General features: G+C 38.1%; 1 long non-coding RNA gene across 1 annotated transcript; it reads left to right on the top strand.

Moving 5' to 3' along the window:
• The first annotated feature begins 25,947 nt into the window (after positions 1-25,947).
• Positions 25,948-71,456, top strand: LOC105495704 (uncharacterized). The gene is made up of 3 exons (XR_011623097.1): positions 25,948-26,024; positions 30,873-31,064; positions 71,166-71,456. It is a non-coding gene; the product is annotated as an uncharacterized lncRNA (long non-coding RNA).
• The last annotated feature ends 633 nt before the right edge of the window (positions 71,457-72,089 follow it).

Genomic DNA, 72,089 nt, shown 5'->3' with positions numbered 1-72,089 from the left:
GCACATATACACCATGGAATACTATACAGCCATCAAAAAGGATGAGTTTGCGTCCTTTGTAGGGACATGGATGCAGCTGGAAACCATCATTCTTAGCAAACTATCACAAGAACAGAAAACCAAACACCGCATGTTCTCACTCATAGGTGGGAACTGAACAATGAGATCACTTGGACTCAGGAAGGGGAACATCACACACAGGGGCCTATCATGGGGAGGGGGGAGGGGGGAGGGATTGCATTGGGAGTTATACCTGATGTAAATGATGAGCTGATGGGTGCAGCACACCAACATGGCACAAGTATACATATGTAACAAACCTGCACGTTATGCACATGTACCCTACAACTTAAAGTATAATAATAATAAATAAATTTAAAAAATAATAATAATAAATAAAAAAAAGATAAACGAAATTGACAAACCTTTAGGTAGAATAAGAAAAAAAGAGAGGAAATCCAAGCAAAAATATAAATTAAAGGGAAAGCATTTTAACTTATACCACATAAAAATAAAGAACCATAAAAGTCTACTGTTAAAAAATTATATTCCAACAAACTGGATATAAAAACACTGAATCAACAGCGCATTAAAATAATTATATGAAATAATCAAGTAGGATTTATCTCTGGGATACAAAGATAGTTCAACAGACACAATAAACATGAAGACATTAACAGAATGAAAGAAAAAATATGTTTATGTCAATAGATTCAGAAAAAAAGCATTTTGTAAAATTTGATACCATTTTATGATTTTAAAAAACCTCTCAAGAAATTAGGTAGGAAGGAATGCACCTCAACCTCATAATAAAGACCATATACGACAAATCCACAGCTAACATCATACTTAGTGGAAAACTAAAAGCTTTTTCTCTAAGATCAGGAAAAAGAAGTGTATGCCCACTCTTACCACTTCTATTCAACATAATCCTGGAAGTCCCAACCAGAGCAAATAGGAAAGAAAAAGCAATAAAAACTATCCAAATTAGAAAGGAGGAAGTTAAATTGTCTCTGCTCATGACATAATCTTACATATAGAAAATCCTAATGTTGCCCCCCAACACACACACAAACTGTTAGAAATGATTAATGAATTCAGTAAAGTTGCAGGATACACAATCAACATATGAAAATCAGTTGTGTTTTTATACACCAATAACAAACTATCTGAAAAAGAAATTATGAAAACAATGCCATTTATAAAAGCATTAAAACAACACAATATGCATACATTTAACAAGGAGATGAGAAATCTATACTCTGAAAACTATAAAATATTTTTTCACACTCTTTAGACACTACAGAGTGAAAACTATAAAACATTGATGTGGCCGGCGCCGTGGCTCACACCTGTAATCACAGTACTAAGGGGGGAAATCACCTGAGATCGGGAGTTCGAGACCAGCCTGACCAACATGGAGAAACCCCATCTCTACTAAAAAATACAAAATTACAAAATTAGCCGGGTGTGATGATACATGCCTGTAATCCCAGCTACTCGGGAGGCTGAAGAAGGAGAATCAATTGAACCCAGGAGGCAGAGGTTGCGGTGAGCTGAGAGCCCACCATTGCACTCCAGCCTGGGCAACAAGAGTGAAACTTCGCCTCAAAAAAAATAGAAAAAAAAAAATTGATGCAAGCAATTAAAGTAGATACAAATAAACAGAATGATATCCCATGTTCATAAATTGAAAGAATCAATATTGTTAAAATGTTTATACTACCCATGGAAAACTACAGATTCAATGCAATTGCTATCAAAATTCCAGTGGCACTTTCTTTTTTTTTTTTTTTTTAGACGGCCTCTCGCTCTGTCGCCCAGGCTGGAGTGCAGTGGCGCGATCTTGGCTCACTGCAAGCTCCTTCTCCCGGGTTCACGCCATTCTCCTGCCTCAGCCTCCCAAGTAGCTGGGACTACAGGCACCCACTACAGGCGCCCGCCACCACGCCTGGCTAATTTTTTTGTATTTTTAGTAGAGACGGGGTTTTGCCTTGTTTGCCAGGATAGTCTCGATCTCCTGACCTTGTGATCTGCCCGCCTCGGCCTCTCAAAGTGCTGGGATTACAGGCGTGAGACACCGCGCCCGGCCTCCAGTGACACTTTCACAAAAACAGAAAAAGTAATTCTAATATTTGCATGGACCCACAAAGAGCCCTGAATACCCAAAGCCACCTTGAGAAAGAACAAAACTGAAAGTACTACACGTCCTCATTTCAAATTATTTTACAGAAGAAGGAAAACAGGAATCTTCCAGAATCGTTAAGGACACTCCAGATCCCAGGAAGGAGAATGCAGGCAAACAGCCCCCATGATGGTGTCTGGCTGATAAACATGAGTGAAGCCCAGTCTGCGAAAGAAGCAGAGACATCCTCTGTGACTCAGCTTTACACTGGGGATCTGTATAACCCAAACCTTGAGCAACCCAAACCTAGAGAGAGCGCTTTGTTTCTCCCAAACCCTGGCGCTAACTTGGGAAAAGGCTGGAGACACTGGGAAAGACACTGGGAAAAGGCACAGAAATTTTCCCACACCTTGGACCTAGAACTGGACACCATTTTTAATTCAGGTGAATACAAAGTCAGCCATTCTTTGGACATTTGGCAGCATGCTCACACAGGCATTTTAGACTCAGGCCGGAGACTGGAGGACCTGCTCTCCTCCATTCCACTGCAAGACTGGAACAGGAGGAGAGAGGCTATAGCTGTGGCTTCTGCTGAAGAGTGAGACTTGCAGCCAGAGCCATCTTGGCCACCTAGAACTGGTCTGCATGTGCCATTGTTGGGGCCCTAGGCTGTTTTCCTAAGATCATGGTGTGTCACAGTCCTCTCCACTCCACACCCCAGCATATCTCCAGGCATCTGGAGCACCCACTTGTCTGGTTCAGCAGCTTGATTCGCCCTATCCTTCCTGGACATAGATCGTGGTGCAGCGAAGCTTTTTCTGCTCTGTGCCCAAGCAGATCTCCAGGCATTCCAAGCACCTGCTTCCCTGGATCAGCCGCCAGAGTTACCCTATACAGAGTGGCAGACCTCCTATGCAGAGATTTTGGTGCAGGGGAACCCTCCTTGCTTCATGCCAGGCAGATCTCCAGGCATCTGGAGCATCCATTCTCTTGGATTAGGAGTTTAGACCCCTCCCCCGCCACACACGCACACACACACACACACACACACACACACACACAAGACACATCCCCATGCAGAGAAGTTGGGGCTGAGTAGGCTTCTCAGCTCCATGCCGAGGCACATTTCTGGGTGCCCGGTGGCTACCCACTGGATTCTCCCACAGTGCAGGTGCTTGTGCCTGCCATCAGGGGACTTGCCCAGTTCAGTCCCACCAATTGTTGCCTCCACTGCCTCAGGGCTGAGCAGAGAACTCACACCACTGTGCGTTCCATGAACCAGCGCATTGCCTCAGGTAACAAAGAGCTTCTGCCAGTAAACAAGGATCAAGTATATACCCAGCCACATTGGCCACAGCCAGCTCTTACCTATAAGTGCCATCTGCTGGCTCATTGGTCAAACTGCACAGCCCAATATAAAATCTGCCAAAAACAGTGCATAAAACTATAGAAGTAAAGCCAAAAGACCCTATCCAGCATCCTCTACAGTTGCATCCCCTGGTGTGGTAGAGGGGGTGAAAGAAACAGAAAGGAAAAACATATATATTACAGGGAAAGAAAGAAAAAGAAAAAATCCCTCCTGCACAAAAATAATTACAAAAACTAGAAGTGCCAGTGTCTCCAGATGAGAAGGAACCAATGCAAAAATTCTGGCACCATGAAAAATCTGAATGTAGTAACACTACCAAAAAAATCACACTAGCTGTCCAGCAATAGTCACTAACAAAATGGAAGCTCAGAAATGACAAATAAAGCATTTAAAGCATGGATTGCAAAGAAGCTCAACAAGCTCCAAGATAAGGCTTAAAATCAACACAAAGAAACTTCTAAAGCAATCTAAGAAATGAATGAAGAGATAAACATCATGAAAAGAAATCAATCAGAGTTTCTGGAATTTAAAAACTCACTTAAGGAATTTCAACATACAGTTGAAAGCTTTATCAAGAGCCTGATCAAGCAGAAGAAAGAATTTCAGAGCTGAAAACTAGTCTTTCTAGCTAACCCAGACAAAAATCAAGAAAAAAGAATTTTTTTAATGAACAAAGTCTTCAAAAAATATGGAATTATGTAAATTGACTAAACCTACCAACTATTGGCATTCCTCAGAGAGAATGAAAAGAGAAGGATAAAAACCTGAAAAACATATTTAAGGGAATATTCAAAAAAAAATCCCTAATCTCACTAGGCAGGTAGACATCTAGATACAAAAAATCCAAAGAACACTTGTGAGATACTATACAAAATAACATCACCAAGGCATATAGTCACCAAACTGTCCAAGGTCAACACTAAAGAAAAACTCTTAAAGGTTGCTAGAGAAAAATGTCAGATGACACACAAAGAGAAGCCCATCAAGCTAACAGCAGAAATCTTACAAGCAAGGAAAGATGGGGGGCCTGTTTTCAGCATTCTTAAAGACAAAAAAGTCCAGCCAAGAATTTCATGTCCCACCAAACTAAGTTTCATAAGCAAAGGAGAAATGAAACTTTTTCCAGACAAGCAAGCGCTAAGGGAATTCATTACCACTAGGCAAACCATATGATCATCTCAATAGGTGTGGAAAGAGCTTTCAAAAAAATCCAACATCCCTTCATGATAAAAAATTTAAAAACCTCAAGAAACTCTGTTCCTCAAGAAGGAATATCCCTCAAAATAATAAGAACCCTCTCTGACAAACACAGAGCCAAAATCACACTGAATGGGTAAGAACTGGAAGCATTTCCCTTGAGAACTGGAACAAGAAAAGAATGCCTACTTTTATCACTGCTAACATACTACTGGAAGTGCTAGCCAGAGCAATCAGGCAAGAGTAATAAATAAAAGACATCCAAATAGGAAAAGAAGGAGTCAAATTATCTGTCTTTGCAAATACGTTTCTGCACCTAGAAACTCCCTAAAAACTCTGCAAAAAGCCTCCTGGAACTGAAAAATTACTTCAGTAAAGTTTCAGAATACAAAATCAATGTACAAAAACCACTAGCATTTCCATTCACCAATACATTCAAGCTGAAAGCCAAATCAAGAATGCAATCTCATTTACAATGGCCATGCAAAAAAAAAAAAAAAAAAAAAAAAAAAAAAAAAAAAAAAGGAATACATCTAACAAGAAGATGAAAGAACTCTAAAAGAAGAACTACAGAACACTGCTAAAAGAAATCATAGATGACAAAAACAAATGAAAATATTTGCATACTCATAGTTTGGAAGAATCAATATTGTTAACATAGCCACACTACCCAAAGCAATCTACAGATTCAATGCCATTCGTATAAAACTACCAACATCATTTTTCACAGAACTAGAAAAAAAATTCTAAAATTTATATGGATCCAAAAAAGAGCCCAAAATAGCCAAGGCAATTCTAAACAAAAAGAACAAAGCCAGAAGCATCACACTACCCGACTTCAAACTATACTACAAAGCTACGGTAACCAAGCAGCATGGTACTAGTGCAAAAACAGATACATAGACCTATGGAACAGATGGAGAATCCAGAAATAATGCTGCATACCTACAGCTATCTTACCTTTGACAAAGCTGACAAAAATAAGCAATGAGGAAAGGACTCCCTATTCAAAAAAATAACTACCTAGCCATATGCAGAAGAATGAAATTGGACCCCTACCTTTCATCATATACAAAAATTAACTCAAGATAGGTTAAAGATTTAAATGTAAGACCTCAAAGTATAAGAATCCTAGAAAAAACAGAGGAAACACCATTCTGGACATTGCCTAGGGAAAGAATTTGTGACCAAGTCCTCAAAAAAAAAAGTATAAATGGGACCTAATTAAACTAAAGAGCTTCTGCACAGTAAAAGAAACTATCAACAGAGTAAATAGACAAGCTAGATAGAAAAGGGGAGAAAATACTTACAAACTACACATAAGACAAAGGTCTAATATCCAGAATCTATGAGGAACTTAAACAATTGCATAAGCAAAAAACAATCCCATTTAAAAATGGGCAAAGGACATGAAGAGGCACATCCTCAAAGAAAAGATACAAGTGGCCAAAAAACATATTTAAAAATGCTCAGCGTCACTAATCATCAGAGAAATGCAAATCAAACCCACAATGAGATACCATCTCACACCAGTCAGAATGACTATTATTAAAAAGTCAATAACAACAGGTGCTGGCCAGACTGTGGAGAAAGAGAACACTTTTACACTGTTGTAAATTAGTTCAGCCACTATGAAAAGCAGTTTGGAGATTTCTCAAAGAACTTAGAATAGAACTACCACTTGACCCAGCAATCCCATTACTGGGTATATACCCAAAAGAAAATAAATCATTCTACCAAAAGACACATGCATTTACATGTTCATTGCAGCACTATTCAAGATAGTAAAGACATAGAACTAACAAAGGTTCCCATTAAAGGCAGACTGAATAAAGAGATTGTCCTACATATACACCATGGAATACTCTGTAACCACAAAAAAGAATGAGATCATATCCTTTCTCCCATTCTGTAGGTTGCCTGTTCACTCTGATGATAGTTTCTTTTGTTGTGCAGAAGCTCTTTAGCTTAATTAGATTTCATTAGTCAATTCTGGCTTTTGTTGCAATTTCTTTTGGTGTTTTAGTCTCGGAGTCTTTGCCCATCACTTGCAACTAATTTTTGACAAGGACACCAGGAATCCACAAGATGAAAAGATAACCTTTTGAATAAATATTGAATAGAAATCTGTGTATCTACATGCAAAACAATGAAACTGGATTCTTATCTTACACCAAGCACCAACATCAACTCAAAATAAAGACTTAGAGAAGAAGATATAGGGGAAAAGTTCCTCAAAGTTAATTTTAGCAATCATTAAAAGAAAAAGCAGAGACAGGGAGGGGGGAGGGATTGCATTGGGAGTTATACCTGATGTAAATGACGAGTTGATGGGTGCAGCACACCAACATGGCACAAGTATACATATGTAACAAACCTGCACGTTATGCACATGTACCCTACAACTTAAAGTATAATAATAATAAATAAATTTAAAAAAAAAAAAGAAAAGAAAAAGCAGAGACAACAAAACCAAAAATAAACCAGTAGTATTACATCAAACTAAAAAGCTTCTGGATAGCAAAAGAAATGATCAGCAAAATGAAAACACAACTTATGGAATGGGAAAAAATATTTGCAAACCATATATCTGATAAGGGATTAATATCTAAAACAATAAGGAACTCATACAGCTGAAAAGCAAAACATTAATAAATGTGACTACAAAATGGGCAAAGAACTTGACAAGAAATTCCTCAAAAAAAATACATACAAATGGCCAACAAGTGTACATAAATGTGCTCAACATCACTAATCACCAGATAAATGCAAATCAAAACCTCTAGATATCACCTCACACCTATTAGGATGGCTGTTATAAAAATAAAGAAGCAAATAAATAAAACATAAGTATTGCCAAGGATGTGGAGAAAAGGGAACCCTGTCCTGTTGATGGGAATGTAAATTGTAAAGCCATCATGGAAAACAGTATGGAAGTTTCTTAAAAAATTAAAGATAGAACTAACATATGATCCAGCAATCTCACTTCTGGGTATATATCCAAAAGAGTTGAAATAGGACCTTGAAGAGACAGACATCTGCATTCCCATGTTCATTGCAGCATTATTCACAATAACCAAGATATTGAAACAACCTAATTGTCCATCAATGGATGAATGAATGAAAAAGTCATGGTAGATACATACAATGGAATATTATTCAGCCTCAAAAATAAGGAAATCCTACCATTTGCACAACATGGATGAACCTGAAGACATTATGTTAAATGGAATAAGCCAGAGTCAGAAAGATAAACATTGCATGATTTCACTTACATGTGGAATCTGAAATAGTCAAACTCACAGCAGCAGAGAGTAGAATGGTAGTTGTCGCTGAATAGGGAGAGGAAGAAATGGGAAAAGAACAATTAAAAGCTACAAAGTTTCAGTTGTGTAAGATAAGTTCTGGAGATCTATACATCATTGCACCGATCACTAACAATACTGTATTACATACTCAAAATTCCTAAAAGGGTAGATCATATGTTAAGTGTTCTTATGGAAAGACAATAACAACAACAACAAAGTGGGCAGGAGGACACTTTGGAAGATGATGGATATGTTTATGGCTTTGATGGTGGTGCTGGTTTTATGGATGTCTACTTATCCCCAAACTCATCAAGACGCATATATTAAATGTATACAGTTGTTTATATATCAATTACACCTAAATAAGTAGGTCTTTTTAAAAAAGAAATTAAGTAAACAGAAAAGATGCAGCCTCTACTTGATAAAATTGCCACATACTATGTTTTAGGGGAAAGGGGAAAAAAAGCCTAAAGGGCTTAAAAAAACTTAAAGAGTTGATAGAATGTACACCAAGGTAATAGAGGAAAACATTTTGGAAAATAGGATTTTGATAATGTTTTACAAAAGGAGAGTTAACACTGAAAATTGTGCAAGCTCTCTTCTTTTGAAATATGAGGTAGAACAATTTTTTTTTTTCATTTGAATAGTCTCTAGGGCTATTTACCTCTAGGACTATTTAACTCTAACACCGCATCATGTTTTCAAAGAGCTATTCAGGCAATTGAGGCCTCTACAGAAGTAACTCAGGTTAAATGAGGTCATAAGGGTGGAGCCCTGATCCAATAGGGTTAGTGTCCTTATAAGAGACACCAAGGAGCTCTCTCCCTCTTCACAAGCTCACAAAGAGGTTCTGTGAGAACACAGCCAAAAAGCAGCCAGCAAGAGAAGAGGCCTCAGGATGAAACCTACCTTGCCAATATCTTGATCCTAGGCTCCTGAGACTCTCAAAATGTTCAGAATAAAATCTGTTGTTTAGGCCACCCAGGCTGTGGTATTTTGATATGACAGTTTTAGCAGACTAAAACAGGGCTGTTCGCATCTCCACTCACCCATTCACAGTTCCTCTCCAAGGTTGTATTTCCTAGATCACTAGATAAAGAGGATTCCATTACCACACTGATTCTAATTCTAAATGTTTATCCTACAAACATAATCTTACTTTTATAATCTTATAAAGTTATAGACCCATTATCTGTAAGAAAATTATATGCATGTTGCAGAAAGAGGATCAAATACCAAATAGTCATTTCAGCAAGTAACTAACCTGCCATTTAATCCAACTTTGCCAGCATTATGAGAAAGCAGGTTTAATTTGGGAGTAGAGGAATAGAGCTACTAGGAAGGACTGGATCAGGGCCTCTAATGGACACTGTGAAAAATCTTTGTGTGAACTGAAAAAGGCAATCCTTCCTCAAGTTAAAAAAAAAAAAAGGATAATTTATTATTATACAACCAGACCCAGGGTAAATGGTCATTCTGGTGTGGGGAAAATAGGAATGTAGGCAGCCACCCCACTTGGCATCATTAGGTAATCCCAGCCAAGGGGGATGATGAGTGGTTATCTCATGTCATTATTTCTCTCGGTTAAAATTAGTCTCATGTTGGGTTCATCATATTAAATGATGATTCTAAAAGGCTCTGTGGAAAGAGAATCTCCTCTACTGCTCATGGAGAATACTATTCATCCTTTCTAGTTACTCCATGCCAAATCAATTCTGGTTCAAGACCAAAGCTAATATTAGAAGAAAAAAAGTTTTCAAGTGTTTGTTTATTTTAAAAGAACAAAATCTACTCTAGGGAATAGTGGAAAGTGTAATCCTTCTTCCCACAGGGGTGTGGTAGGGGGTGTTATGTGAGGCCAAGCCTAGGAGAAAAGACAAGGAAAGGTTGTTTTTTTTCCCCTCATTTTCAGACTAGCCATCTGTGACTTAAAAATAAAAAGAAGGAAAGAAAAAGTCTTGGAGAATCTTGGCTTCCCCTTTGCCAATATCTTTGAGAGTTCACTTTCTGTTCAAAATGTGAAAGGGACATAATTATTTCCACGTCTGACTAATATGCGCTTATTTGTGAAGGGCCATAATCCCGTAACCCATCTGGATCAGGGTCTTGGTTGTATTGAAAGTCAAAAAATGAGGACTGTTTTCATCCTGGCTCCTCCGCTGACTGAGTCACCATGTCCTTGGGCAAGTTATTTCCTCTCTGTGTACCCACTTTTAAAAACAGAGAGATAATAGTGTTCCTGACCTCCTTACCTCACTGGGATGTTGTCAGCATTAACAAGCAATAGACTCACATTTTTAGAGTAGACAGAAGGAAGATTGCTTAAATTTTAAAATATTATTTTTTTCTTCCCATAGATCTATTTTGTTCATCTTAAAGTTCCTAAATGGATCACAGGGGACAAATCTTTGGAGTCTTTCCAGTTTTCTTAAGAAAAATATGAAGACCAATGACATTAATTTATTTTGGGGGAGTTTTTACAGACAGTAAGTTACCAAACAAATAAAAATCATGGGATGAACTATTAGGAAAAAATCATCACAATATAGCACTGAAAAATAGCACTGAACTGAGAGTTGAGAAAAAAAAATCTCAGTTCTAGATTTTGATTACTAACTTCAGTCAAGTTATGCTTCTCTAAGCCTCAGTTAACTGATTCAAAAAATGAGAGCCTATGATAATAATAATTATTGGGTCTAGGGTATAGAATTTAACAAGATTAAAATAAAATAATATATGTAAATATTCCTTAAAATTATAAAACACTGTGCAAATACTAGATTTTGTTGCTACTGCTAAGCATACCAGCCCATCTCTCTGGTCACCACAGCATCACCTCATTTGCTTCAAGGACAGTGGTTACACCAATTTACTTGGACATGAAAAGAGTGTCCAGCATGTTCCACATAATTAGAGCTCCTACCCAGCCATTTTTCACTTTGACAGGGAAAAAAAGGAAGGGAAGGGCTGTGTTCCATCTTTAGGCCATCCTTTGATTCAGATATAAAATGAGAGCTTTGAGGCTGAGGTGATGGGTCTGTGCTGACTCAGGAAATTAACTGTCTTCTTCCGAGGAGCCTTAAGTTCTGCCCATTTCAGGGTGTGTTAGCAGAGACACAGAAAGTCAATATTCCATACAGTAAAGTTTGAAGCACTGCTGATCTACTCAAGGGCTGAAGGAAAGGAGTGTGGAAGAAGGCTTCCAATATTTTCCAACATTGGATGGCAAGAAAGCAGTTTTGCTAGATGACAGCTACAGTCTCCTCCAACCCTGCAGCTCAATCAGTCTATGAATCAGCAAACCATAAAAATAATTAAGGAAGTACACAGTCTCCTTGACTCCTTTGTTCTTTTTTTGTGACAGCCATTCTGAGTCAATTCAGAAAGTAACCTGGGTTTTCAGTTTACCAGAGTTTGTTAACCTTTGTCGGTCACTCCAAGCCATCCTTATAATTCTTAGTTCTTTATAGACCACCCCTCTCAATTCTGCCCTTAATGATCTTCTTTCTTATATCATTGTCTATTATTCTCTAAGGATCTGCCTTAACAACCAGATTGTAAAGTCTTTGGGTTCACAAAGGCATCACACTTCTGGCTTTTCATGGCACTTTGTAATTTTAATTCTCTGAGGTTCATACTGGTTGATGAAATAAACCATTCCAGGGTCACTCTTTGTGTGTTTTTGCCTTTGTTTCACTGGTCCTTGAACATCATGCCCCACGTCACAGCATTTCCTTCTGATGCTTTGCTCTGAATTTCCCTTCCTCCTTACACTGACACTCCAGAAAACTTAAGTACCATCCAAAGATCATGTTCACAAATGCCTAATGGGAAGTGAGCCACGAGATGCTAGCCATAGTGCGTCTACGTGCTACAGAAAAACTAAAAAAGTACTCAGTGTAGGAAAAATTTCACAACAACTATTCCATGGTGAAAAATAAATATTGGCAATAGGCATGAGAGGGAAAGAAGAAAAAGAGACTCATTTCTCAAAACTGAATGGCAAGTGACAACGGTGCATTGCTTTGACTATGCAGTGATTCCAAGAGCAAATGTGCAAGAAAGAACTTTTAGAAGTTTAAATTCTACTCTCATATTTTTGCCCTACCTCTTTCTGCACTTGATTTACACTCTTCAGAATAGAGAAGATCACTGAGTTCAAAGAACATTTAGTAGGAGGCAGGAGAGTGGGTGAAAAAGAAGAGTGGAAAAGAAGGAGAGAGCAGAAACTCTGACCTATTCAGAATACTATGTTCATCTTCCTTAGCACCTACACCGGGAAAATGGTTGTTGAAACACTGAAAGTTTTATGTTCCAGTTACTAAGTCAAGAATATTGATGCCCAGAGCTAATGATTAATTTAGGGTGAGTGCATGGTAAACTGATGGCCCCATGTGTTCACAGCTCTCTGTATCCGTACCCTTTGCAATATGCCTTTGCATATCTGTCCTTTGCTAGTTGAGGTCTATTTTCACACCTCTTAAGCCTGGGCTGCCTTTGTGACTTGCTTTGGCCAACAGAATGCAATACGATGGGGTACCAATCAAGAAACCTTGCATGCTTTACCTCTCTCTTGTCTCAGAACCCAATTTCTAGCATGAGAATAAGCCTAGGCTAGCCTGCTGGATGAGAAGAAACACACAGTCCCATCCTCCACATCACCCAAACTGATAGCCAACCATGTTAGTGACACTATTCTATATCAGCCTGTTTCTAACTGACCCAACAGCAGACATAAGATGCATCAGTAAGCTTAGCAGAACTAAGTAAAGATCAGATAAACAGGACCCAAAACTATCTAGCTAGCCAACAGTCTCATCAGGAATAATAAATGCAGCAAAAGATCATTGATACAGAGTCATTCAATCAATAGTTTGGCCAGACACCTTGCCTACTAAGAGAGGCATGTACATAAATCTGGAGGTAGCCAGGAGCCTAAGCCAGTAGTTTTCAGAGTTTATACTCTTATCACGACTGTTTGGAATCCAGAATAAGTAGTTCCAAAAATAAATTTAAAGCTCCAGAGAACATTTTTAGTAATAATGATCTTAGAAGCTAACATATGTGAAATGGTTAGTACAAAGCCACAATCTCCTCTAATTTCATCAAAATAAGCTATTATTATCCTGGTTTATGGGTGAGAAACTGAAAGTAAGAGAAGCTAGGTTGGTAACTAGAGCTGAGATGGAAACCTTGATTGAGTCTGATGCCGAATCCCAGGTTATAAACACTGCACAATGGTGTCTTGCTGGAGATGTGGCAGTATTGTCACAGCTGGCAACCAAGGACCAACCTTGGAGGCAACTCTCCTATCCACAGTAGAAATGGTATTTGGGGTAACTATCTAGGCTTATTCAAAGGAACAGGAGGAAAGGGGGCTGGAGAGAAGGTAGTTGCTTAACACCTGACAGCTGTTATTGCAGCAATAAACAAGCCCAGCAAATCCTGCTTCTCTCTTTAGAACATTTGTCTCCATGGTGAAATAATGCAAAACTGGGCAAAAATCAGTCATAACCTGGGAGACGGGAGGGCTCAGGGTCACAGAGGCTCAGCAGAGTCCTCTCTGCCGACTCTGACTCATCAATCCCCGAGGAGTTAAGCACTTGCTTAACAGCTCTCCCAGTCATTTCAACAGGCAATGGGAGAAGGGGACAGAGCAAGCAGGAATCACATGCCATTTTAAAGTTTTTAGATTTGATTTGGGATTTCTCAATCTCCCCTGTGAGAACTGCAAAATATTTCTACCCATTCTGGGTATGATTAATCTATCCAATCCACATGAAAATTACCATACTGAGTGCTCCAAAAAAAATCCTGTTTTGAAGAATCAGTTTATAAGTTAATTCCATTGTATAGAATTCATAGTAATTAATTCTACTCTCAAAAGCAACCCTATGATGTAGGTATTAGTATTTTCATTTTAACAGATGAAGAATTTAAAGTTTGGAGAGGGGATAAGCAACTTGCCAAAAAATCACAAAGCTAGGCCCCCAGTCAAATCTAGTTTGGCAACCGCCAGAACCCATGCTTTCAACCATTCCCTACTGTCTCTTATGACTATCATGCTAATAGAAATTTTATTTTTAGCATACTAGTAATTTTCTGGATGTCAGGGTCAAGAATAAGGTTCAGTTTGAACTCTTGCCTATATTCTCTTTAGCAACTTGGAAATGGCACTGAAGATAGAATTCCAAAGTTGTCAGCACCTTGACAGGTAATTCCTGAGCATCTTGAGACTTCATTACCTTCCAAATTATCACATTTCCAGATTCCTTACAGCTAATTTCAACTCTGCTGAAACTGAACAGCAAAACCATCAGACTTATCTTTAGGTGTTTATAGTTTTTTGTTTTTGTTTCTTAGTGAGCACTCAAGACATAGCTCCTAGTTCCTGAATCAACCATGCCAGTGTTTCTCTGAGCCAAGCTAAAGGTCTGAGATATGTTCTCACCCAACTAATCTGTTCTCATTTGGGACACAGGAAAAGAAAGCACATTCCAGGAATAAGGTTGGGTGCATTCAAGTGAACGATACAAGTTGGGGGCATCCAAGAGACTGAGCATGTTCTGTGGTTATTTTCTTAAACTTAGTTGTGTTATGATGAGCTTTTGTGTGTCGAATGCCTGAGTTACAGGTGGGCAATATGAATGCCAGATCTCTAGAAAATTCATCATTTTCTTATCATTTCCTTCTTCTTATCCCTTTACACTTGCAGACAGTGCATGTTTAAAGTTCAAGTTTCCAGCCATCACAAGTCTCATTGCATACGACTATAGCAAAGTGGAGAAGGAATTCATCAAAGTCCTCCAATCCAGCCCTCCCCTCATGCATGGAGTCTAACGCACTCTTTTAAGGAGAAATCTAACTTATGTTCAAATAGTTCTAATACAGACAACTCATGAGCTTGCAGGATGAATGATTAACTAATTATTTGAATGGTTCAATTTACTAGTAATTACAGCAGGCAGATATCAAAAACTTTCTCTATCTGTCAAGCATTGCCCAGTGACGGAGTTAGAGAGGTGATAAAACATCCTAATCTCAAGAAACTGACAGTCCAACATAAGAAACACAATCAGCCTCCCTTTAGCATGTCACCCTTCTTTCATGGTTCTCTTTCAATGTGTCACAGAGTAAGTTCAGTCCTTTCTCTACTTAACACCCTCAACTATCACACCCCCTTTAGGTATCATCTCATGTTTACAATCCTGGATCCTTCAAACTATAACATGGCTTAAGGTTTTGTCCTTAAATGGCTACTAGGATTACCCTAGTAGTTCTTCTCTAGCTGTACCCTAGGTCAACTGCCCTTATAAAATCAGCAGCCAACTATTGAATTAAACATTTAAGGATGCTGGAAGACCATGGTCTTTTCATATCAATGGACCCAAATCAGATTTAAAGCCAAAATTTCAGTTTTAAATACTTATCTCTGGAAATAAATGATTCCTATGAAATGCCCCTAAAAGAAACACAATCTGAAGTTCCTATCAGTCAAAGATAGGACTATCTTTGACAATGAGCTGTAAGTTCTCTACTTTGACAGAGAAGAACAGGAGAATAGTTTCTGAATAGTTTCTGACTGAAGAAAAATAGGAAAGAAAGTCCACTAGTGCTGGAAAATATTTATATGGGTATTGACTTCATTGATGTAGCATCAATGTTCACTGTGCTAAAGAATGTGAAAAGAATGCAGGATTTGTTATTACTATATTCCTAGATGTTAATGACTAACATTTAGTATTTCATGACTTCTATCAACTACTTTCTACTTCTTCATTTTTTTTTTTTTAGGACCCATGATTGCCCCTTCTCTACCAGCTTCATTGGCTTTTTATTTTGTTCAGATATTTTAAATGCTAGCATTCTCCAGTATCTGAATTTCATTTGTATGTTAAGTTTCAAGCCTCTTTATGAGCTTCCCATGGGTTCCATCAGTCTAAAAGCTGGCAACTCTACTCCTCAATCTATATCTCCAGCCTGGATCTCTCTCCTGGGTTCCACAAGTGTATTGCCAAATTCCTAACCCACTGTATTGCCTTTGAGCACATCAAATCAATTATTCTCTTTTCCAAATATGTCTCTCCTTCCATATTCATAATCTCTGTTCATTTTGTCACCATCCATCTTATTAAGAAGCTAACATATCCTGTCTATTCTGCCTCAGGACTATTCCCTGATTGCAGTGTTTCCTTTATAGCTGCAGGTATTACAATTAGAAAATAGCTTATTTTTCTGTTCTTGTTTCTCCGCTGTTGATTCCATCTTCCACATTGCTCCCATAATTATGCTCCTAAAATAAATGAATGAATTGGTATAATCTGATCATGCCAATCTCCTTCCTGTAACTGCTCTTGATGCCTGTCACCTTTAGAGAAAATAGTCTAAAATTATTATATAACAAAAACCTCCTTCACTATCTGTCTCCAACTGTACCTCTTCTACATAAACCCACCCCCAGACCATTCCCTGCACTTCAATATACCCATTCTATACACATACAAACTCCACTCCAGCCACCATGAACTTCTTACTTGATCTTTTTCTCAAACAACCTATAATGATTTTGCCTCTGACTGTGCTGGTCTGTTTTCCTGAATGCCTATCTTTTTTTCAAGCTGACAAGCTCATATTTGTCATTCAAAATCCAACCCAAATCTTTTCTCTTCTGGGAGACAATTTCTGACTCATCCAGACAGTTATAAATTTCTTCCTATGCATTGGTGAATTGTCAAAAATATTATTGTGCATCAGACACCAGATATGCTAGACACTATGCTGGATAATGGATATACCATGGTTAGTTAGGAAGATAGAAAAGTCCCTACTTTATGAGATGTAAAATCTGGTGGGCAAGATGGGGCAATATAAGTAATTCAAGTACATTGACCAGTATAAAAGAAACTCTGTTTTACAGAGATCTGTAGTCTAGTCAATGCTGTTCAATAGAATTTTCTATATCTGTAAAATGCTCTATATTTGTGCAGCCCAACATTATAGCCACTAGCCACATGTGGCTATTGAATATTTGGATATGGCTAATGCAACTGAAGAATTAAATTTTTCATTTTATTTAATTAATTTAAAAGCCCTGATGTGACCACTATGCAATCTATGCATATAACACATTTGCATATGTACCTTACACATTTGTGGCAATTTTAAAGATAAATAAAAATAAAATGGGCAAAAAAAAAAAGATTTCAACAGCCAGCTAGTGTCATTTTCACAGGATAGTGAAGTTCTAGATGTTACAGAATTATCTGAAAGAATGAGATTGCTTGGATTTGAAGGATGAACAGATCTGACGGGCAAGTGAGGAGAGGAAAAGAATATTAGAAGGGAGTACTCTGAAGGTCCAGATTTACAAGTTCACCCTTCTCTGCTAATCCTACACCTCCTTCTGCTCTTGTGAACTTCAACGATACCTGAGACATAGTAAGCATTCAACATATAGTCATTATTATTATGTAATTAAGTTTTTCTGGTTTATAGACTTCTCCATAAGCTTTATTAAATCATTTGCATATGTGTGTACCTTCAGCCCCCATTAAGTTCATAAAAATGGAAACTATCAAAGTATTTTCTATCCTGACACAGTTTCCCAAAGAGTGCTATGCAGGAAGATTCACTCTTTACCTGAAACATTCTGCATTTTAAGAAATACAAATTAGTGAGGACATAAGCAGTCAAGTGATGATTATCCCAGCACACTGTGAGTCTGAACCTTGCATTTCCATTGTCAGAGCATAGATTCAATCATATATATTTTGAGGATTCTGGGTTAGTGTTTAAGGCATATGCTGCCCATCCTCCTCAGTCCTGGAGTTATCTACACTAACTTTTCAGTGAGAATTTTGTCTCTTACCTGAAGTATAATCCCACCTCAAACCCAGCTTCGCATTGTTCTCAATGGAAAGGCATTGCCATCCCATTTTAGAGTATTGTTTTATCTTATTGCAATACGGTTTTATATGGAACATGTAGAAGGTATGAGCAAAAGAAATGCTATTTCAGAATGCATGCTTATCAACACATAACAAGTGTGCAATAAAAATTGCAAAGAGCTGTTTTTAACATAATATGGCAAATCCCTGAGAGTATCTGGAAGAGCCGATAGTGCAGGTGGTTTGGCAATCTGAGCAGCTGACTCTGCAACCTCACCTCCAAACCTAAAGAGGGCTTCAGGTTATTTTTAAACATAAACTGTTATCTGTATTCAGTCAGATATCTGTATAATGTAAGAGGAACAATGGATGTATGGAGAGAAATTGGATGCATAAAACTGAGAAAGGCGACTGTCAATGAACTGAAAGTTCACCAAAAAGATGGAATCAGCAAATGACCAACAAGGCCAAAGTAAGTTCCTTCTTGCTGCCAAGTCTGATGCTACCCATTTTTGATTGAGAGACTTTTCCCAAATTTTGACCCAATGTTCAAGGCCCAATTCAAATTCCGCTTGCTCTACAGATCTATGATGACCTGTTACTGCTGAAATCCTAGAGTATTTGTCTTTACTTCTCAGTTTGGAACATCGTTATATATTCTTTTATGTTATTTGCTAAGATTTCATGTGCTTGGGTCTTATCTCCTCAGCCAGAATATAAGTTTCACAGGGTGAAACAGCTGTCACATAACCATCCTGAATTCCAATGTCCCAGCATAGAGCAGGGCACTTCATGGAACCCCTGATAAATATCTTCTGATCTGTTAAATAACATGCTACAGGACAGACCATTGCCACGCAGCCAGAGGAAGAGGAGCAAGGGAAAAGGAGAGTCGGGTGCAGGGACTGTGCCCTCATGAAAGCAGCTAAGATTTCCTGAGGTGACTCACAGAACAGGAATGCCAGCACTGATGAGTAGAAGTGGCTACATGTCTTAGATACTTGAACTCTGATATCCTCTTAGTATTAGCTAACTCCTGGATTACTTCCTCTAACAGTGTATAAGGGGCAAATTTTTTGTTAAGAAACTTCTATCCTAGGTGTTAAGAAAAAGTCCACATGTAGGGATTTTCCCCTCGAGAGCCCTGTAAGAATTACTAATCAGATGAATCACCTGACCTGTGGTCCTGGAATGTTAAAACTGGAAGGAGTGTCACATATCATCTGATCTCTGTTCCAGAAACTGAGGCCCAAAGACATGAAATGACTTGTTCAAAACAATGTAACTGGTCAGTAGCAAAGCTGTGTCTAGAACACAGGCTTCCTGGTTTAAAACCCATGATCTTTCCATATCCATTTCATGAGAAGTAGCAGAATTCCACTGGCTTAGTTGGTGAAACTGCCAATGACTAGTCTCTATTCCTCCTCACTTGATTTCCTCTTCTCACCAGACTGGACCTTCATCACTTAAACCATTCTCCCATCAAGACTGGATTTCAGTTTCCTTGTCTATGTGTCCTATAGCCCCCTACACTAGAAGCCTTAAACACGGAGTGAATCCAATAATCTACTTCCTCCATTCCTCCGCAGTATGCTAAACACAAATGGAAAAAACATGCAATCACAACAAAAACGTATGATTCTCATTTCCTGTGCCCTTGACCATGAACAGCATTCCTTTGACTTCTTCTTGATCGGCACCCTCTCCAGCCCCCTTGGTGACTATTTCAAACTCCAGCCCCCTCTTCAGCTCCACATGACTCATTCTCATTAATGGCCACACCTGCTACTTCACAGAGGGAATAAGTGCTTTCAGTGTAAACTTTGTCAGCCTTACACCCAATCTACCAAGTTACATTCACCCCACTGAACTTTACTTACTTCCTCAGGACCTTGTTCTATCGACTCCGTCTTTCTGCTGTATAACCAACCTCCCTCTTTTTGCTGGCTTCTCTTCAGCACATAAAGTGCCCAAATGTATCTTCAAGAAACTATTTCTTAACTCTGCATTATCCCTATAGCTTTTGCTCTATCCTTCTCTTCACAACTGTTCCTGATGACTCTACCTCCTTTCACTGTAAATTTGTGATTCTAGCCCTTACATTCTGAAACGGACTAGGAAAGGTCAACTATAACATCTTAAGGCACAGAAAATCAAAACCACAATGAGATACCATCTCACACCAGTTAGAATGGCGATTATTAAAAAGTCAGGAAATAACAGGTGCTGGAGAGGATGTGGAGAAATAGGAACACTTTTACACTGTTGGTGGGACTGTCAACTAGTTCAACCATCGTGGAAGACAGTGTGGCGATTTCTTAAGGATCTAGAACTAGAAATACCATTTGACCCAGCCATCCCATTACTGGGTATATACCCAAAGTATTATAAATCATGCTGCTATAAAGACACATGCACACGTATGTTTATTGTGGCACTATTCACAATAGCAAAGACTTGGAACCAACCCAAATGTCCATCAATGATAGATTAGATTAAGAAAATGTAGCACAGATACACCATAGAATACTATGCAGTCATAAAAAGGATGAGTTCATGTCCTTTGTAGGGACATGGATGAAGCTAGAAACCATCATTCTCAGAAAACTATTGCAAGGACAGAAAAACAACCAACACATGTTCTCACTCATAGGTGGAAATTGAACAATGAGAACACTTAGACATAGGAAGGGGAACATCACACACTGGGGCCTGTCATGGGGTGGGGGGAGTGGGGAGGGATAGTATTAGGAGATACACCTAATGTAAATGACGAGTTAATGGGTGCAGCGCACCAACATGGCACACGTATACATATGTAACAAACATACACATTGTGCACATGTACCCTAGAACTTAAAGTATAATTAAAAAAAAAAAAAGATACCATCTCACGCCAATCAGAATGGTGATTATTAAAGAGTCAAGAAACAACAGATGCTGATGAGGCTGTGAAAAAATAGAAACACTTTTACACTGTTGGTGGGAATGTAAATTAGTTCAACCATTGTGAAAGACAGTGTGGCAATTCCTCAAAGACCTAGAACCGGAAATACCATTTTACTCAGCAGTCCCATTACTGGGTATATACCCAAAGGAATATAAATCATTCTATTATAAAGATACATGCACATGTATGTTCATTGCAGCACTATTCACAACAGCAAAGACATGGAATCAACCAAAATGCTCATCAATGATAGATTGGATAAAGAAAACGTGGTACTATATATACCATGGAATACTATGCAGCCATAAAAAGGAATGAGATCATGTCCTTTCAGGGACATGGATGGAGCTGGAAGTCATTATCTTCAGCAAACTAATGCAGCAACAGAAAATTCAACACTGCATGTTTTCACTTATAAGTGGGAGCTGAACAATGAGAACACATGGACAGAGGGAGGGGAACAACTTAACCTGGGGCCTGTGCAGGGAGGGCGGGGGAGGCAAGAGCATTAGGGAGAAGAGCTATTGCATGCCGCGCTTAATACCTAGGTGATGAGTTGATAGATGCAGCAAACCACCATGGCACACATTTACCTATATAAAAAACCTTCACATTCTGTACATTTATCCTGGAACTTATGAAATTTAAAAATTTATTTACTTCTCAATCAAAATTAAAAAATAAATCTTAAGGCACATAGCCATTTTTTTGTATTTTTAATATTGTTACTGTGGTAAAATATATATATACATAAAATTTACCATTTTGAACATTTTAAGTGTATAGGTCTATGGCATTAAGTACTTTTTACAGTGTTGTACAACCATCACCACTCTCCATTCGCATGAACTTTTTCATCATCACAAACAGAAACTGTGTACCCATTATATAGTAACTTCCCAGTCCCCTTTCCCCTCAGCTTCTGGTAACCTCTATCCCCTTTCTATCTCTATAAATTCAGCTACCCTATGTACCTCACACAAGTGGACTCACAATATTTGTCCTTCTTTTGTCTGGTTTATTTCACTTAGGATAATGTCTCCAAGATTCATCCATGTTAAGGAATGTGTCAACATTTCCCTCATTTAAGGCTGAGTACTATGCCATTGTATGTGTATACCACCTTTTGTTTATATATTTATCTGTTGACAGACATTTGTGTTGTTTCCATCTTTCTGCTATTGTTATTGATGCTGCTATGAATATTGGTGCACAAGTATCAGACTGAGTTCTTTGCTTTCAATTCTTTGGGGTGTATGCCTAGATGTAAAATTGCTGGATCTTATGTTAATTCTATGTTTAACTTTTTAGGCACCACCTAATTGTTTTCCACAGTGACTGTACCATTTCACATTCTGACCAGCAGTACAAACTAGTTCTAATTTCTGCACATACTCATCAAGATTATTTTCTATTTTTTGGATAATTACTATGCTAATAGGTGGAAAGTGGCATGGGGTTTTGATCTGCATCTCCCTAATGACTAGTGATGTTAAGTATCTTTTCATGTGCTTATGGGCAATTTAGATACTGTCTTTGAAAAAAACATCTATTCAAATCCTTTGCCTATTTTTGAATTGGGTTGTTTGTGGCTTTTTCCTTGCTGAAAAATTGCTGTTTTTAGTTCTTACCTTATTTGATTACCTGTAGCATTTGCCCCATTCTAACCAGATAATCTCATCTTCTGAATCCATGACTCCACTCTCTCCTACTTCTTCTCTTCCTACTCTGATCTTTCCTGAGTAATATTCTAATTCCTGAAACATTTAATCCTTTTCCACTCTAACATTTATTGAGTTCTTTGTAAGTGCCAGACACTAAGCTAAGTGTTTTATGCACGTTCTCTTCCTTTATGTTTAAAACCACACATTAGACAGATAGGGTTATTTAAAAAGTCATTCAATAGATATGAAAACTGATGCTCAAAGAAATATTCTGTTTAAGTTTATTAGAGTAATTAGTGATAGAGTTAGCACTTAAACACAGTAAACTGATCCCAGAGTTTATGCTCTTAAGAGTATCCTGTCTAGCTTGACGACAATAACAACTAAGTTAAGCTTATACAGCATTGCATCAATAAGTTATATAATTGAATTATATAGTTGCAAGCAATGAAAACTGGCTCTGACAACTTAAGCTGAAAAGGAATTTGTGGTAAGGATATGAGGTAACTCACATAATTGAAGGGGAAGCTAAAGACTTGGGCTTAAAAATAGACCTAGATGGAGTGCAGCACCAAGCTTGTAGGAACTGAAAGAAGTCTCACCAGGACCCGGCAACTTCAAGAAATTGGCTGAAAATTATTTCAATTCCTTGGTCAAACTGAAATTCCAGAAAGTGAATATCATATTGGTTAAGCTGGGACATACCACAATCCCGTGGGTAAGGGAGACAGGAAGAGCATATGTTGATTGCTAATCCAAATCTGGCTGTATCAAAGAGGGAAAGGCTTGTGCCTCAAAGGCGAAGGAAGAAACAATGAATAAGAGGGTACAAAATGACAAGTCTACTATGGTCCCATCTTTAACTTTAGGCTAAACCTCTCCTCAGCTCCAATGACTGACCATTTCTACTTAAAGTTCTTAGCACGTTGATAACTACCTGCTCCTCTTTAATTGGGTAGAAGTCTATCTTACAGATATCTTTCCTGCTGCATTTCTTACTCCGAACTAAAAATATGTGTCAGTCTCTCTCTCTCCTTCATGAGATTGTGAGCTCCTCCACTGTATCCCTTAGCATTAAGCATGGTGCCATGTATGCAGCAGGGGCTCAGTAAATGTTTGCTGCCTGCTGAATGATCCAAAACTGCAGACTTAAGGAGAACTTTTTTTTTTTTAAATTTATTTATTATTATTATACTTTAAGTTGTAGGGTACATGTGCACAACGTGCAGGTTTGTTACATATGTATACTTGTGCCATGTTGGTGCGCTGCACCCATCAACTCGTCATTTATATCAGGTATAACTCCCAATGCAATCCCTCCCCCCTCCCCCCTCCCCATGATAGGCCCCGGTGTGTGATGTTCCCCTTCCTGAGTCCAAGTGATCTCATTGTTCAGTTCCCACCTATGAGTGAGAACATGTGGTGTTTGGTTTTCTGTTCTTGTGATAGTTTGCTAAGAATGATGGTTTCCAGCTGCATCCATGTCCCTACAAAGGACACAAACTCATCCTTTTTGATGGCTGCATAGTATTAGGAGAACTTTCAAGTTACAAATTATTGTACTGTAAAGTAACAAACAGTCACATAGCAAGAGACTTGAACAAAAAGGACATTGAGATTTTAGTTGAAGCAGGTACAATATAAGCCAAGATACATTTTATAAGGTGGTCAAAATGTGAATGTTATCTTGGTTCTATTGATAAAATATGGTATACACAAAAGAAAAGAGTAGGTCTATAGTACCTAACACTAAACAGACTACATCTTTAGTATTATCATTATTTCTGATCAACACATTATAAGGAGATTGAAAAGTTTGACATGTTTGAAAACTACATTAAATGAAAAATGTTAACTGAACAGGGAAAGTTTACAATAGGAAAGAAAAGAATTGAGAGGTTTGATCACCACAATTATTCAGGAGAACCACGCAAAACAGAAAGTAAGAGTTATTCTGTATGACTACAGATAAAAATCAAGATGAATAGCTAGAAGATAGATTCATCTTCTACTCTGGAAATGACAACTCATTTGTCACACAACATGTCCAGATTCAGGGCTCAGAAGCTGTAGTCAATGTGGTGTTTGGAAGGTGAGAGTGAGTGAAGTTTAACAGGACTAGAGATGTCAGAAGGGTTTGTACATGTGTTTGTGTGTGAAAGAGAATAGAACCTTAGTGCGAGTGCTACAAATTAATATTCTAGAATAGGAAATATACTTCTTGGACTAAAACTATTAGGAAACAGCTATAAATTGGCACAAATGCAAGTGGGAGGGAAATCTCTGGTACAATTTAGCAAGTCAAGAAATAATAACTATGATGACTATAGTTAATAACAATGCATTACATTCTCTAAAATTGGCAAGAGTAATTTTAAATGATTCTCCTTTAAGTGTAAATTTAGCTAATTAACATATGTATTGCCTCACCACAAAAAAATGAGGTAATGCATACGTTAATTAGCTAAGTTATTCATTCCACAATATATACATATTTTAAAACGTGATGTTGTACACGGTGAATCTACACAATTTTTATTTGACAATTCAATAAATACATATTCTAAAATAAATAATAAACAAATAACCTTGTGAATTCGCAGTAAATTGTCACTTTTCTTTATGAAAAAGAAAAGTGAGGCTGTGAGTCTATAGAAATGAAATTTTGAAACTGCTGGTTTGGGTTTTTGAATAGAACAGTAAGTTTGAACAAAACAGAAGCACAATGATATGAATTCATAATGGGAGAAGTCAGCTGATATTCTACATCGTATGTTTACCAAAGTGGGATGGAGCTTCTCTGTTTGAAGTTTCCAATCAACAGACAAAAAGGGAGCAATGGAGCCCAAAGCTGTGGGGAGGGCCACAGGGATAGAGCTAGTGCTGATCCAGATAGAGCAGAGTATACATTAGAAAGAACCTAAGACCCAAACTTTGGGAGGTGAATGATATTTGGGAATTCTATGATCTCTAAAAACTAACTTTAGAGAAGAGGGTTCAGTTAGGTGGAGGCTGTTGAGATGGACATGCAGCAGAAGGCATTTTCATTCACTTTAAGCTCCCCTAAGGCTGGAGAAGTACTTGCAATGACTTCAGCAATTCTCCTCTTTGTAGTTCAGTGAACTTTTGTGTCTATTTAGTGCTGATTAAAGATGGGAGCCTGACAAACACTCATTTTTAGTGAATTATTGGTCAAGAACTATATACCTAGGGTTTACACCGCATCTCCAGCTGTTATATTTGACCAGTCTAGTAATGATAAAATTAAGCATTGATAGCTGAACATTCTTGAATCAAAACAACTGGGGATTTTGTTGTTGTTGTTGTTTTTGTTTGGTTTTTTTTGGTTGCTGTCAATCTCCTTCTCCTCCCTCAGCAGTTACAACTTGTATTTACCTGCGTCCCCATTATGAGTTATATTCCACTAAGACTGTAAACAGAACCTCTGCTCCACTGTCCATCTTAGTGCTCATCTGGCTAAGTCCTCATCTCTAACATTCATTTCTAGAGATCACAGGACTAAGGTAAGAAAACTTAAAATGAATGAAAATGCTCCAATTGACAATAAATGAAGAAGACGTGGGCTCAGAGTCAGAGAATTTCCTTGAATTGATCTAAATTTATACAGTTGGAAGGCTTTTAAAAGTGCCATCCTACTCAACCTTCTAAAAGTATAATTTTTCTTTTTAATAGAAAATTCACATTTGATTGAAGAGATGGAACATAGCAATTTCAGTTTAATGTTTCCCAGAGAAGCTTGTCATTCACTGGATTATATGCTTAATATTAAATTCAAAACACAGATTTTAGATAATTTATTTTCAGTAAAGAAGATGAATTTATATTCAACTCAAAGAACAAACTAATAATGACAACTTTTCTTTTGAAGCACACTTTAAGGTATTATTCAATAAACATTTATTGAACACTTTTGGTGTGCAAAAGACTACCTTGAGAACTTAAAGAATATACAAATATATTTATGATATGGTTTCTTTCTTCAACATGCTTACAGCCTGAAAAGAGAGATAAACACATAAATATTGTGGTTTTTATTGTGGCAAATGTCAAAGGAAACATGAAAAAAATACCATTAGAAATTTGGAGAAGGATGCGATTTTTCTGAATGATAATTTGAGGAGCATATTGGAGGAACTGGCAATTGGCTAATTTTTTTAAAATAAAATGACTACAGGTAGAGGTGAAGGGGTGGGGTTGGAGTCATAGGAAAAGGAGGCATTGGAAAAGCAAGGAAAAACAAGGAAAATCCCATAGCGCATGTTCATGAACTAGCAAGAAAGACAGTTTGAAAATGTAATACCCAAATGGGGAAAGTATACAAATGAGGCTTAAAACATCAGATCATGGAGAATTTTGAACGCTAGGAGTTATTGAAGGTGTTTTAGAAAGACAATGGCATTATTAGAGCTATGCTTCCTCAGGATAAGTCTGGAGTTAGAATGTTTAATCGAACACAGAGGCAAATAAAATAGACTACTGAGATGGTTCAGGAGAACAAGGGTCTTAATTATCAAGATCTTCAGGTCCTACATGCATAACATCTCCTAATGCTGTATATTGACTGGGCATCTGCCTTGTCTCTGAATACCATGCTCTGCCTGCCTGGCTGGATTTTTTCCCATGATTTACTGCTGCATCTGTTCCTCTGAGCATAGTGTTCAGTGAAAAGTCAAAGTCCCAACTCTGCTAGATCTTTGTCTTTCTGCAGCAGTTAACAGAGCCATTGCTGGCAATGTCTCAAAAGATTAGAGACAGAAGTGTAGGCAATGCCTATATAAAAGGGGAAAAACTAGTGGAGAGGTCCAACAGCCAGTGAAGGAGGCAGAGAAAGAGTGCTCCCAAATGTAAGAACAAACCTAGATAGTACAATGCAATGGAATGTATAAGTCATTGTTGCAAGAACCACATATGCTGAAACCATTTATTTCTGCAAAAATGAATAAAAAAGACTATGGTATTTGGGAATCACCATGTCTTGTAATGCCACATTTGTACTAATAGTTATACTGCAGGGCAAATATTCCCCAAAAGCATGGATTGGGGTCTTACTCCCAACCTATCATAGTACCTGTCACAGGACAGTAGCCAAATAATTGTTTCGTAGATAAGTTAATGAATTTAAAAATGGCTAGTCACTCAACATCATCTTTAAAAGAAAATATTTTTAATTTTGAAGTGAGGGAGGAGGGTAAAGAGTGAGTGGTAAGGAATTAGAAGTAATCAATGCATGCTGAAATGTTCTGAAAGGAAATAGTGAGATAAACTAACAGCACAAGAAGTTAGCAGATGTTTTTGGTTTTGTTAATGGCAGTTGATGTTGCTGTTGTTTCCCTTAGCCTTTGATTGATTGATTGATTGATTGATTGATTGATTGAGACAGTCTCTCTCTGTCGCCAGGCTTATGGAGTGCAGTGGTGCCATTTTGGCTCAATGCAATTTCCACCCCCTGGGTTCAAGCAATTCCCCTGCCTCAGCCTCCCAAGTAGCTTGTACCACCACGCTCAGCTAATTTTTTGTACTTTAGTAGAGGGTTTCACCATGTTGGACAGAATGGTCTCGATCTCCTGACCTCGTGATCCACCTGCCTCGGCCTCCCAAATTTCTGAGATTACAGGTGTGAGCCATCACACCCAGCCCTAGTCTTTTAAGTGTGAAGGAGATTTGGGCCCTTGTATAGTTTGTGAATAAAGAACAATGATGAGAGAGAGAAGGAGAGAAATGGAAAAAAAAAAAAAACTGTTTATGGAAAAAAGCAGCCAGAAAAGATCACAGGACATGGGATAAAAAGAACAAGTCCTCAAAAGTGATACTTCTTATTCAAAGAGAGGAAAAAGGAGAAATGCTGTTATGTGAGAATCAATAGATCATTTTGGAACATAAATCTTGAGCTAGATCAGAGAAATTCTGAGCTGAAGAATTTTCTTGGCCTTAACCTCTCATGAAAGGAGAGAGAGATTGTGCAAATTGAAGTTTTGTGATTAAGAAGAGTAGAAAGGTTAGGAATAGCAGTCTTGAAAATACATTTAAGAGACATAATACAAAGTTATTAGTTCCGATGGCCCCAGGTGAGGGCAGATGGCTGTGTGAATTGTAGGAGACTCAATCAGTTTGGTTTATGGCTCCCTCTAGCCAGAAGCTCAGGGATTTGTAGGACAGGTACAAGCAAAGGTCACAGAATGAAGGACTTCAGATTACCAGTGAAAGAAACCTTGTTGCCAATAAGCAAGAGACAGCATTTCTCATAAATTATTTTTCATAATTAGTTGTTTAATGGCTATCTCTCCCACTTGAGTGTAAGCCCTGTCAGGGCAGGGTACAGTGCCCAACCCAATCACATAGTTGGCCCTCAATAAGTAGCTGTCGACATATCAAAGAAAGAAAGGGAATGAGAGAGGAAAGAAGGCAGAAAGAGATTAAATGAGGGTAGTAGGACTTTACAGCTTTTGTTAAGAACCAGTGATTATGTTGTCATTAAGAATATGTGAAACAATATTCACCTTTATCAAAGTAAACACCCACTACACATTTACAGTGCCAAATAATGTGCTGTGAACTGTTTTCCAATCTCTCACTTACTTATAAGAGAATGTTAAAAACATGTTGGTTGTATATTAACTAGAGCAAAGTCATAAAAGGCAGTGAATACAGTGTTCATGTAGTTTTTATTCTTAAGAAAAAGTGAAGTTCATTTCTGACAGCAATATCAGATTAATCAAGAAGTCTGTTAGTGAAATTGATAAGAAAAATGGCACAATTTGCTATCATTATCAAGGATATGTTCAAAAATAAACCTATCTCACCAGCTCTTTGAGAAATGTGTGATAGCAACTACAGCAACCTCAAGCATTAGATAAAATGTATTTCTGCCTATCAAATATGTTCTCAAATAATTATTCAGAGGAAACGGGTGTTAGTTATTTAAATTATGGACCATCCTACATAAAGAGTCAGTTTAGTGAGTACATAGTCTGATTAAAAAAAAAAATCCCCTTTAGCCAAATTTGTGAAATAAAAGGGAAACTTAAAAATAATCAGAAGTTATATCAATGTTCAAAGCTTAGCAGGCCAGAAGGGGTTCTGGTTAATAGCAAAGTGGTGTAGAAATAATTATGACCATAGTATCAGGAACATTACAGGAGGAATTCAGAGTTTCACTGAGTGCCTGAATTTTCCAAGATTAACATCTTCCAGAATTTTCTGATGGCCAAATGTTGTTTCTTCTGCTCTATCCCCTAGTCATAGGCCCTCCCTGGCACGATTTATGGCATGCACAACTCTAATCAGTAGCTTTCAGCTATCTTCTCCACAATTTGATATTAAATAGATGCAAGAGAAATAGTGCAAACAATTAGTGGTGACTTAGAAAAAACACCAACAGGCTCAATCTTACCCAATTCCTAGATTAAAGATTATGGAAACAATCTTGACCTCCCTCATCTTCTCAGCCCTCCTGCCCACCACGCCTTATTCCATTCTCACCAGAATTAAAATGTGGCTGCTCTGCCCAACACTCTAATCGCAGTCTAAGTTGGGAGAGGGTTAACAAAAGGCTGACCCGTGAGTGCCCGTCATGCTGTTTAAGTCACATTTCTGCATGCCTAACAGATAACTCATTCTGATAACACTTTTCTGCTCCTGAGCTCCCCAACCCAAGGTCTCTCTTTGTGACTTCCTTAATAACATTTATTCTAATAAATTCCTGGGATCCTAGCTTCCCTGGAAAGCCCATTGTCCTGCCTTTGTATTTCCAAGATAGCTTTAAAGAGTGTGATGATCTGACCCAAACCCAGCCCAGTGCTTTATGTATTGCCTACCAAAACTGCCAACACTTCAGACAACAGGCACATAGCAGCTACCTAATAAATATTAGTTGAATTGAATTGAAATATGACCTGCCCTAGTTCTCCAGCACCAATGCCAACCATGTGCCTGAAGAGTGTCTGAGGACTGCCACCTCCAACCCACACACTCTGCTGTTCCTTGTTTGTATTACTGCAGCTTGGCTGCCAATCAGGCTGTCATCCAGTGAGGATGACCTAGTGTCAGGTCTTCATGCATCCACTGCCATGTCCTACTTTAGGCAATAGGCAGGTCTGGTCAACAAGGACAATCTACTCTGGGTCCAATGCCTTTTACATTTGTCTTACTATTGACAAGGAACCTATTTTGAACTTGATTTCCTAAAACAACTCAAATTTTATCTGACACTCCTTAAACAGCTAAGTACTGAGTGTTTTCGCGTATTACATACGGAACTTATTTTCTCTAGTGTGATACAGTCTCATAAAAATGTATACTACAATGCACATGACTTATATATTGGTATTGGCTTATATTCTGTCATCTTCTAGAATTATCTAGTCAAAATGTGACAGGATATACCAGGACATTCTGAAATTTTATCAAGTCGACAAAGGATAATTATAGCCAACACTGAAAAAAAGGATGCTTAAAGAAATATGCAGTGACTGACCCTCGTGTCAAGTAAAACTTTAAGCAAGAAAACATATGTGATAATGGTAGCTACCCATCTAGAGAATTGAGTAAGTGTCAGAAATGCTTTTATTATTTTACAATGTAAAAACTTTTAAGACATAATTATTATCACATGTTTCTATATGCATAAGACTTAGTTTCAACTCATGCTTTCATCTTCTTTGTCAAGAAGCACAATCTTAGGCTTGGAAAGGTCAGAAGAAATAATGATAAGATAGACCCAAAACCCAAGAACAATATAGAGATTCTAAGGGTGGCTCTAAAATAACTTAAGTCTCATGATCTGAACAAAATCACAGAACAATTTGGGGTGGGGGAAGAGTTCTCAGAAACAAATGTTTGAGAAGCCAGAAAAAATAGAGAATGGGCCATTGTGGTGTACATTTCCAAAGAGGAGAGACAAATTCCTCAAATCATAAACCAGAAGATTTGATGTTCATTTTGGGCAGGATTCTTGACTGGATTATTAAAATCTTGCCTTTTAATACATGAAAAGAAAGTAGGGATAATAAGAAATAAATCAACTGAGATGAAACTAATTGTTGGTAGAGTTACTAAGTTGGCAAGAAAAAATGATCTAAATATGGCATATCATGATTGCAGCAAGATGTTGGACAGAGTCTCTTAAAATATTTCACTTTGTATTCAGGGAAGAGAATTATAAATTGGATAAGGGGAGTTAGTTGACTTTAAAATGGGTTGAATAACTTTGGTGAAGAAGTCAGTGTCAACCTAAAGGGATTTCCAAGAGCATCTTTCGTATCCTATGCAATGTTTCTACTTGTGGTTTGAGAAAGGTTTCTCAATTCTGAAAGTGCCAAAGCTGAGACAGATAGCAAATACCCATGTGATGGAAACAGGCCATAAAGGATCTCAAATGGCTTAAATAATGAGCCAAGTCAAATAAAAATTAAACATCAAAAAATAGGGCCTTTCCCATGGGTTGAAAGAACCAGAGCATTATTACAAAAGAGAGGGAAAGAAATATTAGAGAATGGGGAACAAAAAACAGGGGATTTTAGAGAAAGGATAGTGTATAATTTTTCTAGGGATGCCATAACAAAGTACCAAAAATTAGGTAGCTTAAAACAATGGAAATTTTATATTTCATAGTTCTAAGGGCCAGAGGTTCAAAATCAAGTTACTAGCAATGCTGTGCTCTCTCTGGCAGCTGTCCCTTCCTTGCCTGTTGTAGCTTGTTTGCCAGCAATACCTGGCATTCCTTGGAGTGTAGATGCACCACTGTAGTCACAGGGTTATCGTCTCCCTGTGGGTTTACACCACCTTCCCTCTGTGCATGTCTGTCACTACGTTCTAATTTCCCCTTTTCATAAGAACCTCAGTCATATTGGATTAGGGCCCACCCTAATGACCTCATTTTATTTGAGCACCTCTGTAAAGGTGACCTGTTTCCAAGGTCACATTCTGAGGTACTAGGGGTTAGAACTTCAGCAAATCTCTTTGGAAGGACACAATTCAGCCCGCAACAAACAGCTTGGTGTGGATTAACAGTAATCTGCCAATCATGAAAGGCACAATTGCATAGATCAGGAGGAAAGGGACAGCTCAGCCTCACTGGACAGAAAACACCTGGGGAACGGCAGTCAGTTCTGGGCCTTTGACAGACACATACAAGGGAAAGCAATCAGCAGGAGGAGGGAACTTAAAACCAAATGATTGGAGCATGGTTTGGAGGAAATGGGAATGTTTAGCCTGAGGAAGAACAGTCATGGGGGAAATGAAAGCTGCCTTCAAATACACAATCAGCTGGCTGAAAGTAGAACAAGAGTTGTTTTTTATGGCTCTGAGGTCAGAATTATATTACTAAAAGAAATGGATTCAACTGGATGAAAAGAAGATTCTAAAAGGTAGTGTGTCCAGAGGCAGTTGGGATGTCATGGGAAATACTGAATTCTCTATCTTTGGATGTCTTCAAGCAAAGGCTTAACACAGAGAGAGGAATCAAAGCACTGGAAATTAGCTTGGATCATGAATCTTCTGACCTTGATATTCAAGAATTCTATAAAGAAGATTTTCATTTAAGTAAAGAATGTTAATGTCCAGACAAAATAACACATGATATCTTATAAGGAAATGGAATGTACTAACCAAAATTTGGAATTCTTTTTTATTAAAGACAATGTGGAGGAAAGAAAAATGAGAGGAATCGCATATTTTAACTCCACAAATAAAAAATAGACGGTCTAAGTAAACATAAAATATACTCAGTAAGAATATAGAAAAACCACAGAATCAAATAAAGGAAAGTGAAAGCCTTAACCAAGTCACAGGAATTTTAAAACAAAAGTAGTGTTTCAACTTTTATAGAAGAAATATGAGACATGAAATCTAGAACAAGAAATAGAAAATTCAATAAGTACCAACATTTTTCCCCCAATACCCAGGAGCATAGAGGAAACGGAAAGCACAGATACTAATCTGGTAAAGTGAACTGATTGCTCTGAAGGAGGTTTGGAGAGAAGAAGAGATCCAATGAAGATGTCCAATAGAAGGAGGTCATATGGGCAGGGGAAAGGGCACCAGCTTTGAAATAGGTCAGGAGACCAGCTGGGCTTGGCTCGGCCACCAAACAGCTGTACAAAGTTTTACAAAACACTTTTCTGCTTCTATCTGATCTGTTTTAAAAAAAAAAATCAGATGATATTTTAACAATTTCATCCAGATGCAAAATTGTGACACTGATGAATATCCCTACGTAGGGAATGAAAAAATATTTTGACAGTATAAAGGCATAGGAATGTTCAACTTTAAAAGACAACAAGCAAGACAAAGTCAATGAAGCTGCTTAACAGACTGAAACCAAAAGCAACTGATTCAAATATAATAATAGTTACCGTAAATGAGGAAGTGCAAATATCTCTGCCAAATATCATAAGCCAAATGTACATATACAAAGATTTTTTTACTTTCATGCAAAATAAAAACGAAGTCAGTAATCAGCCTATTAATTACAACATGTAAAATGTGAGCTTTATATTGTGAATGAAATTATGAGTACCATGTAAGCAGTTATTCAAGACTATTTCTATAAGCCCACTCGCACTCAAGACATTGCTTGGAATGATCCAAGATGTAATATATCCCTAAGCTTGAGGCTACTTGCTTGGCTTGCAAGTCCAAATAATGTCACCTTCTAGGGAATGTGATTTAGGATTAAGTTCTCAAGTACTTTTTCTACAATAGCAATTTCATTAAAATTCTCTACCATATTCATTTCAATACACATTTAATGACTACTATAAGTGGCCACAAATGATTTTTAAATCTAAAGAAAGATAAATAAACTAGAATGTATTAATATTACAGAATAATATATACAATAAGCCATGAAGATTTAACATACAGAAAAAAAAAATCAAAGAGGCAGTAGTGACTGAGTGAAATTTTAAAGGGTAAGTAGGGGTTCATTCAACACACACACACAAAATGGACGAACATTCCAAGGAGAATCTTCACTGGCAGGGAAGCAAGAAATAAAATTGAAGATTTGATAAACTACAATGCATTAAATAGTTCTGCAACAAAGTACCAGGAGTAGAGAATAGCAAGAGGTGAAGCAAGAAAAAGACAGTTAGCTCTCCAAGGGCTTTCTGGGCCATCTGGGGAGCAAAGGCTTTTTCTTATTGGTAATAAAAATGCACAGAGAGATTTTGAGCATTTAAGTAATAGTCTCAGCTGGCATTTCAGGAAGATGATTCCAGCTGTCAAGTGGAGGGAGAATGTGAGCTAGAGAAGAAGTGAGGAATAGTGAAGGGAAGGAAGTGGGAAGGACCTGAATTAAAGCCATGACCAAGCAGAGCAATCACCTTGAAAGTGGAACCGGTGGGATTTTGGTAACCAATGAGATGTTTCAGACCTGTGGTAGATCCAGTCTCAGAGAGGGACCACAGAAGGGAAAACAGGTTTAGGGGCCTAGATTGGACCGTTATTGTATTTGGAATGCCCAGAAAACCTGTACACCCACCTCTATATCATCTTCTTCCTTTCTAACTCCTGCACATTTGAAAAGCCTATTTTTAGAGAATAAGAAGTCTAATATTGGGGTTTTTTAATTGAAGGTTTCTTTAAGAAAATAAAATGAAATTATGTTTTCCCCCATTGTAAAAATCAAGCACCACAAAATGCTCCTTAAAAAACTACAGTTTCCTCAAATAATACCTACTCTAAATGCTATAAAAGATATTATCCAATCAGAGAGACCAGTTAATCAAATTTTTATCAATAGAAAGTAACTGTATATATCATACTCGGATACCAACGTTCAAAAGAATGGGAACGCAAAAGATACACTTCACACGAAACCTATTACAACCCTATCTTCCAGGATTCAAAGACTCTTACCATGGATGTGCTCTTATGCACCTCACTCAAAACTGCACGTACATGTGGAATTGCACTTGCCTTTGCTGGATGCTAAGTAGACCATCCTGCTTTGTGTAATGGTCTGCACTTAGTTTGAACAGAGGAATCTCAGGGGGTGACAGCATATTTAAAAGGGCAGGGAACAGTGAGCCAAGTTTGCATTCCCCCTTGGCAACATAGGGCCAGACTCATAGGAATTTGGTCAAGACAGAAAGTGAAGTTTAACTGATATTTGACATGGTATAGTTGAGAAGGCCAGGGTTGCTACAGTGTATGTCAACAAGCCCAATGAGAAAAACAGACGGTGCAAGGAGTATTTCCAAGACTCATACATTGGCAGGCTGACAGACGCTAACACATTTGGGTAGTAATAGCCCATCCAAGGTTTTCTTGCATAATTAATGTATTTGGTAGTCTTGAGAAAAAACTTTTTCCATAAAGAACTTGCTTTGAAGGCAGACCTTCCCTGCCAGCTCTCCTGAGAGACTCGTTTTTTTCTAGCTCTCACTATCTCTGACTCATCTCTCAAGTTTAAGGGAAAACATTCTTGGATGAGGAGGGGGAAGTGGGGGTTGCAACAAAATATTTGAGTGTCTCCAAATGTCTCCTATAATTAGAGCATCACATGACTTTGCTAAAGCTCAGATTTGCAAACCCTAGCTCTGGGCTTCATCCCGGAGAGGAAGAGAATAGGTGAGTTGTAGGGGCAGCCTGCAGCTGAGAGAAAGTACTTCAAATGAGCTATCAATGGTCCCTGAGGTCAGAAAACATTGTTATCCTCGAGACAAAGTAGTAATTTATGCTTCAGAGTAGAGAAAAAGTTGTGGGCAATGTAGAGTGAGGAGTCAGGAATGAGATGAGAAGGGAAAGATGATCTCAACACTTTAGGAAATGACTAGAAAATACCAAACAAGCTTGGGTGGCCTTCCTAAGCCCCTGCAAAAATAACTCCCACTAAATTGGCTGACAATAGAAACAAATAACGTCCAAAAGAACAAGCTTTTATTGGTTTGGACTCTTGGGTGAAAAGCATTTGGTGGAAACAAATCGACTCTGATTCTGCAGCGATAAAATATCATAATCTTTGACCTTTTGCAATTCATCATTTTTTCTTTTAAATTTTAGATTATTTATTTAATTATTTAGAGACAGAGTCTTGCTCTGTCACCTAGGCTGGAACTCAGTGGCACAATCATACCTCACTGCTTACTCACCACCATGCCTGGCTGCTTTGTTGTTGTTGAGACAGGGTCTTGCTACATTGCCCATGCTGGTCTCAAACTCCTGGCCTCAAGCAATCTTCCTACCTTAGCCTCCCAAAATGCTGTGATTTTACATACATGAGCCACTGCACCTGGCCAATTATTTTAATCTTTCGAATTCTTTCCAACTCCTCAACACCTCAATATTAAGTTGATCAAAGCTTAAGATGGGTGGGATGGTAATTATTTTCTCTAGTTTATTAAATATGACCCCAACATCTCACCCACAATCCTAACAGAGGATTCTACTTCATACCACTGAGCAGTAAGATGTTCCTGGGATGCTGGTTCAATTTGTCAGTATCGTCAGCTGAGAATGAGTCTCTTCACCAAAGGTCAGAGAGAATTCAAGCAGTCTCTGCCAGGTGAAATGACAGAAGACGGGCTAATAACAATGCAATATGCCTTGGTGCTGACAAAGAAGCCTGCCTCTGCCTCTGCAGACCCCACCACCAGGGTTGATGCAACTTCAACATTGGATAAATTATATAGAAGAAAAATAAATAGCTTCTCCTTTGGGTCTGAGATTTTTCAGATTTTTCCTGTAAAAACATTTTACTGTTCTATAAACAGTCTCCTATGGCCCTGGTTTTATTTTAATTACATATATCCATCTTTATTTTTTTCTTCTACCAAACCTGGGCAGTACACTATTGCACATTTAAAAGAAACCACATTTTTGGAATGAAACACCCTGAAATAGCATCTCCATGTTTCTTTGGACTGATATTCACAGCTTCCACATACATGAGTTTAGAATTACTCTTGGCCATTGGGCAGCTTTGAGGAGGTTGGGAGCAGAGCCCATCTTTCTTCTGCAGGTCTCATAGGTTTTTGACCTACTTATTGCCCTTGCGTGAGACCAGGTGCCAGGAAAATTTTCTTGGAGTTCTGATCTACTTCCCATCAAAACACAAAAGATTCTTACATTACATTTGTAAGTCATAAGAAGATTCACATTGGAGGCCAAGATTCCAATTATGAAATGAAAAGCTCTCTCAAATTTGATTTTACATATGAAAACTTTATACATACACATATATATGCACACACATACATATAAGGATGTAATGATTTTAACTCCTCAAAGGCAACTATAAGAAATGTTTGACGAATGGATTATTATTATGTAATCAGAAGATTCTCTCAGAGTAACAGCTACTGAATGGAGCAGTATTTGTACAGAAAAGGCTTTCAGTGATAGACCCTTAGTGGGACAAAATCCTGGAGAACACATCACAGAGGGTTGCGGTAGTCAACTATGAGGACCCCTATGAAACACAGCACCAGTGGTATAGGTTAGAGTAAGCTTTTACATTCCCAAATGACTTTGGAAGAATGTACAACTTTGAGCTGTGATATTGTTGTACTTCTGGAAAGATGCCACTTCTAAGTGATAGCCGTGGCCCTCCCACAGGAGACAGCCTGTGTCTCCCAGACCACCACAATTATGCCTCGCCTCTCCTGGACTCTGCCCATAGCATAGGTCAAGATGCCACTACCCGCTTACAGCACTCTCTCCTTTAGTGTCCCAAGGGAATGTTCAATACCACATATGTGAATTTTGGTGAAATGCACTAGAAAAAAAAAAAAAGCAGCATGATTCAGAAATAGTAAAGCAATAAAGCCCAATGCATAGTCAGTATTTTACAGGGGTTCCATACATATGAATATTTCAGAGAATAATTAATTTATTTAAGTATCAAAATGCTTTTAAATGTGATGAATTTGATGAAATAGAATCTAAAGTACTATTATACTCTTTATTGCTTTCCCAATTCCTAAGTTTAACTTCACCATTATTAATAAATTGGCATTATTATTTTCAACTGTTAAGAACACAATCTAGAGCTGTGTTCACTTCCTACTAATCTCTTTGCCCTATCCTTACTCCAGTTCAGCCAAAATTAACCATTCCACAGTCCCCTTTACATTCCTCACTCTTGGCACTAGCAGCCCTTATTCAGGCATATTTGTTGATTGAATCTCTCTGGTTCTCATTTCTAAAAACCAAACTCTTCCCGTCTTTCCTGGACCAGCTGCATTAGGAGGACTCCTATGAATCCCTTCTCTATTCAGCCTCTGAAAATAACATTTCCCTAAATAGATGCTAATTTTTTAAATTTTTCATATTGACATTTATCACTCTTATTGATTGTTACTTATTAATGTGAGTATAAGTTATTTAGTGCTGTAGCTATATTTTATATACTCTAACTTACTCAATTGTCCCTTAAAACAGTGTCTGGCAAAAACAGATAATTTTATAAAAATACATTTAACATATTTATAGAATGAATTTATAATTAGGGTCCTGGCTAGCCAAAACTAAAATTTGAGACAGCTGACAGGTGAACCTAAGTGAAACTCAACCTACTCCTAGCCCAAACTCCTTCATTTCTATGCTGCAATCATTGGCCTAACTAAGGGTAAAAGTCTCCTTGAAAAAAATGCTCCAACCATGTCCACAATTGGAATTTATGCCTTACTTCTGGTAAGTGAGGCATAAATGAATAGTAGATGAATAAACTAAGTTGGGTGACAAATCAGGCCTAATCTGCCTTAATTCTGGTGCATTTTCATAGAGCACATCACTGTATCTTAGAGTGTCCTTTACTCCTCAGCCTCAGGAGTAAGGACATAGGTGATTGGAAAGATCAGCAGGGAGCTGAATTCTGGGGCCTCAGAGAGACGATGGCCACTGTGTCCACTCAGCTGTCAGCTGCAACAACATCCTTACTCCTCAGGCTTCAGCTCAGGGGAAGATTAAAAAAAAAAAAAAAAAAAAAAAAACTTGTGGAAAAGGATTTTTAGCATGGTAAAAACAAGGACAGGAATGCTGGAGCATCTCAGGCTCACTGCATTCCTAGACCGGCACCAGGAACTAGAAATGATCCACACAGATCATGAACTCACAGAGGACACCTCGCAGTGAGTCCTGGAAACATATGAATGGGATTCTCAAGGGAATGGAGTTCCTACATGAAAAAAAAAGTGGCTGCCATTAGCTCATAAATTTGGTTGTTTTGTTCAATCTGTCATCATTTTGTCCAAGAGTAGATGTGGAACCATTTGGGAAATGAATGAATGAATAATCATACTTAGTAAAACTGAATTCTTAGAAAATAGTTTTTTTTTTTTCCCATGGAAGATGTCAAATGTTTTAGTAAAGTTTAACAGAAAGATATGTAAAATTAGAGAATATCAGAACTATGGAGCTTAGTAAGTAACCAATCTAAATACCTTGCTTTGCTGGTGAGAGAACTTTCCAGTCCTATGGCTAGTCGTCAACCAATGGCATCAGGATCAGTAACAAGACCTACCGACTCCCCTTAGTGTAGCTTTCTCTGTATGTACCAGAACAGACATTCCCTAAAGCATGATGTGAAAATCAGTTTCACTTAGAGTCAAACTGGAGCCATGAGATACACGCATACTGAAGGAAATCGGGTTCTGAGCCCCAATGGCCAACTCAAGCCGATCAGCCTTAATGGCTCCTACTAATGGACAAGTCAAATATTTTCCATTCCCACTAAAAGAAAGTTAGAACTACATAGAATCTCAAAACATTTGATCTTTTCTTTAATAGAAGCCACAGCAAAAAACATGCTGCCCTTAAATAATCACATCTCAGAGAAAAATGAGTTTGAATTACATGAACTCTGAGAGGCTTTTATTTCTAGGATTTTTTTTTTAATTAAGGGGAAAAATAAAAAACAGAAAAGGAAATCTGTGGATAGCAATAGCAAAAGGATAAATTTATCTGGAAATTTTCACTTGGCAGCCGAAATTCTGCTTGGAAATCAGAATATATATTTTTTTAATGACAAAGGAAACTTAGTTGTAGCGACCTTCAGTCTTTCATCCATCCAATAAATATGTATTAAGGGCCAACATCCTTCCAGGAACTGTGCTAGAGATGGAAAAAAATCACAAGAACCTAATGGAGCTAAGCCCAGGCATATGGAGGCGGACAGCGTGGAGGGTTTCTCTGAGTTGCTGAGTCTTTAGGGACAACAGTTGTTAACTACGTGAAGCCTGAGATGAAGGGTATTGCAGACAAGAGGCAAAAGAGAGGACATTGTTCCAGGAACAGAAAGAAGCCCAGTGAGCTTGGAGCACTGAGTGTGGGAAAGAGGTGAGGTGACAAAGGAGGCTGGAGGGTAGAGGAAAGACCACCTTGGGACTTTGAGCTGTGTCCAAGGGTAAAGACTTATCAGCAATATCAAGAAATTATTATATGATCTGATTTGTATTTTCAAAATAATCAACATTAAATGGCTCTTAGGCTAAGCACGTAAGATGCTCGGTTAAACTTAGAGATACTGTTTTACACCTATCAGATTGGCAAAAAGCAAAAAGTTTGAGAGGGGTGAAGAAACAGGCATTTTCACACATTTCTGGCAGAAGTAATGTCATTTTGGCAATATATATTAAAATTACAAACACATATACCTTTCACCTAGCAGTCCCAATTCTCAAGCTCTGTCTTGCAGTTATGTGCACACTCATGTACAGTGACATGTGTACAACTTTATTCATTTCAGCATTGTTTCTAGTAGCAAAATATCGGAAACATTAAATACCCACTAAAAGCAGGTTGGCTACATTTTGTCAGCACAGTATGATGCACTTGCACTTAAAAAACAAAAAAGAACCATATATGGAAAGGTCACCAAGAGACAACACATATTTTTAAAGTACAAAACAATGTGTACAGCATGGTATCTTTATGTAAAAGGGGAAGACATATTAATAAACTTTACTGGACATGTATATAATATTTCTGGGATAACACACACACATGAAATCCTCACCATCATTGTCTGTGTGGAGAGAAACTGAGTGGCTAGGAGATAGGGGTGCAGGGATCTTTCTGGTGGACGCCATCTTTTGCAATCTTTGCCCAAAGTGTTTCTAGGAGTGATGTAAGCAGAGCCAAGGCAGAGTGGGTTGAGGACCGGACTGATTAGGAAGTGATGGCCATGAGACCACTTTCAGGAAGTCTGGTTGTGGAAAGGGAGAGCAATTGGGCAGGGCTTAGGGTGAGCTGAAGGAACAATATCAGACTGAGAAAAGTCTCTTTTCGGCTGAGAAACAGACACAAAATTATTTATAAATACAGACACAGAGAGAAACAAATGTGAACAATATAGGATGAAGAAGGCAATACTGAAATAAAGAAAGGGAGGAAATGGAAATACTACGAACTTCCAAACAAGGTTTAAAACTGCAAGTCCAAGGATTATAGCTTTCCTTTTTTCTTTCCTTTTTATCTGCCCTCCATTGGCTTTAGAATCGTGGTTTGTACCAAGTAGGACTCACGAAATGTTTTTTAACCCCTTCATATCATGCTGCCTGAGTTCATGCTTTGGGGTATCTCCTTCATTTGTTACCATATGGCAAATCCAAAAAGATACGCTATAGAAGACAGTGCATGCCTGAATCAAGGCAAGATCCAAGTGGTATACAACTACCCGGATAGTGGATGCAAGAATTCTACAAGCCTTACAGCCCTCACTGTCCCTAGAGGGGCAGAGAATGTCAGTCCTCCCTGTTCCTCCTTGACCTCTTCAGACTGCCCTGTCTTGAGTCTTTGGCTGCTGGTGAATCCTCCACCAAGGGCAGTGCTTCCAGCAGGTCCAGACCCATACTCAGTATACAGGACTATACAGTATACAGGACTGAGTGTGGGTCTGGACCTGCTGGAAGCATAGCCCTTAGCAGGACATAGCCCCACTGCCTAAGTTTCCGGTGCTTTTTATGACCCAGCATAGAAATTCCTGTCTAAGTTTTCAGTGTTTTCTATGCCCCGCCATTCCAACCCTCTTTCTGGCATTTTCTAAGTGAAAAATTTGTCTCACACTCCCCCTAGTGACAGCCTCAGGAAACCTTTCCATGGCCTAAAGCACAGCTCATTGACAAAAAGAGCCAGCCCTGAATGCTGCTGATTGTAAGAATGGGCACCTCATTTCCCCACTCCCCACCTGACACATAGGCTGCTGCTGTTTCCTGTGATTAGAAAGAAATATTCGGCAAACCAAATATCTAGAAATTAACAGACTGAAGGGAATGAGTGTCTGTCACAGCGTAAACAAGCTTTTCCTTGTTTTGTGAGAAGAAAGTGTTAGAAGCAGGAAGACTCTATACATAAAAAAGGAGAAAGGGAGAATGTGGAATATGCTAGATCCATCCCAGTCTGCACTAGTGATCCCAAAGTCAAGGCAGTGAAATCACTGCCACACTTAGAGGCTCAACTTGAGAAGACAGAAATCTCAAGGTTTAGTGAACTAAGAAAGGGAGGAAATGAAAAAATTTCCTGTGGAAATTTCCTCCCTTTCTTAGTCTGCAATACCCTACATCCCAGTACCTGTGGAACAGGCAGCTGAAGGATGCCAGATTGGCAGCCAGTAAATGTTTGAAGGGCTGAAATGTGGAAGATTAAACTTCCTTTGTTTAGAGCAACTCAAAATCAGTGGTTCTGAACCATCTGAGTGTTTAGAGCAACTCAAAATCGGTGGTTCTGAACCATCTGAGAGTCAGTTTGAGAACTGACGAATCTATGGCCTTTCTCTACAGAAAAATGTACTTTCTTATTACATGGAGAGTCACAGGAAAAAGAAACATTAATGGCTAAGAAACATAAAAAGAGATGCTCAATTTCCCTTAGAAATTCAGGCCAAAGTAACAGGGATCTATCATTTTTTAATCTGTCAATTTGGAAAAGATTCAAAAATTTAACAATACAAAGTACATTTGACCCTTGAACAACATGGGTTGAAACTGTGCAGGTCCACTTATAAGTGAATTTTCTTCTGCCTCTGCCACCCCTAAAATAGCAGGACCAACCTCTTCTCTTCCTCAGCCTACTCACCATGAAGATGATGAGGATGAAGGCCTTTATGATGATCCACTTCTTAATGAATTGTTACTATATTTTAACTTGATTTTCTTAATAACATTTTCTTTACTCTGGCTTACCTTAAAGAATATAGTATATATGGGTCAGGCACAGTGGCTCATGCCTGTAATCCCAGCACTTTGGGAGGCCGAGGTGGGTGGATCACGAGGTCAGGAGATTGAGACCATCCTGGCTAACACGGTGAAACCCCGTCTCTACTAAAAATACAAAAAAAAAGTAGCTGGGTGTGGTGGCGGGCGCCTGTAGTCCCAGCTACTCGGGGGGCTGAGGCAGGAGAATGGCATGAACCCGGGAGTTGGAGCTTGCAGTGAGCCAAGATCACGCCACTGCACTCCAGACTGGATGACAGAGCGAGACTCCATCTCAAAAAAAAAAAAAAAAAAAAAGAATATAGTATATAATACATATAATATACAAAATTTGTGTTAATTGACTATGTTATCAGTAAGGCTTCTGGTCAACAATATTAGTAAAGTTTTGGGGGAGTCAAAAAGTTATAGGTGGATTTTCAACTGCATGTCGGTCAGCACCCCTAATCTCTGGATTGTTCAAGGACCAACTCTATTGTCACGAGTGTGGAAAAACAGGTATGCTTATGCTATTGATGCATTATAAACCAGTGCCATCTTTTCAGAGAACGCTCCATACGTTAAGATCTCCTCCATGCCATAGCTTTAGTTCATCTCTAGGCCTATGGTTCTCCAATGTAAATCAACCATCTAACTCAGATCCCTTTTTAATATTTAAACATAAATAAGCAACTGTCAGCTTGACATCTTTACCTGACTGTCTCAAAACTTCTGAAAATCCATCCATGTTCAAGAGAGAACTCAAAGCTCTCACAAAGCTGGTCTCCTGATAGCATTCCATGGTGGTACGTAGCAACTCCATCCATCTAGTTGTGGTAGTTGGAAATCTCAGCACCTCTTGGGCATTTCACTCTATTTTTCCCTACTTCCCATGTCGCTGCGCCATTTAAGCAATCACTTCTCATCTGGGTGACTGTAATAATCTCCTAGCTTGTGTCCTAACACTCACTCTACTCCTCTGATGGCTATCCTCATCGCAGTCAGAGTGACCTTTTCAAAACTCAAATCTAAGTTTACCAATCCGTCTGCTTAAAGTCCTGTCATTGCTTTTAAGATAAAGACAAAAATCCTAAACACAATCTGCTGACCCCACACAGTCTCATTTCTAACTACCTTCCCAGGCTCCTGTACCCGCTTCTTTTCTTCATTCTCACACCGTAGCACTCTAGCTTCTCTCTCTTACTTTGAGGTTTGTTTGTTTGTTTTTCTGCTACAGGGCTTTTTATATGTTTCTTTTGCCTGAAATGATCTCCCTCTCTTCATCTAGTTAAGTCTTACTCAGGACATAATCTCAATTCCCTGGAGAAGGCTCCTATCACCCCAATTCAGCTCTATGTTCTTTTCTTACTTGTATATGAAATCATGGAACTATGTCTTTTTCTTCATGGCACTTGCAGCAATTTGTAATGATGCTTAATCTATGTGATTATTTTAGTTCTATCTTTTATATTACCAAACCATAATCTTCATGTCAGCAGAGACCTTCTCTTTTCCAGTATATGCTACTTATCTTGAAATAGTGAGAGATGGACCCTGTGTATGTATGTGTTTGCGTGCATGTGTGTGTGCCGGAAAATGCCCAAAAGTGTTAACAGTGGTTATCTCTAGGTGATGCATGTTTAACTTTTTCTGTTTTCTGCATTTTGTATATGTTATGCAATAGGTCTGCATTTATTTATAACCAGACAAAATCAATAATTGTACTATTAAAAGCCTTAATTAACTGAATTTCAAAGGAAATGCTTGCCAGCTACCTATACCAAAAATGAGTGGACCACAAAGGATTGCCAGAAAAAGTAAGAAAAATTAACATCATGAAAGAGAGTGTCTAAGATAAAATAACTAGCTATGGAGTAAACAACAGGACAGAAGAGGTTTTTTAAAATCTCAATTAGTATCCTCAGAGACATTTGAGGAATATCATTTTTATAACTGGTATGAAAAAGAAGGCAATCAGAAAACAAGATATTTATGTAGTGAAAAATATATTTGAGGCCAGGCATGGTGATTCACACCTGTAATCCCAGCACTTTGGTTGGCCAAGGCAGGCAGGTCACCTGAGGTCAGGAGTTCAAGACCAGCCTGGCCAACATGGTAAAATTCCATCTCTACTGAAAAAAATAAATAAATAAATACAAAAATTAGCCAGACATGGTGGTGCTGGCCTGTAATCCTAACTACCTGGGAGCCTGAGACAGGAGAATTGCTTGAATCTGGGAGGCGGAGGGCAATGAGATCACACTGCTGCACTCCAGCCTAGGCAACGAAGCAAGACTCTGTCTCAAAAATGAAAATAAAAATAGATTTGCATAAAGGCAGTGAAAAAGCTGCATAATAAAGTCTATAAATCTGAAGTTAGTGAGCAGAAAGAGAAATAAAGGCAATCTCCCCAAACAGAGAAAATTTAAAGAAATGGGAAATATGAAGATAAGTTTTAAAACATAGAAAACAGTCCAGGTGATCTAACCTATGTCCAAAAAGGGTTTAAGAAAGATGTTGTAGGAATTATATAGAAGAATGGTTGGGGGAGAAAAAGAAGGAGAGAAACAGAGAGGAAAGAAGGAAGGAAGGAGAAACAATATAATAGAAATATAAATCTTGGCAATGTAAAAACACTACAATAAGTAAAATCAGGTCAAGGGAAGTGAGAAGTGTAAGTACACTAAAACTTTCATTTTTGTGGAGAGTTAATAAATGCTGTGAATCTATAAATCAAAACACAGTCCTTCAACTATCAGAAAAAGCTGAAAATAATAATATAACCAACACATTTAGGAAATTAAGAAAGAAAAATAGAATTGTTTAAATTTATTTTAATCCCTCATCTTACAAATCACTGGGTTAATGCATATGGTCTAAAGTTCATAAATCGGGAACTTAAAATTATAATGTCAATTCCAGAAGAAGTAAAGGACAATGGGACTACTTCTGGGGAACAGGACTAACTTAAGAGGAAGTAGTAAGGAAGAGCTCTTTACTTCTAATTTTATACATTTCAGTATCTTGTAATTTATCTGTCCATATGTATATATGCATTATTTCAAAATGTTTTTTAAAAGTTAAAGTAATTTGAGAGTCTATGAATGCTGTCTTTGAGTCCAGCAATGCCTCTAAAAGATTACATAGTGAAACACTTGGTGAAGTCTAGCTCCTTTCAGAACTGACTTTACCAAGTGCTAACATTAATGTGCTAGCTTTTACCAAATATTGCTTTGAAAAACCATAAAAGATATTTTCTTGTTTACTGTAAAACCTGTTGAGGACATCATTTATGACATGAATCATCATTCACTGTATAGTGGTCCTTGAGTAAATCTCTTCATGTCAGTGCAAAATGAAGCTTGCTTCTGCTCAAGGATTGTTTTGCTCTCTCCTTGGTTATGTTCACCTTTTTATCCAAGAGTGAAACTTGAAGCCCTACCCCAGGGTATTAGCCTGTCCTCACACCGCTGGTAAAGACATACCTGGGACTGGGTAATTTATAAAGAAAAAGAGGTTTAATGGACTTACAGTGCCATGTGGCTGGGGAGGCCTCACAATCATGGTGGAAGGCAAAAGGCATATCTTACATGGCGGCAGGTGAGAGAGAATCAGGGAGCCAATCAAAAAAGGAAACCCCTTACAAAACCATCACATCTCGTGAGACTTATTCACTACCATAACAGTATGAGGGAAACTGTCCCCATGATTCAATTATCTCACACTGGGTCCCACCCACAACATATAGGAATTATGGGATGAGATTTGGGTGGGGACACAGCCAAACCATATCACCCAGCAATTGTGTCATTTAATATGAGGAGCATAGTTGTATTTTCTTCCCCTTGGTCCTGGTTTTCTATTAACACTTTATCATTTACTTTTGTTCCCTGTAATATAAACGTGTAAAAAAAAATCTGTAAATTGAAGTGGGAAATAAACAAGTGAATTTTGTTACATAGTTAAATACATTATTTATGATCATTAATAAAACACGTAATCCCTCTATGTTCTCAAGTTGTCAAATCTTACCCAACAATTCATTTTCCCATTACTTCTGAGACTGTACTGGCTAAATTTAGATGCAGTTACATAAAATACAGAGCAAAATATCCTCAACATTTCTTGAACTGGGCAAAATTCCAAGCAGACATGCAAAAGAAAAGCTTGAATATGATAAATATAAATGCCAAATATAAAGAAAATATTGCCAATAGCTACAGCAGTTCAAAGATGGGAATGGGTTGCCTTGTCCCCAGGAATTTGCCCTCTTATGGGACTTTAGACTGCTTTCTGAAGGAGGCAGGGAGACAGAACACATGTTAGGTACCCCTCACTAGCAAATACTACCACAGTGTCCCTGTCTCATGTCATTTCAGTGTTTGGAAATATCACAGGATTCTATTGCAAATGTTCGGGGTGGTAGACCCAATGTCTAACTCTCTCCCTTACCCTTTCCATCTCCCCTATTTGAAGGTAAGCATGAGTCTTACTGGCTGTTTGCTCTGTCAGTCTCAGTTGTCATGGCAGAATATCTACTCTGTCTGTCATGGTTTATTTTTTCATCTTCATCAATTATATGGATTAGTAAGAAGATTTCTGCAAAGGACAAATAATGCTAAATTAGCAGCCCTATATGTAACTACCAAGAAGTTATGTACAACATTAATATTGGCACATGGTTCTGCTTGGACTCACCTCAATGTCTGATTCGGCTGCAGATCAGAGATATTATACTGATTCTAGCTGTTTTGCAAGCAAGTTGTGGTAGTCATCTAATACTTATGACCCCTGGTACAATTTGCAACCCTCAGTCTTCGTGACTTGCTTAATTATATGCAGTACCCATTCTTCTTTATCTCCTATTTCAAAGGTTATACTTAAACAGACATGGTTACTCAGCATTACAGACCAGAATTGTTTCAAATGAATTGGGAAAGACTCAGGAAAGAAATTCCAGAGGAAGACTTCAATCTTTTTAAGAGTCATGCAGAGTAATGTCATATAAGGTCATGGAACAGAGAGTCACTAGACCACATAGGACTTTAATTCTCTGAGAACGGAAACTGTAATGACTCATTCAGACCAAAGGGGGCTGCAGTGCCCAATATCCACACAATTCACTCAGAGTGTGAATCACAACTTATCCTGGGGTGGAGAAGCCGAAGAGGGCAGAGAAGAGTCCTGAGTTGGGGTTGAAGTGTGGGAAGGAAACTGAGAACTGAACAACATATAAACTGCACCACCAAATCCAGACACATCTAGACCTGTGTTCAGAAAAAATAACACCATCTGTAAAATGTTATCCTTCTCCATGGTTTTGCTATTTTTTCATGTTTCCTTAGTTCTATGGAGAACTTTCGTATTAAATAAAAAACCTCAAAAATTATAGATGCTCCATAAATGATAAATTACGAAGTGATTCTCCACTTTAACAAAAAGATATTTAGCTCCACAAAAGAAAAGGTCGTAGCATTTTAAAAATGAGTACATCCCTTTATACACCTACCTATATTATGATATTATTATGATATATCGTTTTGTATTAACCAGGGTCCCAAGAGGAAGCACTATGCTAAATTTATTATACCAAATCTCTGTAGCCCAACATTAATTGGTCGTTAACTAAAGTCTTTACCTAGAATATACTCGATGCTGTGCTAGATGCTGAGAAACATTCAGAAGTATAAGATATTTCTATCCTAAAGTAGGTTAAAGTTCTCTTAAAGTTGTGTTAGAAAGATGAGAGATGCATATGAAGTCATAACAAGCACTAAAACCAGAATTTGTTCTAAATGTTAGAGTGCATTCTTCAAGAGCTTTAGGAGACTACAGAAGCCATGAAGCCCAAATCAGTATGGGAAAACTTGAAAAATAGAAAAACTAGGAAAAATAGAAAGTGAAGAAGCAGAACCAGACACTTTCCCCAGATAGGGAGAAGAAATTGAATGTATGCAAATTGGAAATAGGTATAGAAGCGAACAAGATCGTCTGCAGACTGAAAAAGTCACCTTCAGAATACAAGGTAGATCCTCCACACTTTGGCTCTTTTTAAACAATGGACCTATTTTAGATTCTAAATCGACCGAAGCAATTTGAGATGGCAATCCCTTCCACCTCTACTCACTCACATAGACCAACAGTTCTGAAGACTGAAGATATATGATGAAGATCAGAATTTAGAAAGAAGTTAACTGATAGCAACTGGTAGTAAACAAGACTTCAGCTATTGACAAGACAGATGCAAAAACAGTCTCACTTTTTGCCAATTACATTATCTCCCTTTTTTCCACTAGCAACCAAATCAACCTTGATGGCAGTTTGTAGCAAGTGTCTTGGTGACAGTTCACAAAGATTAACATTAGAGCTGTGACTGTGTGTGGGCTGAAGAGACACTAGGTTTCAAAATCCATAAAATTGTTTTTTCATTACTTGCAACATAATCTAGTGCTTGTCTGTGTTTGTCCCAGCCAAATACGATTCCCTACTAGCTGAAGTGAGTTCTCATTGACCAACGAATTGTAAAAATTACATCATCAAAGCTGTTCCATTAAAAAACCCTCTGATTTTTTTTGGCCTCAGTGCTCTAGGTAAAAGAGTAAAGAGAACATTTTGACCTGGAAATAAGAATATAAAAGCCAAGCTGACATGCAGACAAATGGCAGGGTGACAATGTCACCTAATCACTTCTGTCTCTGGTGCTCCTTCCCCCTTCCAACCCTCACTCATACACCTGTTATTTTAAAGTGGTCCTGCCATTGCCAATAAACGCAAGGATAACCGATGACTAGGGGGTTGCTTTGTGGAAATCCCAGTTACTGACCTCACTGAAAGGGCTGGGAGGGAATATCATCTTAAAGGAGCATTCATCCTAAAAGGATTTAGTTCGCCCTAAAACAAAATCATGTGTGACTCATTAGTGTGAAGTTCAACCTCCAGCTTCCTTTCGGAAGCAGGTGTGGTCAAATCGGAAGCTGGTTAGGACTAAGCACCCAAATAGGATAAGGATTTTAATATTTTATGTAGCAAGGCAAGATCTAGAATATTAATAAATCCTTCAGCTTTTCTTTAAATTCAGAATCTCTACTCTTTTTTATGTCTGTAGTCTTCTACCTGGCTATACAAAAGAATCACCTGGAAAGGTTTCTTAAAATACTGGCACCTGCACCCACTCCAAACCAATTAAATCAGGATCTCTGAGGGTGAGGCCCAGGCACTGTTAGGCCCACAACTCTCCAGGTGATTCCAAGGTATAATCAACTTTGACTACCAAAGTAGTCCAAGATGCTCATTTGGCCTAATTAAGAACCACTTGGGCTGGGTTGGAGAGTGTAAAATCCCTGTCCATGTTTTGTGCTTGGAGCAGAAGACGGGCTGAGAGGGGATCTGAGGGTGTGCCTGGTCCCAGGAGAAACTGCGGACTCATATCAAGCCAATTATAATCTTTGAACACCAATGCAATTTGGGGACGAATGTACTACTATTCTTTTACTTTACTAGATGGCATTCTACTCTCACAAAGAGTTTTATCTTCTTCCTTATTTTACTTATCTATTTGTTAGCAGTGTAGACTCATGGATTCTTACTTTATTTAATGAGTTACAATTTTCTGATGCTCACATTGTCCCCACTCCTCTGTCCTTTGGACATGACCCCATCCTTTTATTCTGAGCACTTTCTTATTTTCAAGTATCACAAGATGTTCTGGATTCAGCTTGTATACTCCCTGCACCAGCCATGGACTGAGCCATTTCTCCAAATAGGCTAAGTTCTTTTTAGTAAGGAATGATATTTAGTAAACCAACACCTGTGCTCTAGGTTCGTTCATCTGCAAAGCAGAAGCATTACTGCTTCTAAGCAAGTAGTTCACTCAGAAGTTTCTCTCCCTCCAGTAACCCTTCTGCTCCATTCCCTTATACCGAACCTCTTGCTGTTCAGCAATTTCATTAATCTCTGATTTATATTTCCTGGGTCCCTTTTTGGAAAAGTAAATACATGTTTTAATTCTTTTTTTTTTTAACCGAAAGTAGCACACTACATATATTTTGCACTTTTTAAAAAATGGAACATTTTGGAAGGATCATGCTATGCCATATGATAGAGAACTTTGCTTTTTGTTTTTAAAGCTGCATAGTATTCAGTTATGTATATGTACTGCAGGGAAGGAAAGATTCTTTCCTCATCCATTAGTAGGTTCACGGTTGAGGCCCCATAACAAAAGGCAGATTAACAAGAGAAAAGCATGCCCATGTATTTAATGTGTTTACACAATACAGGAAACTTCATAAGGAAATGAAGACTCAAAGAAATAGGTAAACTTTTGTATTTTTACACTTATGTTTGATGGAAAAGTAGACAGCCATGGAGAAGTATGACAGGGCAAAGGGGGTATGATCTAATGATAAACTGGGGGGAACTTAGAAAGGCCTGTTAAGATTCCTTTCTGTGTCCCTTTTCTCCAGGTATAAAAAGGGCACCTCTCAAGTGAGGGTCTTATGACCAGCTTCAGAAGAGAAGGGTGGGAAGTCAGAACATAACCATCTTAGGATTTATAACCTGCTTTGGGGAGAAGAGGGGGAAGGAAAAATGACCTTCCTACTTCTGCTGTTGCTCAAATGCCAAGGTGACATGTTTTGGGGTAGCTCATCAGTACCATATTTATTTAACCAACTACCTATTTTTGGGCATTTGTTTCCAATATTTTGTGAACCTATGTTTTCATTTCTGCTGGTTAAATATCGAAGATTGGTATTGCTGGGTCATAGCATAGGTATATGTTTAATTTATTTTAAAAATAGCAGTTTTCTGAAGTGGTTGTACCATTTTATACTCTTATCAGGAATGTATGATAGTCCATAATGTTTCATACCATGGCCAACATTTAGTGCAGTCAGTCTTTTCAATTATTCTAGTTGGTGTGGAATATTTTCTATGGTATCTTTTTGTGGGTAAAATTCACTTCCCCCAAGACAATGTTGAGCACCTATCCTTCTTCATAATGGTTATTTATCTTTTTTAATGAAATGTTTGTTACAGTTTTGTTCATTTTTGAATGGGTTGACTTTTTGTTATTGATTTGTAGGAGTTTTTATATTTACAGATTTCAAATATATGTATTGAAAATATACTTTCCGAATCTATGGATTGTCTTTTTATTATCTTTATTTCTTTTTTTGAGACGGAGTCTGTCTGTCACCCAGGCTGGTGTGCAGTGACACAATCTCGGCTCACTGCAACCTCCGACTTCTGGGCTCAGGTAATCCTTCCACCTCAGTCTCCCAAGTATCTGGGATTACAGACACGTGCCACCATACCCAGCTAATTTTTGTATTTTTAGTAGAGCCAGGGTTTCACTGTGTTGGCCAGGCTGGGCTCAAACTCCTGGCCTCAAGTGATCTGCCAGCCTCAGCCTCCCAAAATGCTGGGATTACAGGCGTGAGCCACTGTGCCCACCCTGCCTTTTTATTTTTTAATGGCATCTTTAGATAATCAAAAGTTACTATTTATGAAGTTGATTTTTAATTTCTTTTATAATTAGTGCTTTTTAAATACTATTTAAGAAATCTTTACCCCAAATTTGCAAAGATATTCTCTTATGTGTTTTAGAAACTTTTAAATTTTAACTTTTTTATTTAGATCTATAATTTATCTCAAGTTGATTTTTGAGTATGCCTGAGGTAGTGTTAATACCCTTTTTTTCATAAAATTAAACAGTCTAGTACCATCTGTTGAAAAGACTTTCCTTTTCCCTTTAAGTAGCTTTGATGCCTTTGGAAAAAATCAGTTTACCATGTATATATAAGTCTACTTTTGCACTCTCTATTCTGTTCTAGCTCTCTGTCTGTCTTTATAACAATTTCAAGATGTCTTAAGCAATACAGCCTAATATTGTAGTCATTCCTTGATCTGTAGGGGATGAATTCCAGGACCCCCTGTAGATACCAAAATCTGCAGATGCTCAAGTCTTTTACACAAAATAACATAGTGTTTGCGTATAACCTACACACATCCTCTCATATACTTCTCATATACTTTAAATCATCTCTAGATTACTTATAATACTTAATACAATGTAAATGCTATGTAAATAGTTGATATACTGTGTTGTTTTTAAATTTGCATTATTTTTATTGTGGTATTTTTTTTTATTGTTTTTTTTTTCAAATGTTTTCTGTGGTTGGTTGAACCTACAGATGCAGAACCCACAGATATGAGCTGACTGTCTCTTGAAATTAGGTACAGTGAATCCTCTAACATTGTTCTTTTATAAGATTGTTTTGGCTATTCTAGAGTCTCTCATTTTCCATATAAATTTGGAATCAGTTGTTTTTAATGTCTACATTTTTAAAATGTAGAACCAACATTTTGGTTGAAATTTGATTCAATCTATATTTAAATTTGTGGAGAATATCTCAATAATAGTGAATTTTCAATCCATAAATGTTCTATATCTCTTATTAATTCTTCTTTAATTTCTTTCAACAATGTAGTTTTCCATGTTGAGGTCTTATATATATTTTGTTTAAATTATTCTTGAGAATGTTATGTTTTGAGTGCTTTATGGATAAAAATGTTTTCTTGTCTTGTTTTTTAATTGTTTGTGACTAACATATAGAAATAATTTTTTAATATTGATCTTGTATACTGAGTCCTTCCTAAATTCACTTCTCAGTTCCAGTGGTTCTTCTGTAGATTCTTTAGGATTTTCTAAGCAAGCAATGATTTCTCCTGTGAATATAAATAGAAGAACAAAAACTTCTCCCTATCTGATCTTTGTACTTTTTCTCATCTTTTTGCACTGACTAGTGCCTCAAATACAAATGGAATGGTAAGAACAAACACTCTTGTTTCCAGTCTTAAAAGGAAAGCATTCAATTTCACAACTAAATATAAGCTGTTGATTTTTAGTGAGTCCTCTTTATGAGATTGAGAAAATTTCTATTTTTAATTTCCTGAAAGCTTTTAATCATAAATGGATGTTGAATATTGTGAAATATTTTGTCTGCACCTATTGAAATCAATATATGATTTTTCTCCTTTTTTTAACATGGTGAACTATGTCGATTGACTTTAAAATTTTAAACAAACTCTTTTATTCCTTGAAAACAAATACCTAGGCTGGGCGCGGTGGCTCACGCCTGTAATCCCAGCACTTTGGGAGACTGAGGCGGGCAGATCACGAGGTCAGGAGATCGAGACCATCCTGGCTAAAACGGTGAAACCCCCTCTCTACTAAAAATACAAAAAAATTAGCCGGGCGTGGTGGCGGGTGCCTGTAGTCCCAGTTACTCGGGACGCTGAGGCAGGAGAATGGTGTGAACCTGGGAGGCAGAGCTTGCAGTGAGCTGAGATCCAGCCACTGCACTCCAGCCTGGGCGACAGAGTGAGACTCGGTCTCAAAAAAAAAAAAAAAAAAAAAGAAATACCTAATCATGATATAGTCATACACACAGACACACACACAGACACACACACACACACACACACACACACACAAAAGAACAAACATACTGCTGGATCCTATTTTCTATTATTTTGTGAAGGATTTCTGTGCCTGTGTGCAGAGAAGATATTTGACTATAGTTTTCTTTGTGTGCTATCGTTTTGTCTGGCTATATTATCAGGGTAACGTTGGCCTCATAGAATAATATAGAAAGTATTCCCTTCAACTCTACTTTCCGAAAGAATTTGTGTAAAGTTGGCAATATTTATTTCTTAAGTTGTTAATAGATTTTGCCAGTGAAACTATCTGGTTGTATAGATTCTTTGTGAGATTTCTGGTAATAAATTCAATTTATTTTATAGAACTATTTATATTTTCCATTTCTTCTCATGTTAGTTTGACACATTGCATTTTGAAGAAATGTTTCTATTTTATCTAAGTTGTCCAATGTCACTGGTTTAATGGCATTCAGAATATTTCTTCTCAGATTATAACAGTCCTTTCTAGAATTTCTGTAGCTCTTATAAATTTACAACATATAATATTGTAATTAGTGCAGAATAAAGTAATTTTAAGTTTGTCAGTTTTTATTTCCACAATTAGATTGCAGGCTTCCTATGAAAAGGAACTATTACTGAATCTGCCTTCAACCTTTACCCCAGTTTAGACTAAAAAATGGCAAATGTGTTAACCTGAGAGGATACCAGTCATTATCAATATGTTAGAACCTTAACCTGTTGATGTGGAACACAGATGTTAAAAGAAGGTCAGGAAAGACTAAGCAGATAAAACTTGGAGCTGAGCCTTGAAAAGTAAGTAAGAGCTTTCTAGAAAGACTAAATAGGGGGTGAAAGAATATCTAGACAGAGGGAATAACATTGGCAAAGATGCAGAGGCACAAGAGAGCATGGTGTTATAGGATGAGAAGACCTGTATCAACTGTAGGAGGATATGGCATTAGGGATAATAAAACAAGTATCTAGGAAAGGCTTTCTGCTATAAATGGGCACTGGCCTGAGTGGGGCACGAGGTCTGTGGGTGTATTAATCCGTTTTCACACTGCTGATAATGGCATATCCAAAACTGTGCAATTTGCAAAAAGGAAAGAAGTATAACGGACTCACAGTTCCACATGACTGGGGAATCCTCACAGTCATGTCGGAAGGTGAAAGGCATGGCTTACATGGCAGCAGACAAGAGAAGAGAATGAGAACCTAGCAAAAGGTGTTTCCCCTCATAAAACCATCAGATCTTGTGAGACTTATTCACTACCACGAGAACAGGATGGGGGAAACTGCCCCCATGATTCAATTATCTCCTATCCGGTCCCTCTCACAACATAAGAGAATTATGGGAGCTACAATTCAAGATGAGATTTGGGTGGGGACACAGACAAACCATATCAGTGGGCCTGAGGCAACTAAGTCAGGAACCTCTTATTCTCCCCTCCCCAACAAGTTTACCTAAAAATGATTTTGAATCATTCTTTCATTTGACAGAATCATACCAGCACTATCATCAATGTTATAATCACCTGGTCCCCTGAAGGGAGGACTTGGTTTGATCTAGATCTCCTCTTCATCTACAAACCACTAATCTGTGTCTCTGTTACTCTTTGCAGTCATGATCATCTGACCTCTTTCCATGGAGATCATTAAAGTAGCATCCAGAAATCTATGGTACAGTGTTCTTCAAACAAACAAACAAACAAAAAACCACCTCAAAGGTAGAATTTTAAGGAGAATTACAAACCCTCCAGCCCTTAGCCAAAGATTTGACTCTCCCCAGAGGATAACAATTGACCAAAGGGTATCAAGGGATAAAACTGAGGCCCAGAATAGTTCATAAGGTCATGATAACCTGTTATGGGAACTCACCTCCTATTTTTTTTTCTTCTTTCTTATTTTTTTCCTGACATTCTCTAACTTTTTAATAAGACAAATGGTCACACTCCACCCTAAATTTATTAAATCTGTATTATCTATCAAAATTTCAGTGTCAGGATCCAACCCCAGACTTTTACTGACACCTGAAGTCCAGTCAATTACTGATTTTATCACTTCCTTCTCACTCAGCTATGATTGGGGGAGCAATTTTATCACATATGAGGGATGGTCAATAAACTAGATGATTCAAGATTCTGCCTTTTTGGGAGCAGGCCTTTAGTTCTAGAGTAATTAAACAGGTCCAGAAAGAGAAACTGACCAGAGATTATGGGTGTGGATGCCAGCACAACAGCAAGCATGAGCCTCTAATTCTCCCTTCTGGGTGACCCTTGAAGTCAGCTGCCACATCCCCAGGAACTGTGTGGTGGTGGCAGAATAGGAGGTGTTCAGAAGACATGAGCTTCACCCAACAGGTGTAACATCTGAGTTCTAACAATTAAAAGTAAGAGTTTCCCTCCCATTTTCCTGAGAGATGGCGAAAATTGTTATTAGACTTTTGTCAAATCCATGATATGGATAAGTCAGTCCCCAAGGTCTGGAAAAGAGGAGAAAGGACAAATACTAGGACTAGAAACTAATCAACTGTAGGTCTGAGGTTGGAAGGGATGTCCATGCTTTGGATGGAATCCCATCTCTGAGGCAGCCCCTCTCTGCTTCCGCTTTTCTCATCAGCATTCCCTTTTGGAGAAGGCAAGGAAAGAGATCTGGCAGCAGCGCCTCTGTAGTGACAGTAGTAAGAGAATTATCTTCGGCTGAAATCTAATGACTCTTTACTAGTCAAACCTTTTTTTGGTTCTGATACTTCCTCTCATCACCACGTACAAGTTGAACTACCCCACTCATGAAGACATCCCATTTCCAACCCCAGATTATTTCAAAGCGGGAAGTGAAAGCCAATATTTTTATTGTAGAAGGCAGGTTATAGAGATTACTAAATCCAACCCCATTTTACAGATTAGAATGTCAATGTCAAGAGACTGAACGATTCACCTAGATTTATACTTAGTGAAGAGTACAAGACAGATTTCTCACCCTTTGAAAAAACTGTGATCCATCCATCACCCAGTCTCTAGCCTAGATACATAAACTGAATAACACAAATACATTGTAATAGGCAACCTTGAAAATGAGCTTATACCAAAGTACTGGGCTGTATTGATATCATTCAAAAACATTAATTGCATATTAAGGCACAATTATGAGCAGTTATTGCCATTTCTATAATTGAACAGTACAATTCAAACAAGAAGAGTAAGAATAGAAGGAGACAGGCCAGAGATCCCAGCAAATATAGCTTTGTACCTCTCTACTTCCTTCAGATTAGAAATCAGTGAATAAGTATAGGCTGGTATTTGCTGAGAGCTAGATATCATATTGCTAAGATGTTACCAGGAGATTCAATTCTATAAATTAAGTAATAAGAACATATGAATAAAGAGAATAGCAGTATATATTTCCTTGGAAGCAAAGACTAAAACATTAACTGATACGATTTTGCTACTAATTCAAATACAAACACTAATTCTTATTTTGGCAGCTTTCAGTTTATTCCCCACAAGGCCACTCCAGAGAAATCCTCAAAAAATATTTTGTATGCTCTCTCTTCTTTTACTTTTACTATTCCCACTCCACCTTCAAGGACAGAAAGAGGGTTGGAGGGTGATTGTAGAATCATGATTAGATTGTAATAAGACCTATTTGTGGGGAAAAGAACCTTCACCACTCACCATTCTTTGTTTTTTCCTTCATGTTAACCACCTTTAAACCTGCTCCAAGTATAAATTCAATTAGAGTGAGTCATATATTGTTGCATAATTTAATAACCTGTTTTTTTATTACAGAAGTTCTTATAGTCATTTTATTTTCATGGTAAAAATAATTAAGGGGACATGGACATAAAAATTTTAGAAAGGCAGTAAAGAACCCATTCAAAATTCTACCACCAAATCATAACCACTGCTAATATTTTGGAGTATATACTTCCAGAGGAGTGTGTGTGTGTGTGTGTGTGTTTTCAGGTGTCCTTGCCAGTGTTGATGCCTATATGGTCCTGGCTTCTTGGTCCTGCCTCAGCCTTATCCTGACCCCTCTGCAGTCAGGACTGATAATATAACAATAGATAGAGCTCCCACCAGCTGGTAGAGTCTGGAACTGATCTTGCTACTGTGATTTTGTGAGGGCCAAGATGAATCTTGGGCTCCTGTGAGTATCTGGAGCTACAGCCTTCCGCCCATTTTGAGTTTGTGCAACCCATAGGACTGGGCAGCTGCCTCACTTTCCTGATTTGTACTTTTGCTCTCCATTCGAGGCCTGGTACCCTGTTTCTCTCAAGCTCCTTGGCTGATACCCAACACACAGTCTTCTTTCTGGGCCACTAAACTCTATGCCCTGACCCCTTGGCTGCTGTGTGCACCTGCCCATGAGCATTTCCTGGAGACTTCAACTGCAACAACCCACCCACCACGTCAGACTCCCCCTGGGTGCTGAAATCAGCAGGCATCTTTGACCCCAACTGGGTCACTTTCATCAGGAACAAACCCTAGGATGGCTTCCCCAAATTTCTTTATTTGCTGTCTAATGTTTTGGGCCATTTGTTTTTCTCTTTCACTTAAAACTTCTACCCTTTACTGAGCACTGGGTTAAACTGTGGTAGGGCAATCAGTGATAACATTTTAATTAATGACTTAGCAATGTTGTTTCAAAGCAATGAAAACTTCAGATTACACTCACACTTTCCTGTAAATGGCTCGGTACCACCTGACACAAATTTGCCCTCACATTATAGCCTTCTAATCCTTGTCAGCAGGAAGGAAAAGAAAGGAATAAAGAACCAAAGGAGATGTACTAATATCATGTTTTCTCCTCTCAGAGAAGAAAGGGCAAAAAAAGTGATATCCTCTCATCCACTAATGGTTAGATGTTGGCTTTGATATGTTTTCATCTGGATCTGAACAAGTCTTCAGGGTACATCTTGCTGCCTTCAAATAACAGATAATAACCCCTCTTTGTGATAACAGAATGGGAAAGCCTATGGTGCTATTTTGCCCAAAGTGATATATATGGTGGGGGGGATTATTCGAAAAGCAAAAAGGTACATTTGCCTAACAGAGAAGCTGGGACAAGTTCAAGTGGCAGAAGAAAAATCCTCAGAAAGGTGTTTTGCGACATGCTGAGCCATTAGTCTCTAATGTCACTTTTTTCTCAGAAAAAAAACAACAAAACACTGTTTTTGAGATTGTTTCACTAATAAGCACATTGTATTGAAGGGCAGTGAAAGAATCACAAACCTTGTTTCAATCTCAGCTGTCAGCTCTCCACTGGAAGGAAGCCATTTACTTATTCATGGACTGGATCCTAGATGTAAAAAAAAGGAAAGAAAGAAAAAGCGTGTGTAGCTACCAATCAGTGTGAATTGAACATTATTATCTGCTGGCCTCTTCCTAGCAGTTTACAGCAGTACCAAATTCCTACCAGAGATGCAGATGAATAAGGAGCAGGGGCTGCATTCTCAGCCCGTTCAGGGGCTGGGCAGGGAAGTGAATGGGTGAAGTTACCAGTGGCAATGCCCGTAAGAAGGAGGGCAGATGCCTCCTCTGCTGGCCTAATGGGCCAGATGCTGCTCAGCCCCAGCCTGCCCAGGCCACATAGAAAGGCCAGCCCAATGTTGACAAATACTCTGAGGCTTTGCAAGAGAAGATGGAAGGAAATTTGGATATTTATGATAATTCTCCAGATTTTTAAATGTTGGAAATTGACTTAAAGAATTTCCAATCCCCCAGCAAGCCCAACAAGACACATATGGGTGCCAGATGCAACCCTTAGACATCTAGTTTGTGAGCTGTGTTCTAGAGCATGAGGAAGAGGGAGGAGAGAGAGCCATATGGCAGGCTGGGTGAGTTCCTGCAGAGTTGACCTGCACACCCCAGAGAATGTCATCTACAGGGAGGTAGGGGTTACTCAGGAAAGCAAAGACACTCTTCAATCAGGTCCAAACTGATCCTGTTGGGCACAGTCCTTTAAGTTTATCTGTAGTACATACGTATACTAAGCTTATATATAGTACATATTTAATACTTTACTTAATATATATATATTTACATTAAAAATACACCAGTCCTTTGTATCAGTGAATATATATGCATTTATACATATTCAATGAAATGGTCTTTCTTTCACTCATTGTTTATCCCTATATGCAACACTACTCACATTGCCTTGCACATAAAAGGGAGCCATTAAATGTTTGTTAAATTTATTTTTAAAAAATACTTATAGAGCTAATATATGCCAAGAACTGTTCTAGGAATCTGAGATAAATTACTGAGCAAGGCAGGCAAAGCTCTCAGTCCTTGAGGGAGTTTCAGTGGTTGACAATCAGACAATCAATAATGAACATAATAAATAAGTTAATTATATTTTGTGATAGAAAGTAGCAAGTGCTACAGAAAGAAAAGTAAAGTACGGTAAAGGGAACTAGGATTACTGAAAGAGGTACCTCTTGTGGTATTAAATTGGGTGAAATTTTGTATTTTAAAAAGCTAAGTATGCTGATAGCTAATATTAGTCCAATTTTAATTGAATAGCTAATATAACTAAAGTGACTCCTAATTTCAAATCTTTTTATTATTTTGGTGTTCATATACCTACTAGTTGGCAATCAAATAATCAAAAGAAAAGATTATTTGTTCATTTATTCAGCTTTTCTTTACTGAACATCTACTAGATGCAAAGTGTCAAGTATCAAGTATCAGGTACAGAAGGGAGGACATGGCAGAGACAATTAGAAAAGACCTTGGTAACACAAGCTCAGGAACATCAACTTCTGTATAGAGATATTGGCCTTTTCTCTGCCCCATTCCCCAGGTCCTTATAAGGACCAACTTGGCTTTCATCATTCTTCAGAGTGGTTGAACTCAGGGAGAAAAGCAACCTTCCAGCCTGTCTTCCCACCAATCCATGTCCATTGGGAGCCATGTCTATCCATCCCCATGGACTTGGGCTACCTCCTGTGCAATTCACTCCATCTGGTCAGAAACATAAGACCATGGAAGGATTATGTCAATGTGGTCTCCCAGCGTGATCTCAAAAGCCAAGGCTCTCATATCTTTGTGATTCTCCTTCATAACAATATAATTTAATGTGCATATATTTTTTAATTCCCTCCAGAATGATACATGGTGTGTGATGGTAGAGACAGGGCAATGACAAGACTAAATATGTATGTCCTTCACATTTTACTAGATTCTTGTGAGAATCAAATGAGCTATGGTAAGGAAGAGCTCTCTAAACTTTAAAGTTCTATTATAATAATTTCAACAAGAGCTAACACTTACCAAGTTGTTACCACATGTCAACAGTGGTTCTACTTTACATGTATTAACTCAGTTAAGGCTCACCACAGTCTGTGAGGTGGGTGGTATTATTTTTCCGATTTTCTAAATAAGGAAATCCAGATACAGGAGGTTCAGTGACTTGCCCAAGGTCACACAGTTGTCAAGTGGCATAGCCAGGAATCTACCTAAGCTATCTGACTCCAGAAACAAAGCATTTAACTCCACCTGTAAATGCTACTACATGACTTATACAAGCATGGTCCATTCCACAATATTCATTATCTTCAATATGCAAAGCACCAAGCTAAGTAGTATAAGAAATATACAGAGTAAACTAAACCTTCAAGAAGCTAATGAATTTACAGATGAACATTAAAGTCATTAAAAGCACATTTGTATACACGGACACCATACATCCACTCCTGTGCTATTTCTTGACTCCTTACCATCAGCAAAACACACATGAGAGTTCTTAAATTAGAGGAAGAGAGTTCACATATGAGAGGGCAGAACCAAGCTCAGTGGTCTAGGGTTCTTGGGAACAGGATGAGTGCTGTAGGTGTTAGATAGCTAGAAACTAAATCTTCCACCACCAATGGCCACTCCAGAGATGGCTTTTGAATTGGAGGCAGAAGTGGACAGATAATTCTGTGACATTTCTTCAATGTCACATTTGAAATTAGATCAATATTGCAACCTCCCAAGTGATGCCAGGGAATAGTATATATTCCAAGAGTACATATTCCTTCAAAGAGGGGTTAGGGGAGGATGTAGGAAGATCCTCACAAACATATGTTTGCCTCACTCCCACTCCCCAAACACTCTGGTCCAAGCTGCTTTGGGGCCTTTACTGGTCTTTGTGAGGTGGAAGAAAGTGCTGGTTGAAGCTTTTCAGGGATTCATTTAAAATTCATCCCCCCAGTAACAACAAAACACTGATTTCTAAAAAATATTCATTGAAGTATCAATACACTTAATTTCATTATTTTACTTCTGAAACCCCCCAATAAACATTATATTATGGTTGGTCTCCTTCAGTGACCCACTGCTGAAGTCCTTCCACAATCCAAAAATTTTTAAATATAAATTCTAATGTGTATCAGTATCTGCATATCACAATAAGGAAACAAAACAATGATCCGCTTTAATTCTATAGGTATCTGAAGACATGCTGAGTTAGGAAGTGGTTAGAAAGGTGGCTGTAAGATAAAAGTTGTGCAGCTCAGATTTGGACCTCTAAAATGCACTGTGAAGAAGCCCCCAAGGGTCTGCTCTCCAGAAAGGGTTTACTCTTCCAGATAGGTCAAGTCTGAAAACAAAGAAAACTTAGAGCCCTCAGCGTCCACCCTGATTCCTTGTTTCTTTCTCAAACTGTATGGGAGTCAATCAATGTTAGCCTTCTCGAAACAAATGATTACAGAAAATAAGAAGTCTCTTTTACAAAAACAAATTCAGATGAATCTCTCCATGGCAAACATAACCTGAACCTCCCAAATCTCTGGGCCACTATCGCAGCAAATGGGACAACCCAACAGCAATGATCCAGAGAAACAGTGGACTATCCCAAGTGGGAGGTACCAAGCCCTGGAGAGGCTGAATTGATTCCTCAAGATGCCTGATTCCACCTGGCCTAAACCCATGGGAATCAGCGGCGCCATCTAAGTAAACGAGGATTTTTGGGCTGGTCAACCAGCGTAGTTCAATTGTTTCATTTAAAAATCTTAATAAAGTCTTCCTGTAAAGAATCCTCAGATATTTATACCCAACTATTCTCAAAAATCCCTGAACTCAGAAAGCAAATCTTAGCTTCTGAGAGTTCTCACTTAAATCACAAATAAATGCTTTCTCAAATAAACTGTATGCCACCACCACCGCCTCTCCCCACATCCTTGTAGGCAGATAATACACATTCAGTATCTCTTTTATTTTCCAAAAATATTCTGAATCAACTTTAGCTGCCTCAAATCATGCTTGCACTGACTGGTTTACATCTAGCAAACCTGAATTCTATCCAAAGCTAAATGTTATTTAAAGCTAGCTATTTAAAGATAGCAAATCACTAGCTTTATTGGGCCAGGGGAGATTGATAGGGAATCTTTCAGTCTGGTGTTTAAAAGTATTTTACAGTCATAAAGAAACAATTGCCCTAATTTCAATATTTACCAAAAATGTCAACAGATGAAAACAAAGGAATAAGGCTCTGTTTTCAAACCTTACTCAATTTTTTCAATATGTATGTATGCCTGCAAACAGTTTAGGTCATAAACCACAATCTACATTTTCTATTTGTCTCTTAATTCCAATCTCGAAATTACTCACTATCCAATATACAAGTTGTGTCCTCCAAAATTAGGTAAGAAGCTGTATCTTTTTTGGTGGCATGTAGGAAAGTGTAGAGCCTGTCATGATGGGTAATCTGATACTACTAAAATCAGATGGATAAGAAAGGGAAAAAAGGTGGGGCACAATGGCTCACACCTGTAATCCCAGAACTTTGAGAGGCCAAGGTCGGCAAATCACTAAAGGTCAGAAGTTCAAGACTAGCCTGGCCAGCATGGTGAAACGCTGTATCTACCAAAAAATACAAAAATTAGCCCAGCGTGGTGGCATGCACCTATAGTCCCAGCTACTCTGGAGGCTGAGGCACGAGAATCGCTTGAACTCGGGAGGCAGAGGTTGCAGTGAGCCAAAATCTCACCACTGCATTCCAGCCTGGGCAACAGAGTGAGATCCTGTCTCAAAAACAACAACAAAAAAACAAGACTGTTACTTCACCCTAAAAAACTGACATGACTGCTTGAAATGATTGATTATGGAGTTAAAGATTCATCTGTTCATGTTCACTGCTTAGTAAGTCATTTGCTTCATTGCATTTGAATAACTAAATTGAACATTTTTTCCTTTATATAGCTTTATTGTTGATACTGACTTCCAATTATTAAACAATACTGTAGGTAGAATATCTTCATGACTACAAAGTAAGGAAAGAGTTATTAATCAGGAAAAAAACAACTAACTATAAAAAATTAATAAATGTTAATATATTAAAATAAGAATTTGTGTTCGTCAAAAAGCATAATACTAGAGAACAGAAAAACTGCAAGTAGAAAATATTAGAATTTTTTTTTTGAGATGTAGTCTTGCTCTGTCACCCAGGCTGGAGTGCAGTGGCTTGATCGCCACTCACTGCAACCTCCACCTCCTAGGTTCAAGCGATTCTCCTACTGCAGCCTCCCAAGTAGCAGGGGTTATAGGTGCGTCCCACCACACCTGCCTAATTTTTGTATTTTCAGTAGAGTTGGATTTCATCATGTTGGCCAGGCTGGTCTCAAACTCCTGGCCTCAACTGACCTGCCCACCTCAGCCTCCCAAAGTGCTAGGATTATAGGCATAAGCCACCATGCCCAGCCTAGAATTTCATGAAGTATTTCTACAAATCTTTAAGGAAAAGGACATTCCAATAGAATGGGTAAAAACCTGAACAGATCTTGCACAAAACATAATATCCAAATGGGCAATTAATGAATGTGAAAGTGCTTAATCTCATTGATCATCAGGGAAATACAAAATAAAACTACAATGAGATAGGACTAAACAAACAAGACAATGAAAATAGCATAGAAGGAAAACAGTGTCAGTGAAAAGGAAGAGTCATAGGAACTCACATACACTGTTGGTAGAAATGTTAATTGGGTGGAAAACTAGCAGTATCTGCTAAGCTGAACATATGTGTACCGCATGATCAACACATGTGTGCATGTGTTAACCAGAGACAGCACTAGAATATTCATAGAACACTGATAATAGCTGCAAGTTGGAAACTACCCAAATGCTTATCAACAATAGAATGAATAAGCAAAATGATATATTCACACAACAAAATGCCATATAGCAATAAGAATAATCACCCTATAACTGTATATAAAAATATGGATGACTCTCACAAACAATGTCAAGTGAAACAAGCCAGACACAAAATATATACTATGATTCCAGTAATTTAAACTATAAAATTGGCAAAACTAGTATAATCTGTTAGAAGTGGTTACCCTTGGGAATGAGGAGGCAGGCAAAGAAGAGGGTTTCTGAGTGCTGGTAATATTCTGGTTTTTGATGTGGGTGTTGCTTACTGGGGGTAATCATTTTATAGGTGAAACCATCAAGTAGAACACTTGTAATTAGAGTGTTTTCTATATTTATATTATTCTTCCATAGTTACTAATGAATAAACAAACTGGACATAACTAACTTGCATTTTCATAAAAGCACTTTCAGTCCTCAGAGAACACTGTGCATTTTAATAGATAAAATTTGTATTTCTTTACTAGACCACTTTGTAATTGAGAAAATATATTCCTTCAAACCCTTCTTTCTTTCTTTCTTTTTTTTTTTTTCAGATGGGATCTCACTCCATCACCCAGGCTTGAGTGCAGTGGTGCGATCTCGGCTCACTGCAACCTCCACCTCCTAGGCTCAAGTGATCCACCCACCTCAGCTTCCCAAGTAGCTGGGACTGAGGTGTGCACAACCATACGTGGCTAATTGAAACACTTCCTTCTATCACAAAAAAAGCAACAAGTACCAAACATTTACAAACAATGTACTTTTTTTTTGAAGAGGTGCAATAATTTCTCTCAGTAAATTAAACAAGTAATAAAAAGTCTTCTGTGTTAATGGTAATGTTTTGGTATACCCAATACTTTATGTTTGCTAAAATATTATTTTCACACATAGTATCTCTCCCTTGAGCCATAATTGATAAATAGGGCAAGTATTGTTATTATTCCCATTTTATGGATAAGGAAAATGAAGTTCAAGGCTCAATGTGTCCAGGGTCACAAAGGTAATAACTTGCATTGCCCAGATTCAAAATTTCTGATGGAAAATTAATTCACTATAATAATATTGTAAGTTGAAATATTGTAAGCCTAACTATTATAAGTTGAAAATGAGTTTATTACATCTAAACTATCAAACATCATAGCTTAGCATAGCCTACTAGTCACATGACTGCTTAGATCATTTATTTTTTTCTGTATTTCTAATAATTTGCCTGATATGAAATAATCTCCCTCGTGATTCTAGTTTTATTCCTCATCCATTTACCAAAAGCCAAAGTGCTTCTTAGTGAAGTAGCCTGAAATATTAATTGACAAATTTTTTTCTTGTTTGAATATTTTTATGTTTGATGCCAATTTTTCTTTGTTTTTAATCTGGCAAAACTTACCGATAGCTCCTCAGTGTGTTAAAACATGTCCACTCAAGGTGGCTTATCTTTGTTCCCAGGCAATTAAAACAACACTATAATACCTGGGTCACCTTTGACTTTGTATTCAATGTCTTCATCTTGAAAGTTAGAAGGTTAAAAAACAAAAAAAGGAGGGTGCTACATGATGAATGTGAGTCCACCTATACCGTGGATTTAGAGTTGTGCTCTAAAATCAAGCACAGTTTTCTTTAATAAGGAATATTTTAGTAGAACTAAGGACTTCAGACTCTATGCAGCTTCTGAATTTTCCAGAATGCCCCCACTAATTTCCATTCCTTATTGTTGAGCATGACCTATCTACTCTCCCAACCCAGCTATTAATCTGACAAAGTGTTTCCCAGCTCACCCAGAAATACGTCAAAAGCCATAGTTCAAAGTGATATATGGATGCTCCTCGATTTATGATGGAATTACATCCTAATAAACCCATCATAAATTGAAAATATTGTAAGTTGAAATGCATTTATTACACATAACCTATCGAACACCTTACTTTAGCCTAGCCTACTTAAATGTGCTCACAACACTTACATGCATTTGCCTAGCCTACAGTTGGGCAAAATCATCTAACACAAAGCCTATTTTATAATAAAGTATTGAATATTTCACATAACTTACTGAATACTATAGTAAAAGTGAAAACAGAATGGTTGGATATGTGCTCAAAGGACAGTTTCTACTGAATACGTATCACTTTTGCAGCATCATAAAGTTGAAAAATCATAGGTTGAATCATCATAAGTGAGGGATCATATGTAATTGCTTTCAAAGAACATAGTACTACAGTGATTCCAAAAATGTCTCCAATGGTCCTAGAATAGTTGCTAAAATAAGTGTCAACTGTTCTCGTTGATTAGAAGAATCTGCCATGTTTGGGTGACTTTTAGAATTTGGAGACTGAGGTCTTTAATTCATAACCAATGGTGTTAGGTTTTTTGTTTTTTGTGTTTTGTTCTGTTTTTGCTGCCATAAAAATTATAGCAAATTTAGTGGCTTAAAACAATACAATTGTATTGCCTTAGAGTTCTGTGGACAAGAAGTCCAGTATGAGTTTTACTGAACTAAAATCATGGTGTCGGCAGTCCGTGTGCCTTTCTGGAGACTCTAGGGGAGAATCCATTTCCTACTCATCAGGGTTGTTGGCAGAATTCAGTTCCTTTTGGTTACAGGTTATAGGCTGAGGTAGTTGTTTCTTTGCTGGCTGTCAGCTGAGGGCTATTCCCAGCTTCTAGAGGTCCCCTTCCTGCATCTTCAAAGCCAACGCTGGTGGGTTGAGCCCCTCTAACATAGAATCTCTCTGACCTTCTCAATCTCCTCCACTTTTAAGGTCTCATGTGATTAGATTGAGCCTACCTGTATAATTTCCACACTCAAATTCTGTAGCCTTAATCACATCTGCCAAGTACCTTGTGCTCTGTAAGGAAACATGTTCACAAATTCCAGAGGTTAGGTTGCGGACACCTTTGAAAAGCCATTAGTCTTTCTACTATGCCAATTTTACATACCCCTTGCTGAACAATAATTTCCTATATTGAAGAGAATAAGCTTACCAAAAGATTTGTAATAAATAAAATTTTATGACTGGTGAATGAATTTTACAGAACTTACGTTGAAATGTATTCTTTTGCTTGATTCATCTGTTTTATTCTCATCTGCTACCAGTAGTCTATATGGAGAGATGAAAAAAATAAGTCAATGCTATGGGCTCACATTCACATGTTGAAGCCCTAAGCCCCAGTGTGATTGTATTTGGAGATGGCGCCTTTGGGAGGTAATTAGGTTTAGATGAGGTCATGAGAGTGAGGTCTTCATGATGAGATCAGTGTCCCTTAAAACAGAGATACCAGAAATCAAGCGCTTGCTCTCCCGTGCGCACTCTCCCCCTTTCTCTTTCTGTGTCTCTCTCTCCTCCTCCCTTTCTCTGCCATGTGAGGACACAGAGAGAAGGTAGCTATCTGCAAGTGAGGAAGTAGGCCCTCATCGGAACTCAACCATGCTGGTACTCTGATCTTAGACATCTAGCTTCCAGAACTATGAGAAATAAATTGTTTTTTGTTTAAACCACAGTCTATAATATTTTGTTTGGCAGTGTGAGCAGACTGAAACAGTCAGAAAAGTAGATGTAAATAAAAGAGATACATCCCCTATTTTCAATTTAAGGAAATATAGTTTCACAATGGAGGTGGCATAACCCCCTTCAAAAAGCAATAAACTTTAGCTTCCATTAGAAATCCTCTTATTTAATCACTGATTTTTACTAGCTAAGAGCAGAAAAATCTTACCAAACTATATTGAGATTTTCTAAAATGGTTTGAGACCTTCAAAATATTATTTATAATAATGATTGCCTCTTCTATATGATTATAGATCAGGACCTTGTCAAGTAGCAGTAATAATGTCAAGGAGTAATTTCTTTGAACGTGAAACTCAGGCAAACTATATAAAACTTGCACAAATTTTTAAGGTTTAACAATTAATTTCTCAGGCCAGACATGGCAGCTCACACCTATAATCCCAGCACTTTGGGAGGCCTAGGCGGGCAGATCACTTGAGGTCTGGAGTTTGAGACCAGTCTGGCCAACATGGTTTGGTCTCTACTGAAAATACAAAAATTAGCTGGGCATGGTGAGGGGTGCCTATAATCCCAGCTACTTGGGAAGCTGAGGTAGGAGAATTGCTTGAACCTGGCAGAAGGAGGTTGCAGTGAGCCTTAAGCCACTGGGTGACAGAGCTAAGCTCCATCTCAAAAAAAAAAAAAAAAAAAAAAAACACAAACAAAAAATGATTTATCTGCCTCCACTGCACACAGAATAATTTTCATAAGTTTCATGCATGGAACAGTGAGGATGGCTAATAAACTGATTTATCTATGTGTTTCAAATTTTAAAATCTAAAAAATATTGGTTATTTATTTGCTTTTTTAAAGATCAGGGCAATCTCTCAATAACATGGTGGCAGGATAAAAAGAATATACACGCCTGTAATCCCAGCACTTTGGGAGGCCGAGACAGGAGGATCACGAGGTCAGGAGATCGCGACCATCCTGGCTAACACGGTGAAACCCCGTCTCTACTAAAAACACAAAAAATTAGCCAGGCGTGGTGGCGGGCGCCTGTCGTCCCAGCTACTCGGGAGGCTGAGGCAGGAGAATGGTGTGAATCGGGGAAGGCAGAATTTGCAGTGAGCCGAGATTGCGCCACTGCACTCCAGCCTGGGCGATGGAGCAAGACTCCGTCTCAAAAAAAAAAAAAAAAAAAAAAGAAAAAGAAAGAAAAGAAATAGAGTAAACACAAAGATAAAGATGTCCATTTTGTGGGCAGCCACACCATGGCATAGTATCAGGGACCCAGGAAGGTCCTTTTGGTAGATAGTTCTAAAAATTATACATCAGTTTCTGTCTTTCGTGTACAACATGCCATTCCCTCAGCTGAGAGGCAGAGTTTATTTTTTCTCCCCTTGAATCTAGACTGCGCTTGCAACTACTCTGAATACAGCAAAAGTAATATTCTATATACTTCTAAGCCCAGACCTTAAGAAGATTGGCAGCTTCTACTTCCTTCCTCTTACAATATTCTTCCCTGGAACTCAGCCACCAATCCATGAAGAAGCCCAAACAGCTACATGGAGAAGCCCACATGGAGAAGAACCCAGGCTGTTGGCCAACGCCTCCAACTTAGCTCCCATATGGCAGCCAGAATCAACTGCCAGCCACATGTCTGAGGCCATCTGGACCCTCAAGCCATCCTAGTACCCCAGGCAACACCACATGAAGCAGAAGGATTGTCCTATTCAACTAAAATAGGAAGGAAAAAAAAAAAAAGCAAGGTAAGAAGGAAGGTGAGCATTACAGTTTTAAATAGAGTATCCAGGGGAGACCTCAAGAGAAAGATGAACAAGGGAATTCCTATCGATAATATGGAGGAAGATGTACCAGGCAGAGGGAACAGCCAGTGCAAAGGTCCTAATCTATGAGCACCTGGCATGTTTGAGATAATCAACGAAGCCAGTGTGGTTTCAAAAAGGTGATCAAGAAGAGGAGTGATCCAAGAGGTAACACAGGTTCATAGAAGGTGGGGATCTAGAGTGGGATAAATGTGGGACCCCCAAAAGACATGCCCACATCCTAACTCCTGGAACCTGTAAATGTGACTTTATTTGGAAAGAGTTTTTACAAATGCAAATAATTTAATCATCTCAAAATGAGATGATCCTGGATTATCCAGGGGCTTAAACACAGAAAGGAGTGTCGTTATAAGAGGAAAGAGAGGGCTGTGTAAAGTGGGAGGTAGAGATCAGTTTCACTGCCACAGGCCAAGGAACGCCTAGAGTCGTAAGAAGCTGAAAGAGGCAAGGAAGGATTCTCCCCTAGAACTTTCAGTGGGAGCATGCCAACACCTTGGTATTGTACTTCTGGCCTTCAAAACTGTAAAAGAATATTTCTGTTGT

The sequence above is a fragment of the Macaca nemestrina genome, chromosome 5 (genome assembly GCF_043159975.1).
Source record: "Macaca nemestrina isolate mMacNem1 chromosome 5, mMacNem.hap1, whole genome shotgun sequence".
Taxonomy (NCBI): domain Eukaryota; kingdom Metazoa; phylum Chordata; class Mammalia; order Primates; family Cercopithecidae; genus Macaca; species Macaca nemestrina.
Note: the sequence above shows the minus strand (reverse complement) of the source record. Positions and strands in the feature narration are given on the sequence as shown.